The sequence below is a fragment of the Periplaneta americana genome, chromosome 7, assembly GCF_040183065.1.
Source record: "Periplaneta americana isolate PAMFEO1 chromosome 7, P.americana_PAMFEO1_priV1, whole genome shotgun sequence".
Taxonomy (NCBI): domain Eukaryota; kingdom Metazoa; phylum Arthropoda; class Insecta; order Blattodea; family Blattidae; genus Periplaneta; species Periplaneta americana.
Genome location: NC_091123.1, coordinates 160,265,500 through 160,337,588, shown reverse-complemented (window position 1 = coordinate 160,337,588; position 72,089 = coordinate 160,265,500). Strand labels below are relative to the sequence as shown.

Below are 72,089 nucleotides of genomic sequence, written 5' to 3'. Positions count from 1 at the left end.
ACATAACGCAACGCAACACAACACAACACAACACAACACAACACAACACAACACAACACAACACAACGCAACACAACACAACACAACACAGCACAACACAACACAATACAATACAATACAATACAATACAATACAAAACAATACAATACATTATAATATGATATAATATAATATAATATAATATAATATAATATAATATAATATAATATAATATAATATAAGAATGTTGGAATGTTACCTTTAAGTGAAAAGAATAATTATTAAATATATTTAAAATGTTAGGAGTAATTTTTAACGGCAATTTTTTACAACTCGCAAAATCAAAACTACAAAAATTATGATATCCATTAACTTTTTGTGTTGCAAATGTATATATATTTTTTCCTTGTAGATCAGTGAGAAATTTTTAGACATTAAACATATAAAACTTAATGAAAATAAGACTTAAGAATATATGAAGAATAAAATTCATAAAACAGAAAATTTTAAATATTGCATAGTGTATATAACCCCTTAAAATTTCAGTCACAAAAGTATAAAATGTAATAAAAATAAATTGAAGTACGAGAATACCGATGTTTGACTACAGTGAAGTAGATCGGGTTGTTATCCCATAGTTCGGTTTTCCCGATCAAACATAATAATGAAATTCGATAATTTTGAAACATGCGAATTGTCGGACATTTATCAGAGAAGTGTTGCAACTGGCTAAGTGTGCTGTCCTCTAACGAGAGGAAGGAGCATTAGTGGTGAACCAATGAAAATTGCAAATGAGGGGTTTGGTGCAAAAACCAGATAAGTCCACTTTTGGTCAAAAATGAGATAAAGTATGCATGACATATAATACGACAGTGCGCATCTTTTGATGCAAGAACCAGAGTTGTGTGGACTTATCTGAATGAGATACGCTTAGTTGCCATCAGAGGCCATGGTTGTGTTTGGAGCAAGAATCAGACCAGTCCTGGACTTGTCTGGTTGTTGCACCAAAAGATGGCAGCACAAGCGTAGCAGCTGTTTCCTGTTAGTGAAATGACTGCATGAACGAGATGTAGTGTAGTCTTTCCAGTTTATTGTGTTTTTCAAAGATGTCATCTGATAATTGAAGCAGTGATAGTGATAATGTGAACATTATAGGAAAAGAAAACGTGATCCCAGTAAATGGAAAAGAAATAGGGACAAACTGAAAAGATTAAGAGGTGAATTATATGTCTCAAGCATTGGAAAAGTTGTACCAGTTGTAGGTTCCCCAAATACTACTGAACTTGTACTTTTTTCAGACAACTGTGCTTCACAAAACAAAAATAAAATACTGGTACAATATCTTTTCAGTCTTACACATTCAAATAGATTTCAGATAATTACACATCATTTTCCTGAACGAGGGCACTCGTTTTTGCCCTGTGACAGGGACTTTGGCAATATTGAAAAGAAAAAAAGGCTTATAACTAGATTACATAGTCCTGAAGAATGGCATTCACTTGTCAGGAAATCATCTAAATTATTTACAGTTGTTCCTGTCACTCAAACCATGTTCAAAAACTACAGAGACCACTTCAAACCGTTTTTTAAAGGAAACATGAAAACAAGACACAATGAGCCTTTCAAAATTTCTCAGTATAAAGTATTCCAATACAGTTCCCAGCACAAATACATATTGAAAGTCAGCCAACATCAACAGGCAACTGTTATTTCAGAGTTCTGTCCACTGAAGAAAACAACCAATGGAGACCTTGGTTTTCCAGAGATATTATTGTGCAATGGGCCATTGCCTATTAAAAAGGCTAAATATGAAGATGTGATGAAACTGGCAACGAAATACATTGCTTCAGCAGACATGGGGTTCTACGAGAAACTGTATCATTCTCAAGGTAGTGCCAATGAAGCTAGTGAACATAGCTCATATGATTCTGAATAAGAAGTCAGAGACTTAGACTGGATATTGTACTCCAATTAATTTTATTTCCTGTTTGCTCTATTTCATTGTCAAGTTAACCCACAATTTTTTCATTAACTTCTTACTAATATTGAATAACCTACTAAACACAATACTGGCGTTTTCTTCATATAATGCATCTTTCTTTCTACTAAATTCTCAAGCTACTATTTTCTTATATATTGTAATGTACTATATTTATTTATGTACAATATTACCAATTCTGTACGTCCTGGTATTCTGATAAATTTATGATTATTAGTATTATGGTACGTATTAAGTGCAGCATGAAACCATACATATAAATTAATCATCCAATTCAACAGAACTTATTGAGAATGTAAACACTGTAATTTAATAATAATTCGGATGGCGTTTGTACATTTAAGTATCTAAATATTGAACAGAACTTATTGTAACTGTAAAAATTTGCACTTTGGTAATATAATATGATTCACATGTAAAAGATATTGTAAGATTATTGATAGGTACTAATAAAAAATGATTCAGTATTGTTTATATTTTGTGTTTCATGATATTTACTTACATAATAATGATCTTTCCCAAATCATATGTCAGATTTTAAATGTTTGGTGCAAAAACCAGGTAAGTCCAAATAAATATATAATTAATTTTAAAATGCACATCTATAATTTTATAATTGATATTCATATATAACACACATAACACATACAGAAATCGTCCAGTACAATTACATTTTCAAAATTCCTAAAAATACATGCCTTTAATGGATGTCAAACTTTGTTTTTGCATTTACTCTAAAAGTGTTTTTCTGGACTTACCAGGTTCTTGCACCAAACCCCTCAATTTCTAGACATTAAACATATAAAACCTAATGCAAATAGGACTTAAGAATATGTCTAGTGTACATAACCCCTTAAAATTTGATAGTCACAAAAGTATAAAATATAATACAACTAAATTGCAGTACGAGAATACCGATGTTTGATTACAGTGAAGTAGATCGGGTTGTTATCCCGTAGTTCGGTTTTCCCCACCACACATAATAATGGAATTCGATAATTTTCAAACATGCCACACGTCGGGCGTTTATCAGAGAAGTGTTGCAACTGGCTAAGTGTGCTGTCCTCTAACGAGAGGAAAGAGCATTAGTGGTGAACCAATGAAAAGTGCAAATATCCTCACCAATAAACATTACATTTTCTCATATGTAATGCATCAACAAAAACATTATTACATTCCTACAACAAACCAGTCACTATAAATCTTGATGTAGTGGTTGGCATTTGACTCGCGAGCCAATCCCTTAATACACAAGGGGATAAGCCATAGCTTCCTCACCTTAGCCATCACTTGTTCATCCAAAGTTGAGCAGTTTGGTTATACTCCCCTTGGCTGTGGTGTTTTATAAGACATAATCTTTGTCGACCATTGTCTTTGGAGAGTGTGTACACCGAATTTTGACAAAAGAAATGAAGTTTTTGTTTTTATCGTTTTCTCTGTAGTTTAATGTGTGTAAAATGATAATGTGATTTTATTTCTTCTAATTGTCAGCTCTAAGCCCTATCTTCAGCGAAAATAAAATGAAATAATTTGTAGTACCGTAATTCTTGAAACAACAAACTGCTATCAATGATTTTTTTTTCCAACCGTTGAATGGAATTTTAAATTTCCCCATTTAGCCGGTTGTGTGCATAAAGGTATGTTGCATATGGCCTATTTTATACATTTGTATCTTTTATAACTTCAGAGAAAAGTGCACCCAAACTTGAGGAATTTAACATTGTAAGATAAAGAAACTTAGACACTATTTTTTCTGCACTTTCCTATTTTGTGTGACATTTGTGCACTTTTGTCAGAAGATATTCTTCCCAGAAAGGTGAAATTAATATACAATATCAATGTGATGGCATTTTAAACAGTAGACTAAAAAATTAGAATTATTTCCATCTTCAGCAAAAAAAAAATAATAAAAATAATAATAATAATAATTTGTAGTAATTCTTAATGCAAAATAATATTATTAACGATATATTATTTTTTGCCAATCGCTAATTCGAATTTTAAATTTATTTAGCCCATTGTATACTTTACCGTATGTTACATATTCCTTTGTTTTTGTTCTAAATTTGTGTGCTTTATAACTTCAAAGAAAAGTGCACCAAAAATTGAGGACTTTAACGTTGTAAGATATGGAAGTACACACTCCCCTGTATGCGTAGACACTAATACAAATAGCAGTTCTTAATAATGCAGTGTGAATAATGGTCTTTCATTTATTCCATATACTTATATCATATCCAGGGGAAAGAAATTGGACATTCTACCCCATTATCTTCTGGTCCACAAACCGGAAACGAGAACCAGAACGAGAACGGGAAGTGAAGAACGTGAACGTGAAGATTTTTGATTCACAATAAACCGAGAATACACATATGCATATCGATACGTATGTTGATAACAATATGTAAAGTCGATATTAGGCATTGTGATGTTTATGTGTGCACATGACCAATGGTTTTCTCCAACGAGTTAGATACTATAGAGAGGCTGATGACCTCTGATAAGCGCTCCCTGCGGAGGCCAACAATACTAAGGATCGTTCCCTAAAAAAACATGGCTGTCTATAGTACCGCGAGCCTCCGCAAGGAGTGCTTATCAAAGGTACACTGCAACGAGTTGGTACATATATTATATTTTTCAGATACATCAATATTTAATTTAAACATTTCGCTATAGGTTTTGTAAAAAACTGATTTATAAATGAAAAAGTAATAATTAAGACTTTAAAATTTACAAAAATGTCTCATCCCCTCGGATTTAAATTAAATATACCGTAAATCATAATATTCGTTGCTGGATAATTAACCCCTCTCAATACAGGTGCCATTGCCCCAGAGAATTATAAGATAAGACGGACAGAGCATAAGCGAAATATCTGTATTAATAAGTTTGTACCATCAAGAGTTTAATACTTATTGTGTTTATAGGGCCTACACCAATTTTCTTTTTATTAATGCGTAGGGAACCTTTTGTTACCAAAGAGGAAAGTTAGCACTTGCATCACACACAATTTGTCCCTATTGTTCAAAATAATGTAAGAACAGTTTTATTCTGAAAAAGCCTCTGCCTAGTTGTGAGACACGTGTGAGATCAATGTTTGTTTCAAATTATATTAGACTACACGATGTCTCCATCACGCGACAATATTTGTTTCCAATTATTTTAGAGTACACGATGTCTCCATCACGCGAAAAGAAGTGTAGCTAACTGTGGCTCCTGTTGTTTGTGATAACAATGTTAATCGTAAGTATCTTATCGTTTCAATAAATGTGGCGAGTTATGATCACGAGTAACTTTCTATTAGTGTCATTCTTTAATTATTATGTTGCATGCTAAGAGGTTATTTGTAGTTCTAATAATTGCAGTTTTCAAAAGTTCTCTGTGTTAATTCCAATTTCAAATGAATTTTTCTCAATAACTTAATTACTGGATATTCTTTTTAATTTTCGCCACTAGCTTTCCTATATTTTACTCCTAATAGTTACATACGTCGTCCCTCTTGAAATCACCTGGCGAGCACTGAATTACATAACTTCATATTAGGTTAGATTAGATGTAAAGTAATTAAATTTGTGACGAAGTCAAAACATTATTTATTTTTCTTCTGCCGATTAAATTCATCCGCCTTTAGGTGCTTTGTTTTGGTTGCATCGAGTATAGCTTGTCATTTATTATCTGGGCTATATATAGTGAAACAAATAAAACATAGGCCTACAGCTGTTATAAAACGTAAAGTGTGTATTTTACTTTTTACTTATTAACATAGGCTTAATATGTAACTCAATTCACAATAATACTAACTTCATCACAGTCATTTCCTACAACATCCGAGCCACGCCCCTTTGTTTTAACTAACCGAAACATGGCGGACCAATGTTCAATTGTCTTCAACTTTCTGAGGTCTTTGGCCTCTCAATATTATCTAACTCGTTGGTTTTCTCTCATAAGTACAAGCCAGCCAACATAAACATAGATTAACCAACTTCAAAATTTAAGATATGGAATATTCAAGAATTCAATTCAGGTGTTAGTTTTTTTATAATATACACGTAGCATATATGGAAAGTAATTCTACTGAATTTCCGCGTTAGTTAAAAGCAATGAATGGAAAAGAATTTATGTCACGGCCTCCTTGCTACAAAATAAACGACAACACAATGAAACTACTTGCTGTGGTCGGAAACGGGAACGGCAAAGTTAAAACTTGGTCAACTCTCACGTTCCCGTTCCCGGGCTCCGACAAACTCCTTGTTACTAAGTGAATGTTCACATTTAAATATATTTATTTTAACAATTTTTACGTTCTCGTTCTCGTTTCCGTTCCCAGTTTATTGTGAAACAGCCTTGACGCGGTATTGGTTTCATTTATGAGGTTCCAACCTGCCTTCGCACAGTTCCTAAATATCAAGTTAACAACATAACTTCCAAATTAATAGTTTATAATCACAAAGCCACTAATGACTTCAAAGCTTCTCGCAATTAGAGAGATTCTACGAATTCCTTGGCATCCTGTTATTCTATTTTTATCACTGAAAACAATGATAAATATATTGAGAATCATTTTACAATATAATAAACACTACATCACAAACATTATTGCAATATACACTGCTTGAAAATAAGGAGACTTTGGGAAACTATAACCCCAGATCACATATAAAAGATTGCTCAGCCTCATAGTATTTGACGGCAAAAACTTTGATCAATTTCACTATGCTGCCATCTAGCTGCTGCATAAGAAGTTACGTTACAACTCTCATTTGAATTGCATCGAGCAACTGTAATTCCATCTAGCGGTCGTTCTCAACCAGCGATGCCGATCCTGGTGGTTGTTCTCTTCCACATGTTACCATTTTTAACGTGAGGATGGCCAATCTGTTATAAATGTGATTAGGATTATAACGTACCTTAAAAATTAATCACAATTAATATGTTGCTGTATTAATATCGTGCATTTTAGGTCAGGGGGTGAATTAGCTATAAAACCAAAGTGATCACTAAACAACCATAATTGTCATATGTGACTGTAATTGCTGCTCAAAAATGCAATTTTATAACATTATATAATAATGTAGTACCCAAATACATATCAATATCAATATGTAAGAATGTATGGTCAATTATTTATTTACAATGTCATAGATATGCTGAAATAAGTCAATTACACATTTCCCAATATTCCCAGGTTTACATGCCCCTCTTAAATATTGTTAGCATCACAAAATAAACTCAAAGATGTAATTACTACTTAGGAATTTTGTCTCAATCGGCGGAGTGTGTAATGAACCATCAACTCAAATATAAAAGCAACAGAAGATAAAATGATTCCAAATGAGAAGATAATAAATGCGGGGTAAAGGTGTTCCATATTGTAACTATAATACTCCTCCTCCGTGAAATTTCTATCATTAGCATGGTATTCGTATGTAACATTATTCACCCAACGCGAGTAGAATCCCGATTCCATAATTCTACGAATGTTGTTATTTATTGGTATTATCAGTGGGTTACCGTGTGACATACAGAAGGAATATTGGTTGAAATATAATTGGCGTTCGTCCATTTTACAATACATAAATTTTCCATTTTCATCTCGATGCAATCCAGCAGAGTGCATTGCTTTCACAAACAAATCAGTAAGAACTACAGATACTTTCTGAGAATCAACAGCCGTATTGATACAATCTACATCACTGTCCATCTCCAGAAAGTAACCCTCAAGTTTAGAAATTAGTTCAGTGTCAGCAGAGGTCAACCACTTTTTCAATGAAGGTTCGACACAAATCTTGATATTCCTTGCTTTCATCTCGTCTATGGTCTTCACTGGAGGTTCATAACCTGGCTCTACGAGATACGTAGTGAGGAAACATTGAAACACCGTGTTTACAACCAGGCTGAAAGACACCCATATGAAGAAGAATATGCGGAGAAATGACGTGCGAGGAATGAAGGACACAGAAACACCCACAATCACGGCCCAAACATTGGTGAATGAACTGTCAAAAGTCTGATACGCAAGCCTTTCTGATTTATTGCCAGCAAATCGGGTCATTGCTTTCAGCATCACCGAAGCAACAAGTATTGCAGATGACAAAAAAATCCACACATCAAAGGTAAATATTACGAAGATGCGGCTCCATCTTGGATATTTCAAGGAACATGGGACGTAAATGTGAAACCCATCAGTATGGTAGGAGTTAGTTGTCATGATATCGAAAAGCTGACAATTTTTTGTATTAACAGGTCCCACCATTATATCTGCTTCTCCTTTAAACACAGTATACCCATTGAAACGACGTTTTCCTAAAGATACATGTTCCACAATTCTGTGGGTCATATTCATTTTATTTAGTATCAAGTCAAGATACATTTTACTGAGAGGATTAATATTGTATATAACCTGGAACATTAATGGACATCCATTGAGTTGCGTATGAATTTTTTTAGGGAACAAGTCTGTGTTTTCCAGAAAGTATCCTTCGTCGTCCAAAATCCAAGAGTCTAGCTTGAGAATATTCAATCCACCTCCCTGTACTTGGCAACGAATTGTATCATTGTACGGAAATAGCGAGTATGCTCCAAATGAAATGTATGAATTTACATCATTTTCGATAAATGTATAATTAGTCTTAAGTCGAAATTGCTCTGTCATTAGTAGTATTACATTTGTCAATCTGAAAGGCCAAAATACGTGTTGAAGTACTGCACTTTGAAACATTTCTCTGCATTTGTCTGTGAAAGCTACTATAAATTTTGACTCCGGTGTCCAAGAGGCAAAATGAGTGAAGCACGTACTGAGGTCTATTACAGATTTTACACACTCACCCGTCAACAGGATTATATATTGCTTGAACTTCTCAGTAATAGTTTTAAATATGTTAGGTTCACATGGATATGAAATGACGGGCCATACATTTAACTCGTGTATCTTGGCTGTAAGTTTCGCTTGAACATCAGTGTTTCTATGTGCGACTGGAGGTGACATTGTCAGCATTACCAGAGTTTGGCCGGGATTGAAGTATCGAATACTGATGTTGGTTATGCAGCGAACCCAGTGATCATCCTCTGACATCACGTGACAGTACAGAAGTCTGCTTGTGATGGCAAGGAATAACAGGCGTACCAACATGTCTCTGTGGGAGAGAAGAGTTGTCTTATTAATTGATAGCACTTATTAAAAAAAGTGTATTATAAATACATTTTAAATATTTCATAGACGCAATTGAACTATTACGATTCTGAGTGAGAAGCTTTGTATTTGTTAAGTGAGAAGCCCTAATTAGTTACTTGCTTATGTACTAGCTTTCAAGGAACTCGTTGGTTCATTGCTGCCCTCACATAAGCCCGCCATTGATCCCTATCCTGAACAATATTAATCCAATCTCTATCATATCCCACCTCCCTCAAATCCATTTTAATATTCCCTTCTCATCTACGTCTCCGCCTCCCTATAGGTTTTTTCCCTCCGGCCACACAACTAACGCTCTATATGCATTTCTGGATTCGCCCATACGTGCTACATGCCCTGCCCATCTCAAACGTCTGGATATAATGTTCGTAATTGCGTCAGGTGAAGAATACGTGTGCAGTTCTGTGTTGTGTAACTTTATCTATTCTCCTCTTAGCCCCAAATATTTTCCTAAGCAACTTATTCTCGAACATTCTTAATCTCTTTTCTTTTCTCAAAGTGAGAGTCCAAGTTTCACAATCATACAGAACAACCGGTAATATAACTGTTTTATAAATTCTAACTTTCAGATATTTCGACAGCAGTTTAGTTGATAATAGTTTCTCAACCGAATAATAATTATACGCAATTCCCATATTTATTCTGTGTTTAATTTCCTCCCGAGTATCATTTATATTTTTTACTGTTGCTCCCAGATATTTGAACTTCTCCACCTCTTTAAAAGGTAAATGTCCAATTTTTATATTTCCATTTCGTACAATATTCTCGTCAGGAGACATAATCATGTACTTTGTCTTTTCGGGATTTACTTCCAGAGTTATCTCTTTACTTGCTTCCAGTAAAATCCTCGTGTTTTCCCTAATGGTTTGTCGATTTTGTCCTAACATGTTCATGTTATCCGCATAGACAAGCAGCTGATGTAACCTGTTCAATTCCAAACCCTCTCTGTTATCCTGGAATTTCCTAATGTCATATTCTAGAGTAAAGTTAAGAAATAAAGGTGATTGTGCATCTCCTTGCTTCAGGCCACAGTGAATTGGAAACGTATCTGACAGAAACTGACCTATGCGAACTCTTCTGTACGTTTCACTGAGACACACTTTCATTAATCGAAGTAGTTTCTTTGGGATACCAAATTCAATAAGAATATCATATAAAACTTCTGTCTTAACCGAGTCATATGCCTTTTTGATATCTATGAATAACTGATGCACAAGTGGGACCCATATGCAAGAAAAAATAACAAGTGATTTTATAATGGATAAATTATATTTAACGATAGAGTTGGAAATACTTGACCGTAAATCTGTAAGTTGCTAATGAAAAATATCTTCTCACTTGGTAGAAATAGACGTACCCATTTTACCGCATTAATCTCGCATCGCGTAATTCTCCAGCAAAGATTTGTGATTTTAAAACATTCAAATTAAATTAAATACTGTATCTCTTATTTCCCTCCCTTCAAGGAAGACTAGAGTTATTGTACAAGATACAGTAATGGGGAAAAAAAAAGTTGAATATTTCCAAAATTTTACTGTTGTAAGCTGTACCTAACACCTTAATTTATTTTACTAACTCTTTTATGTTTATACCAGTTTCCTATTGTTGTAGAGAAGAATTCAGGGTTGATTGTGGGTTTCTGAGCTTCTGCTGCGTTGTCTCAGTTTCTAGATCTAACTTTTCGACCAGCCTGTTGTAGTCGTTCTCAGAGCTGCGGATAAGATTTAAGTTCTGAGAACGACCATAGCACGATGGTCGAAACGTCAGCTGTAGCAACTGAGATAACGAGGCACAAGCCCAGAAACTCACAACCATGACAGCAGACGCGGAAATCTACACCAATAAGAATTAATTATGTTTTGGGAAAATTATGTAATTTCTGTCACGACTTACATTGTGTGTAGAGAGCTGCGTGTAAATTTCGTTGTTCATAAATTTTGTTCCTGACAAATACTTGAATGTTTCTTCTTGTAGGGAATTACAGTATTCAATACTTCACAAAACCATCCGATTCTTCTTCGTGTAAAAGATATTGTAATCTTCTGTCACATCTTTTTAGTCTTATATATATATTGCGAAAAACTATGCAGTAAAATCTCACTACAGAAAATTTGTTAGAAAATTTGGACAGCGCAAACTAAGTGGGCCTGACAACAAAGAACTATTTCTCAGACTAATTCCTCTTCATGTAGGCAATACAGCACATTATATGGCAACAAATGTTGCGTAACTTTTATTTCTGTCTAATGCAAGTTCTATTGAGCGGTGTTCGTGCATTAGTATTCGTATTCACATTCATGTTGTATTGTTATTTAAGAAATAAAACGAAAATAAGTAATAGTAACAGCACACAATATAAAACGTACAGGATTACTTAGCAAAAGTATGCAATTTAAAATTCCTTTGTCGTCTGTTCTTATACAAAGTGTTCTGCATGTACAGAATCGATAGTATATATTTTATCTTTCATAAACCTATGTGAGAGAAAAAAGCTTTGCAGAAGATTGCTTTCGATATTCAAAGTGCGCGAGCTTGAGGTATCAAGAAATAATTGTTCATATTTATTAGCAGAAGGATATTCTATTATTATATGTTTTGCACAGGATACAGAAATTAAGCAAGATTTTATTTTTTGTAATTACACGGCATGGCGCGTCCTCAGGTTGCGGATAGAGGAGACGGTCTCTAGATATGGAGGGTAGCTGCGAATATATTGAATAATCAGCCGATAAGGGGAGGTCCTCCAGCTTGGGGGTTGGAAGTAAATCCCGAAAAGACTAAGTATATGATTATGTCTCGTAACCAGAATATTGTACGAACTGGAAATATAAAAATTGGAGATTTATCCTTCGAAGTGGTGGAAAAATTAAAAAATTTGAAGCAACAATAACAAATATAAATGACACTCAGGAGGAAATTAAACGCAGAATAAATATGGGAAATGCCTGTTATTATTCGGTTGAGAATCTTTTGTCATCTAGTCTGCTGTCAAAAAATCTGAAATATAGAATTTATAACACAGTTATATTACCGGTTGTTCTGTATGGTTGTGAAGCTTGGACTCTCACTTTGAAGAGGAACAGAGATTAACGGTATTTGAGAATAAGGTTCTTAGGAAAATATTTGGAGCTAAGAGGGATGAAGTTACAGGAGAATGGAGAAAGTTACACAACTCAGAGCTGCACGCATTGTATCCTTCACCTGACATAATTAGGAACATTAAATCCAGACGCTTCAGATGGGCAGGGCATGTAGCACGTATGTGTGAATCCAGAAATGCATTAGAGTGTTAGTTGGGAGGCCGGCGGGAAAAAGGCCTTTGGGGAGGCAGAGACTTAAATGGGAAGATAATATTAAAATATATTTGAGGGAGGTGGGATATGATGGTAGAGATTGGATTAATCTTGCCGAGGATAGGGATCAATGGCGGGCTTATGTGAGGGCGGGAATGAATCTCCGGGTTCCTTAAAAGCCAATAAGTAAGTAATGCCAGAAATCTATGCAACAAAGCGAGGAAATTGAAGAAAAGAGAAATGATACGATTTATCATTACGAATTATGTTAAAAATTGCTAACAGTCAACATTAATCATTCTAATTGAACGTAAAATGTGAACACCACAGCAAACAGTGAATTTAAAACGTGTTACCAGAGTTCGATGCCGATTTCTTCTAGAATTTAACGTGGATCCACCGATGTCGAAATCAATTTTGCAGTGGGATAGATCTATTAAAGAAACAGAATCCCACAAACAGGCAAACTGTCGATCGTATACGAACTGCATTCAACCGGAGCCCAGGGAAGTCCATTAGATAGGCTAGTCACCATTTACAGTTTTCCAAACCAACTGTTTATGACGTTCTGCATAAACGATTCGAACTACGTGCATACAAGCTCCAAGTTCTTCACCGCATTAAGCCGAAAGATAGAATTAAAAAGTCATATTAATGTTAATATTTCAGATAAGTTGAAAGAATATTTAATAAGGAATTTATTTTTAATTTCCGTCAACAACTTATCGAGTAATACAGAAAACAATTTTCTGTTTTTAAGTTTTACATCATTATATATCCACAAAAAACCCATCTTCAGTTGGAGATACAAAATAGACCAATTGAACATAGGTGAAATGAATAAATAAATAAATAAATAAATAAATAAATAAATAAATAAATAAATAAATAAATAAATAAATAAATAAATAAATGTAAATAAGTATATAAGTAGTAAGTAAGTAAATAAATATATAAATAAATGTAAATAAATAAATAAGTAGTAAATAAATAATTAAATAAATAAAGATAGAAATAAAGAAATAATTAAAGGAAGAAAGGAAGAAAGAAGGAAAGAAAGAAGAATGCAATATAGAAATAAAGAAAGAAACAAATAAATAAAAATAAATAAATAAAAATATAAATAAATAAAGATAGAAATAAAGAAAAAAGTAAAGGAAGAAAGGAAGCAAGAAGTAAAGAAAGGAAGAAAGAAAGGAAGAAAAAAGTAAAGAAATAAAGTAAGAAACAAATAAAAATAAACAAACAAACAAAGAAAAAAAATAAATGAATAAATAAATTAATAAATATAGATAGGTAGGTAGGTAGATAGGTAGGTAGGTAGGTAGATAGATAGATAGATAGATAGATAGATAGATAGATAGATAGATAGATAGATAGATAGATAGATAGATAGATAGATAGATAGATAGATAGATAGATAGATAGATAGATAGATAGATAGATAGATAGATAGATAGATAGATAGATAGATAGATAGATAGATAGATAGATAGATAGATAGATAGATAGATAGATAGATAGATAGATAGATAGATAGATAGATAGATAGATAGATAGATAGATAGATAGATAGATAGATAGATAGATAGATAGATAGATAGATAGATAGATAGATAGATAGATAGATAGATAGATAGATAGATAGATAGATAGATAGATAGATAGATAGATAGATAGATAGATAGATAGATAGATAGATAGATAGATAGATAGATAGATAGATAGATAGATAGATAGATAGATAGATAGATAGATAGATAGATAGATAGATAGATAGATAGATAGATAGATAGATAGATAGATAGATAGATAGATAGATAGATAGATAGATAGATAGATAGATAGATAGATAGATAGATAGATAGATAGATAGATAGATAGATAGATAGATAGATAGATAGATAGATAGATAGATAGATAGATAGATAGATAGATAGATAGATAGATAGATAGATAGATAGATAGATAGATAGATAGATAGATAGATAGATAGATAGATAGATAGATAGATAGATAGATAGATAGATAGATAGATAGATAGATAGATAGATAGATAGATAGATAGATAGATAGATAGATAGATAGATAGATAGATAGATAGATAGATAGATAGATAGATAGATAGATAGATAGATAGATAGATAGATAGATAGATAGATAGATAGATAGATAGATAGATAGATAGATAGATAGATAGATAGATAGATAGATAGATAGATAGATAGATAGATAGATAGATAGATAGATAGATAGATAGATAGATAGATAGATAGATAGATAGATAGATAGATAGATAGATAGATAGATAGATAGATAGATAGATAGATAGATAGATAGATAGATAGATAGATAGATAGATAGACAGGTAGGTAGGTAGGTATGTAGCTACATAGACAGACAGACAGATAAATGAGAGATTGATTGAGTGAGTGAGTGAGTAAATAAATAAATAAAGAGAGAAATAAGGAAATAAATAGAGGAAGAAAGAAGGAAAAAGAGGAAGAAAGGAAGAAAGAAGTAAAGAAATAAAGAAATAAATAAAAAAATAAACAAACAAAAAATAAACAAACAAATAAATAAATAAATACATAAATTAGGTAATTAAGTAAATATATATACACATATATGAACATTATTAATAATACTGTGACAGCGACGTGATATTCGAACTCACGACCAGCGTCCCGCGAGAGAGCATATCGCGCGGGCTTCACGGGGAAAGGGGAAAGGAGCCTACACGCGAGGGAAGGCTGCGCGCGCAGCTGCTACTTAACGCAGTGAATGTGGAACGACCTTCTCGACTATTCCAGAAGTCTGTCGATGTGGAGATATCGAGATAATTCTCTACACACCTGTAGAAAATTCGCAACTATGATTTTGCTATAAAAGAAGAAGCACCAGCGAACTCGAGCAGAGTTTTCGAGTTTTCAGTTATTCAGTCAGTGAGAAAGCCAGAGCAAGCAAGCCAGCCGGAGTTCGACTCGAGTGTGCGTCCGCATCTGCGTCAGCATCCGAAGGCCTGAGTTCGAGTGCAGTGGACCGCAGTTGGAGGGACCTGAGTTCGAGTGCAGTGGACCGCAGTTGGAGGGACCCGAGTTCGAGTACAGTGAACTGTCTCTGAAGGTCTGTGGTTCGAGATACCGTGAACTCGAGTGACTGAGATGGAAGAACTGTGAACTGAGAACTGGTAGTTCTGATTTGTAAATAGTGCTTTGTAAATATTAGTTAAGATTAACAGTTCATTGTTGTGCGTAATAGTCCAAGTAAATTGTCATTGTCGTCGGTGGTGTGCTATAACGAATACGGTGTTGAGTGGAGATCCAATTGTTGACGAGAGCGTTTAAGGTGAATTGTAGAAAGGAATTATTGTTGTGACGAATAAATTACATTGTTGTTACTAATAAAATTCACAATACTGTTAAAACCAACATGACATAAAATTTGTTTCTAAATTATTTCTATATAATAATACATTTTATAAAATTTCAATCTAAACGTCATTCAAAGTGATAATATACACATTATTCGCATCTCTTGATGTCATAAAATAAATTTCAAATATAAAATATGTGTGTGTTGATAATTAGAATTTAACATTTCAAAACCAACACACACATATTTTGTATTCGAAACTTAGTTTATAACATCAAGACCTGCGATTAGTGTGTATATCACTTTGAATGACTTTAACATGATATTTTAAAAATGTTTTATATATAGAAATGATTTGAAAACAGATTTTATGTCGTGTTGCATTTAAACAGTTTTATTAATAATGTGTATATATATACTATATATAAATATACATTATATATTTTTGTATTTCACCTATGTTCAATTGGTCTGTCTTGTATCTCCACCTGATGATGATTTTTAAAAAATCGAAAGTTTTTGTGGAAGTATAATATGTGAAAATTAAAAACAGAAAATTGTTTTCTGTATTACTCGATAAGTTGTTGACTGAAAATAAAAACAATTCTTTATTATGGGAACGATAGAAGATTAAGGCAAAATTTTGCGACTGAAATTCTGCAACGCATTGACGAAAGCCCTCCATATCTTGAGGAAGTGGTATTCAGTGATGAAGCTACATTCATCTCTGCGTTGAAGTTAACCGCCGTAACTGCCGCATATGGGATTGCGAGCACCCTCGTGCTGTAGTGGAACACCAGGGAGACAGAGAAAAAGTGGTCGGTATAGCCACAGTCTACTAAATACAGTCACGAAGCTTGAGTTTTGAGGGTGCTAGAAACAATAGACTGTGACGGTACTATTTTGCATTGGCTGTAATGAGGCGATATTAGCGATCCTAGTGGTGCGCAACTACCTAATGTTTGCATATTTACTACGTATTGAGCTTCGCGACTGTATATACTAGACTGTGGTATAGCGCTGGCCTTCTGTGCTCGAGGTTGCGGATTCGACCCCGGCCCAGGTCGATGACATTTAAGTGTGTTTAAATGTGACAGGCTCATATCAGTAGATTTACTGGCATGTAAAAGAACTCCTGTGGGACAAAATTCCGACACACCAGCGACGCTGATATAACCTCTGCAGGTGCGGGCGTCGTTAAATGAACCATAATTTAAATTTAAATTTATTTTATTTTGAAATTATATAATGACATATCAGAATCTTTAAAGTACTACCGACACCATCTCTATGCTGACGATCTTCAAATGTACATAAAATTCCACATTGACAAAATAAATGGCGTAATAACTGAAATTAATGACGATCTCGACTGAATTTAGACATGGACAAAGAAATTCCTACTTAAACTAAATTTTAAAAAATCCGAATCAATAAAATTGTGGGCCATTCACGTTTGTCAAGCACTATTAACATATCTAATTTGTCTCTAATTAACATAATGCGGCACCGAAATTCCGTTCAGTGAATCAATAAAGAACCTAGGTATTTATATGGATAAACGTTTAAATTAGAACATTAAAGTTGCAGAAACCTGCAAAAAAGTATTCTCATTAAACCACTCGTTTAGGCGTTTGAAAAATTTTCTACCCTTTTTCCTGAAAAAGATGTTAATGCAAACACTTGTGATGCCCCACTTCGATTACCGTGATATTGTGTTTACTGACCTAAGCGTTACTTCGTTACGTGTTCATAATATGTGCGTCCGTTTCGTCTGTAATATTCGCCGGGCTGATCACGTAACACCATCCCTCGAAATGTTGTCCTGGCTCCGTCTAAAAGATCGTAGGAAAATCCACTCTCTTTCCCTCTTCTTTCACATGTTGCATTTCACCACTCCTGTCTATCTTGCGTCTCGTTTTCAAAATTTATCCACCCATCATAACCTAGACACACGATCACAACACTCCTCAATATTATCCATTTCCTCCCACTGAACATCCTCATATTCATCTTCTTTCACTGTGGCTGTTCCTCGACTTTGGAATTCCCTACCGAGTATAATATCAAGGACTGCCAGACATCAAATCAATTTAAGAATAGATTAAGAAAATATTTTTTTTTAACAATTCTTGTTAATAATTATAGCTATTTCAGGTTTTTCAATGATTAATGGGTATATGCATCAGAGAATAATTATTTATGTGACCTCATTATTATTATTATTATTATTATTATTATTATTATTATTATTATTATTGTTATTACCAATGTTTATTATTGTATCACTAATATTATTATCTAACTTTCATTATTTTCTTTTACTTTCATTAATAACTTTTATGTTGTTTTATGGTCTAGATCAGACGTCTCCAAAACCATACTCGCGAGTAAGCCTCTGAACGGAACCGAAGCCAGTACGTAATGAGCGCGCTCCGCCTCACCCATCCCCACCAGTACTGTACTCAATGTTTGTGCGCAAACGAAGAGCAGTGGCGGACTGCCATTATCATTGTGTTAGTCGGCGTGTTCCACCGTTTCACAATGTCTTCTAATCATGGACGTAGTACATTCAAGGATGAAGGGCAAGAGAAATTGTGTTTTTGGGGAGAATGTGAAATGCTTAATTTGTTCGAAAATTCTTAAGAGTGTGTTAAAATTCAACATGCGAAGACAATACTTGACTCTTCACAAAGAATACCATACAATTACAGGCATGTTGGACATGTAAAAATAATTTATTTTGAGCCTATCTCTATAAATGTTGGTTATACATAATAATCAGTATATTGCAATACGTTTACACTCAGTTCCGCATAACATACTTATAGTTTTTTGTTTAATTTTAGGTGAAATGCTTAGGCCTACAAATATTTTGATAAATATGAAACAAGAAAATACAAACACAAATCATACACATGTTCTCATACACAAAAAAATCTTCCTGCTAGCTATGTTCTAACTTGGAATATTGGAAAATCAATGAAGCTCTTTACAGAAGCATCATTTGTGAAATCGTGCATACAGGACGTTACTAAAATACTTTGACCAGAACAAAGTCAAAGTTTAAGAAAATTAAATTGTTTCCAATTACAGTTCAGAGAAGGAATTTCAAGATTGTAAATGTAATTGAATCTGAAGTTGAAACCACAATTAACCAGTCTGTAGCTTACTCACTTGCATTGGACGAAAGCACAGATAGAAATGACAAAGCTCACCTAGCCATTTTCATCCGAGGATTTAATGAACATTCTACTGTGTCTGAATGTCTTCTAGATGTAATTACAAAATACAACTGGAAAAGATCTTTTCCAGGCACTGAAAGGCACCATAGAACAGAAGAGGATGAATTTGCAATGGCTTGTGTCAATAGCAACAGACGGGGCTCCAGCTTCATAGTATGTCAAAATAATATACAAACGTATAATATTTCTTATTCTTTTGATGCTATTATTTGTAAACATAAGCAGACCGTTGCCGCGATCCCCCACTGACCGCTCCCATCTGTTCAGGTACGAGTCTCTTTCCCCTCTCTAGCCTTAAAGCACACGGTGTTCGGCGGGCAGCATCGAGAGCACGAATGAAGATACAATTTTTGGAGACCTCTGTTCTAGACTGAATTAGTTGTGAATGAAGCTATACTTGAACATGGTATCTCTCTTGTCGGAGCTGACGTCATTTCGATCCTGTCTTCGACTTATTTCTTCCTTGGATTCTATCACTGATTATATCAGTGTCTGCCGTCAATCTTCTAACCATCACTTTTTATGTTCTCTTATCGGTTTCCCTATCGGAGTACCACCCACGCTATCCACCAGGTGAGATGGACTTTAAAATCCTTTTGATTACACGTGCTTAAGGATGTCGTCTTGATCAAACATCAGTTACAAATAATTCGATTCAGTGCAATAGAGTGATAAGTCGCTTTAATGAGGCTATGCGTAAGAGAAGAGTTCGAAGAATGCGTGATTTAATTTAACCAATTAAAATGCATGCTTTGTTCCACTGGAGTAATGCGATTAGTCCGGCAGTGATTCGTGGCGTAAGAATACTTTTATCGTAAGCACTGATTTACCGCACGCGCGACAAAACTCTTTAACGCTGGCTAAGCATCTATTTATTTCACAAGCTGGGGTATAAGTAAGCAAAAATAAAGTGAAAAATACCAAAATAATAATAAAAGAAATACAATGGAATTATATCAGGTAATACACAGAAGAGAAGGTTAACTAGGAAGTACAAGGGGCGATGGCCTCTTTAAACAATAATAAAGGAAAATAAAAAAGTACTTTTTGATATTTATATTTATTTATTTCATCAATCTTTGTTCACGTCATGGCGGATTACATGTGTTCCAGTTCTTAATCCGCCATCACTCTCTATACAAACATTACAAGAACAACTACATATTGAACCTATAAGTATCCTCTGTACACCCTAATAATAATAATAATAATAATAATAATAATAATAATAATAATAATAATAACAATAATAATAATAATAATAATAGCTCTTGTATATAAAACTCTTACTTTAGCTTTTTCACTTCTATACTCAATCTCTTAAAAATTATTTTGTTAATTTCATTGACTACTTTTCGTAGTTTCCTGTCGTGTCCGACTACTCAACATTTATAATTCCATATCCGGTAGAGCTTTGACTTACTTTTCCCATCTAATTTTAACTCCAAAAAGAAATTTTTCTAATTTATGCAGACTGCTGGCGTAAAGGAAAATAAAAAAGTATTAAATAATAGAATTATTGAAACATAAATACAGAATAATATAATATAATATAATATAATATAATATAATATAATATAATATAATATAATATAATATAATATAATATAATATAATATAATATACATCACATTCATTATATGAGGTCTCGCCACGTTCATAATATAACACAACACTACACAACACAACACAACACAATATAATATAATGTAACATACTATAATAAAATAAAATAAAATATAATATAATATAGTAAATGTAATATACATCACATTCATTATATGAGGTCTCGCCACGTTCATAATATAACACAACACTACACAACACAACACAACACAATATAATATAATGTAACATACTATAATAAAATAAAATAAAATATAATATAATATAGTAAATGTAATATACATCACATTCATTATATGAGGTCTCGCCACGTTCATAATATAACACAACACTACACAACACAACACAACACAACACAATATAATATAATGTAACATACTATAATAAAATAAAATAAAATATAATATAATATAGTAAATGTAATATACATCACATTCATTATATGAGGTCTCGCCACGTTCATTATATAACACAACACAACACAACGCAACGCAACGCAACGCAACACAACACAACACAACACAACACAACACAACACAACACAACACAACACAACACAACACAATATAATATAATATAATATAATATAATATAATAGCAATGAAGACCCTGAAGATTACGACAGACCACTTCAAGTAAGATACTGGCCACATCCATCTGACAGGATAACAATAGGCGAAGTGAAGAATTCTTTCACATATGCTGTGGAAATATACACAGATGGAAGCAAAATTCAAGAAAAAGTGGGAGCAGCAGCCGCATTTTACAAACAGGGTGCATTAATTCACTCCATGAAGAACAGACTTCACAGTGACTGTTCAAATAACCAGGCGGAACAGATGGCCATCTTAAAAGCTATAGAAGAACTTAATAGACTAAATATCATACCAGAGGAAAGAACAGTGGCAGTTTTCACAGATAGCCAAATCACTATAGCTCTACTCAGGAACAGCCGCAACCATAGCTATATAATAGAGCTAATCAGAAACCAAGTTAAGAGACTCCAGAATCTCCATTGGCAAATTCATTTTGAATGGATTAAACCCCATGTGGGAATTCCTGGGAACGAGATGGCAGACAAGTTAGCCAAGAAAGCAGCAACAGAAGAATATAGAGAATTAATATACTCTAAAAAACCAAAAACTGCTATTACTGGAAAGATCAAAGAAGAAGGATTAGCAAAATGGCAGGAAGAATGGACTATTGCGACCAAAGGGGCTGTCTGCAGGACCTTCTTCCCATCGGTTCGGCAGAGATTAAGACAGAATAGGATAATAATGGCGCCTTCAATTGCAGCTATGGTAACTGGACACGGCATACTAAAATCCTATCTCCAAAGATTTAGGATAATAAATGATGCTCCTGTCTTCAAGAGGCCCAAACTGTGGATCATCTAATTTACAGGTGTAGAAAACTTCAGCAGCAGATAATCAAATAGTAATGAATCATGGAATGTTGCCAGTTTCTCAAGATCAACTCATTTTGAAACACTACAAACAATTCAAAACATTCATACAATCAATAGACTTTAACACATTATAAACATGAATACAAATAAGTACAACACATTGTAAACATGAATCCAAACAAGCATACAATTATAAGATTTTAAATTGTGGATCTGTGATGTACAATTCAAATATGACTCCGTCTATTGCAAAAGTGTACTGTTAAATGACTGTGAATATGTATGTAACGTAAAAATAGCATACAAAATATATTAAAACACTTGTACAACGTTGTCTTGTAATGTATTTAAGCATAAGGTAGCTTATCATCCATTGTATAGAGTAGAAAATTTTATTCAAATTGTGGATTTGTAATGTATAATATTTTAATTGTGAATTTGTAAGGTGCAATTTAAATTGTGGATTTGTAATGTATAATATTTTAAATTGTGAATTTGAAAGGTACAATTTAAATTGTGGATTTGGAATACATATGTTAAATTTGGGATTAGTAAGGTATAATTTAAATTTGACTCTATCTATTACAATAGTGTATTGCTAGATAAATATGAACTATTCTACATATATCAAATTCGATTAATATTATAAACATAACATATAATATTGAACACTTGTACAAAATTTTTCTTATAATGCATTTAGGCATAAGCTTTGTAAATGGCGAGAGGATTGATTCTATATAGTACATAGATAATTTAATTGTGGATTTGTAATGTGTATTTGTAATGTATTATTTAATTAATCGTGGATTTAATAAGTGATGTTCACTTTCAAATATATTTATTTTAACAATTTTTACGTTCTCGTTCTTGTCTCCGTTCCCGGTTTATTGTGAACCAGCCTTGACGCGTTATTGGTTTCACTTATGAGGTTCCAACCTGTCTTCGGACAGTTCCTAAACATCAACTAAACAACATCATAACCTCCAAATCAATAGTTTATAATCACAAATTCTACCAATCACTTAAAACCTTCTCGCAATTAAAGAGATTCTACGAATTCCTTCGCATCTTGTTATTCTGTTTTTATTACTCAAAGTGATGATAAATATATTCAAAACCATTTTACAATATAATAAACACTACATCACAAAAATTACTGCAATATACACTTCTTGAAAATAATGATTCTTGGCAATGTATAACCCCAGATCACATATAAAAGAATGCTGAGCCTTATAAGGATTTGACGGCAACAACTTTTATCAAATTCACTGTGCTGCCATCTAGCTACTGCATAAGAAGTCACGTTACAACTCTCATTTATATTGCATGCAGCAACTGCATTTCCATCTAGCGGTCGTTCTCAGTTGACGGTGGCGATTCTGGCAGTTGTTCTCTTCCAAATGTTACCGTTTTTAACGTGGGAATGGCAAATCTGTTATATATGTAATTAGGGGTATAACGCACCTTAAAGATTAATCACAATAAATATGTTACAATATTAATTTCGTGCATTTTTATATTAGGTGGTGAATAAGCTATAAAACCAAAGTGATCACTAAACAACCATAATTGTCACATGTGACTGTAATTGCTGTTAAAAAGGCAATTTTATTACATTTTATAATATTGTAGCAACCAAATACTTATTAAAATCAATATGTAAGAATCTATGGTCAATTATAATTTACAATGTCATAGATATGCTGAAATAAGTCAGTTACATATTTCCCAATATTTCCCAGTTTTACATGCCCCTCTTAAATATTGTTAGCATCACAAAATAAACTCAGAGATGCAATTACTCCTTAGGAATTTTGTCTCAATCGGCGGAATGTGTAATGAACCGTCAACTCAAATATGAAAGCAACAGAAGATAAAATGATTCCAATTGAGAAGATAATAAATGCGGGGTAAACGTGTTTCATATTGTAGTTATAATACTCCTCCTCCTCCTCCGTGAATTTTCTTTGAGTAGCATGGTATTCGTATGTAAGATTATTCACCCAATGCGGGTGTAATCCCGATTCCATAATTCTACGAATGTTGTAATTTATTGGTATTATCAGTGGGTTACCGTGTGACATACAGAAGGAATATTGGCTGAAATATAACTGGCGTTCGTTCTTTTTACAATACATGAATTTTCCATTTTCATCTCGATGCAATCCAGCAGAGTGCATTACTTTCACATACAAATCCGCAAGAACTGTAGACACATTCTGAAAATTAACAACCGTATTGATACAATCTACGTCACTATCCATCTCCAGAAAGTAACCCTCAAGTTTAGAACTTAGTTCAACGTCAGCAGACGTCAACCATTTTTTAAATGAAGGTTCGACACAAATCTTGATATTCCTTGCTTTCATCTCGTCTATGGTCTTCACTGGAGGTTCATAACCTGGCTCTACGAGATACGTAGTGAGGAAACATTGAAAGACCGTGTTCACAACCAGACTGAAAGACACCCATATGAAGAAGAATATGCGGAGAAATGACGTGCGAGGAATGAAAGACACAGAAACACCCACAATCACGGCCCAAACATTGGTGAATGAACTGTCAAAAGTCTGATACGCAAGCCTTTCTGATTTATTGAAGGAAAATCGGGCCATTCCTTTCAGCATCACCGAAGCAACAAGTATTGCAAATGACAAACAAATCCACATATCAAAGGTAAATATTACGAAGATGCGGCTCCATCTCGGATATTTCAAGGAACATGGGACGTAAATGTGAAACCCATTAATATGGTAAGTGTTAGTTGTCATGATATCGAAAACGTGACAATTTCTTGTACTAACACGTCCCGTCATTATATCTGCTTCTCCTTTAAACACAGTATACCAATTGAAACGACGATCCCCTAAAGCTACATGATCCACAATTCTGTAGGTCATATTCATTTTATTTAGTATCAAATCAAGAAACATTTTATTGAGAGAATTAATGTGATATATAACCTGGAAAAATAATGGACATCCATTGAGTTGCGTATGAATTTTTTTAGGGAACAAGTCTGTGTTCTCCAGAAAGTATCCTTCGTCGTCCAAAATCCAAGAGTCTAGCTTGAGAATATTCAATCCACCTGCCTCTACTTGGCAACGAATTGTATCATTGTAAGGAAATAGCGAATACGCGCCAAATGAAATGTATGAATTTACATCATTTTCGATAAATGTATTATTGGTCTTAAGTCGAAATTGCTCCGTCATTAGTAGTATTACATTTGTCAGTCTGAAAGGCCAAAATAGATATTGAAGTGCTGCAATTTGAAACATTTTCCTGCATTTAACAGTGAAAGCTACTATAAATTTTGAGTCCGGTGTCCAAGAGGCAAAATGAGTGAAGCACGTACTGAGGTCTATTACAGATTGTACACACTCACCCGTCAACAGGATTATATATTGCTTGAACTTCTCAGTAATAGTTTTAAATATGTTAGGTTCACATGGATATGAAATGACGGGCCATACATTTAACTCGTGTATCTTGGCTGTAAGTTTCGCTTGAACATCAGTGTTTCTATGTGCGACTGGAGGTGACATTGTCAGCATTACCAGAGTTTGGCCGGGATTGAAGTATCGAATACTGATGTTGGTTATGCAGCGAACCCAGTGATCATCCTCTGACATCACGTGACAGTACAGAAGTCTGCTTGTGATGGCAAGGAATAACAGGCGTACCAACATGTCTCTGTGGGAGAGAAGAGTTGTCTTATTAATTGATAGCACTTATTAAAAAAAGTGTATTATAAATACATTTTAAATATTTCATAGACGCAATTGAACTATTACGATTCTGAGTGAGAAGCTTTGTATTTGTTAAGTGAGAAGCCCTAATTAGTTACTTGCTTATGTACTAGCTTTCAAGGAACTCGTTGGTTCATTGCTGCCCTCACATAAGCCCGCCATTGATCCCTATCCTGAACAATATTAATCCAATCTCTATCATATCCCACCTCCCTCAAATCCATTTTAATATTCTCTTCTCATCTACGTCTCCGCCTCCCTAAAGGTCTTTTTCCCTCCGGCCTCCCAACTAACACTCTATATGCATTTCTGGATTCTGCCATACGTGCTACATGCCCTTCCCATCTCAAACGTCTGGATTTAATATTCCTAATTACGTTAGGTGAAGAATACAATGTGTGCAGTTCTGTGTTGTGTAACTTTATCTATTCTCCTCTTAGCCCCAAATATTTTCCTAAGCACCTTATTCTCAAACATCCTTAGTCTCTGTTCCTCTCTCAAAGTGAGAGTCCAAGTTTCACAATCATACAGAACAACCGGTAATATAACTGTTTTATAAATTCTAGCTTTCAGATATTTCGACAGCAGACTGGATGATAAAAGTTTCTCAACCGAATAATAACAGGCAATTCCCATAATTATTCTGTGTTTAATATTCTCCCGAGTATTATTTATATTTGTTACTGTTGCTCCCAGATATTTGAACTTCTCCACCTCTTTAAAAGATAAATTTCAAATTTTTATATTTCTATTTCGTACAATACTCTCGTCAAGAGACATAATCATATACTTTGTCTTTTCGGAATTTACTTCCAAAGGTATCTCTTTACTTGCTTGCAGTAAAATCCTCGTGCTTTCCCTAATCGTTTGTGGATTTTGTCCTATCATGTTCACGTCATCCGCATAGACAAGCAGCTGATGTAACCCGTTCAATTCCAAACCCCCTCTGTTATCCTGGAATTTCCTAATGTCGTACTCTAGAGCAAAGTTAAAAAGTAAAGGTGATTGTGCATCTCCTTGATTCAGGCCACAGTGAATTGGAATCGTATCTGACAGAAACTGACCTATACGAACTCTGCTTTACGTATCACTGAGACACACTTTGATTAATCGAAGTAGTTTCTTTGGGATACCAAATTCAATAAACATATCATATAAAACTTCTCTCTTAACCGAGTGATATGCCTTTTTGAAATCTATGAATAACTGATGCACAAGTCAGAACCCCTATTCAAGAAAAAAATAACAGTGATTTTATAATGGATGAATTATATTTAGCGATAGAGTTCGAAATACTTGGCCGTAAATCTGTAAGTTGCTGATGAAAAATATCTTCTCACTTGGTAGAAATAGACGTACCCATTTTACCGCATTAATCTCCCATCGCGTAATTCTCCAGTAAAGATTTGTGATTTTAAAACATAGAAATTAAATTTAATACTGTATCTCATATTTACCTCCCTTGAATAAATACTAGAATTATTGTACAAGATACAGAAATGGAGGATAGAAAAGTTGAATATTTCCAAAATTTTATTGCTGTAAGCTGTACCTAACCCCTTAATTCATTTTACTAACTCTTTTATGTTTATACCAGTTTCCTATTGTTGTAGACAAGAATTAAGGGTTGATTGTGAGTTTCTGAGCTTGTGCTGCGTTGTCTCAGTTTCTAGATCTAACTTTTCGACCAGCCTGTTGTAGTCGTCCTCAGAGCTGCGGATAAGATTTAAGTTCTGAGAACGACCATAGCACGATGGTCGAAACGTCAGCTGTAGCAACTGAGATAACGAGGCACAAGCCCAGAAACTCACAACCATGACAGCAGACGCGGAAATCTACACCAATAAGAATTAAGTATGTTTTGGGAAAATTATGTAATTTCTGTCACGACTTACATTGTGTGTAGGGAGTTGGTTATAAATTTCGTTGTTCATAAATTTCGTTCCTAAAAATACTTGGATTTTTTTTTCTTGTAGGGAATTATATTCAATACTTCAAAAAGCCATCCGATTCTTCTTCCTGTAAATGATATTATAATCTTCTGTAATATCTTGTTAGGCTTTTATAAATATTGCGAAAAACTGTCTAGCAAAATGTCGCTATAGAAAATTTGTTAGAAAATTTGGACAGCACAAACTAAGTGGACCTCACAACTAAGAACTATTTCTCAGACTAATTCCTCTTCATGTAGGCAATACAGCACATTATAGAACAACAAATGTTGCGTAACCTTTATTTCAGAGTAATGCAAGTTCTATTGAGCGGTGTTCGTGCATTAATATTCGTATTCATATTGTATTGTTATTTAAGAAATAAAACGAAAGTTTAGGTAACAGTAACAGCACACGATATAACACGTACAGGATTACTTAGCAAAAATATGCAATTTAAAACCCCTTTGTCGTTTTGTTCTTATACAAAGTGGTCATATACGAAATCGATAATATATATTCTATCTTTCATATCTTTTATAAACCTATTTGAGGAAGAAAGCTTTGCGGAAAATTGCTTTCAATATACAACGTGTCTAGGTCAGAGATATCAAGAAATATTTGTTCACTATTTATTAACAGAAGGATATTTTATTATTACTAGTGGCTTGTGCAGCAAATGTTGCAAACTAAGTTCATTACACGTTCATGTAAAAATTTATCAGATTTTTTTTCAATGAAGAATACCAGACATTTTGAAATTTATTTGCCTCCGCATTGATGAAACATACTCCCTCTGAATGTTTTTTATGCCAAATACTTTTTCTTGAACCTATCCACCTTCAGTTTTTTAGTTTCAACGTGAAAACGCAAGTAACAATGTCAAGACGATCAGTGAGTTTTTCAAGTGGGAGTAAAGCAATAGCTATTTCAGGTCATTGTAGATTCTAGGTGAAAGTTAAAAAAAATATCAGATTTGCTGGGCTTTCGAACAATAGGCATAGCATCTTGGTATAGGTGCTGCATGTAGAGCTTGAAATGTAGAGGGCAAAACCATTTTATCCTGCTAAGAGATTTTGCTGAAATGATCGGGAGAGTACACAATTTTGTAGACTTCTTATTTTATCAATAAGTAATACCCAACTCCACTTGAGTAATAACTATAAAAATATTTGATTTTAATAACAGTATTATTATCTTACGTAAGTATATATATATATATATATATATATATATATATATATATATATATATATATATAGCCGCCAGTAAATTATAGAAATGAAGATTTAATTTAAGATATTTTCTACATCTACTTACAAAACCCCAAAACGTTTCACTTTCATATCATCAGTGTAACATTAATATGTATAATTAATGAAAAATAGTCAGATCATGGCATTAGCTGTAACAATATTTAATTTATAATGGTAATAATGTTATCAAACCACCTCAAGTTTTGTAGATTTCAATGTTCAATACACAACTGTACTCAGAAAATTACACACCGCAGAATCAGATCTGTAAATTATTTTTAATAAGTCTTGAAGTTTTTAATAACCAATTGAATTTGAGCTCTAAAAATATGTCAGCAATCCTGCAGGTCATGGCCTTCGTGTAATATCCTATTGTTTATTGTAGTATGTGTTTTGTTTTAAACTGAAGTGCAATTAGTTCTCAAAACTGACGAAAGATGGATTTTGGAAAATAGGAAAATTATGTAGTAAAACTAAGGCTTTCTCTGAAAGTCACTATTTTTCTGAAAATCCTTGGATACCAAGCTTCAAAATGACAGGCCATTCATTAAAATCCGTTCAGCAGTTTTCCCGTAATTTCCATTACCAGTTCAATATATATATATATATATATATATATATATATATATATATATATATATATATACTAGTGGCTTGTGCAGCAAATGCTGCAAACTAAGTTCATTAGACGTTCAAATAAACATTTTTCAGATTTATTTTCAATGAAGAATACCAGACATTCTGAAAGTTATTTGCTTCCATAATAATGAAAGATACTCTCTCTCGAGCCAATACTGAAGAGAACCACGCATATAAATATCTACACCACACCGCCATTAAATATATGAAAAAGACCCAACCCCACTTGATTAATAACTATAAAATATTTGATTTTTAATAATATTATTATCTTACGTATGCTTTATAGCTTTCAGTAACATATAATATATATACTACATAGCCGCCACTCAGTAAAATATAGAAATCAAAATCTAATTTAAGTTATTCTCTACATCTACTTATATAACCCCAGAACGTTTCACTTTCATATCATCAGAATAGCATTAATATGTATAATTAATTAAAAATTGTCACATCATGGCATTAACTACAATAATATTTAATTTCTAACGGTAATAATGTCATCAAACCACCTCAAGTTTTGTAGTTTTTAATATCCAATACACAGCTGTACCCAGAAAATTACACACCACAGAATCGAACCTGTAAATTACTTTTAGTAAGTAAGTTTTTAATAACCAATTTAATTTGAGCTCTAAATATGTCAGCATTCTTGCAGATCATGGCCTTCGTGTAATATTGTTCACTGTAGTGTGTGTTTTGTTTTATTCTGAAATGCAACACGGCCGACCTGATACTCGCTTCGCTTCTCCTGAATGCAATTAGCTAGTTCTCAAAACTGACGACAGATGGATTTTGGAAAATAGGAAAATTATGTAGGAAAATTGACATTTCACTGAAAACTACTATTTTTCCGAAAAACTTTGGGTTCCAAGCTTCAAAATGAGGGGCCATTTATTAAAATCCGTTCAGCCATTTTCCCGTAATTTCCATTTGCACAGGATGAAGAAAATAACCAAAATTTTATTTTTGTAATAACAATGCTAGAAATCTATGCAACAAAGCGAGAATTTTGAAGAAAATAAAAACGATACGATTTATCATTGCGATTTATATCACGGATTGCTATCAGTCAACATTAGTCATTCTAATTGAATGTAAAATGTGGACACCACGGCAAAAAATGAAGTGCGTACTCTGGCTTGCTGAATTCAAATCTGTTACCGGAGTTCAATGCCGATTTCTTTTAGAATTCAACGTCGATCCACCTTTGTCGAAATTAGTTTTGCAGTGGGATAGAATTCTCAAAGAGACAGGATCCTTGATTTCACAAATAGGTAAACATCCCAAGAAAAAAATAACCGAAAAAACGGTCGATCGTATACGAACTGCATTCAACCGGAGCCCAAGGAAGTCCATTAGATAGTCTAGCCATCAGTTACAGTTTCCCAAACCAAATTTTCATGACGTTCTTCATACTTACTTACCTTATGGCTTTTAAGGAATCTGGAGGTCCATTGCCGCCCTCACATAAGCCCGCCATCGGTCCCTATCCTGAACAAGATTAATCCAGTCTCTATCATCATATCCCACCTCCCTCAAATCCATTTAAGCCGAACGATAGAATTTAAAACTCATATTGAGGTTAATATTTCAGATAACTTGAAAGTATATATAGTAAAGAATTGCTTTTAATTTCAATCAAAAACTTATCGAGTAATCCAGAAAAGAATGTTTTTAAGTTTCACGTCATTATATAGCCACAAAAATTCCGATTTTAAAAAAATCATCTTCAAGCGGAGAAAAAAAATGCCCATTGAACGTAGGTGAAATATATATATATATTCTTCTTCTACTGTGAATAGACTAAGGGAATATTTTTCAAACAATTCTAGTTAAAACAATAGAGTGTTATAAGTTTATCAATATATATCACATAGTATGTATTTAAATTATCTCATTATTATTATACTTACTTACTTACTGGCTTTTAAGGAACCCGGAAGTTCATTGCCGCCCTCACATAAGCCCGCCATTGGTCCCTATCCTGAGCAAGATTAATCCAGTCTCTACCATCATATCCCACCTCCCTCAAATCCATTTTAATATTATCTTCCCATCTACGTCTCGGCCTCCCCAAAGATCTTTTTCCCGCCGGCCTCCCAACTAACACTCTATATGCATTTCTGGATTCGCCCATATGTGCCACATGCCCTGCCCATCTCAAACGTTTGGATTTAATGTTCCTAATTATGTCAGGTGAAGAATACAATGCGTGCAGCTCTGCGTTGTGTAACTTTCTCCATTCTCCTGTTACTTCATCCCTCTTAGCCCCAAATATTTTCCTAAGAACCATATTCTCAAACACCCTTAATCTCTGTTCCTCTCTCAAAGTGAGAGTCCAAGTTTGACAAGCATACAGAACAACCGGTAATATAACTGTTTTATAAATTCTAACTTTCAGATTTTTTGACAGCAGACTAAATGACAAAAGCTTCTCAACCGAATAATAATAGGCATTTCCCATATTTATTCTGTATTTAATTTCCTCCCGAGTGTCATTTATATTTGTTACTGTTGCTCCAAGATATTTGAATTTTTCCACCTCTTCGAAGGATATATCTCCAATTTTTATAGTTCCATTTCGTACAATATTCTGGTCACGAGACATAATCATATACTTAGTCTTTTCGGGATTTACTTCCAACCCTATCGCTCATTATTATTATTATTATTATTATTGTTACTACTACTACTACTACTACTACTACTACTACTACTACTACTACTACTACTACTACTACTACTACTACTACTACTACTACTGCCATTTCTTACCAGTGTTTATTATTGTCTCACTGACATTATCTTCTTTTACTTCCATTATTCACTTTCATTTTGTTTTACGATCCAGATATTAGCTAATGTAATAAAAGCTAATTGTATTCAATTAGAATTAGAGTCTGGCTGGGCGGAAGAGAAGGCCTACTGGCATTTGCTCTGCCAGATTAAATACATTTATTATTATTATTACTATTATTATTATTATTATTATTATTATTATTATTATTATTATTAGTTTACACATACCAAGGATCTAAGTACTATTGAATGTTGTGACCTCAATATTACAATAATAAGTAACGTCTCTTACAAACAATAAATTGTTGCTGTTATTTTGTGGAAACAACTACAGTAAATCCCACACATCAATATACTTAAGTCATTTTTGAGTTAGGCACGGTCGCGCGTACATAATATACTTGCCCAAAACTTCCAAACTCGCCGGATCAGCCTCTGCATCTACTGTGACAATTAAACGCAATAAGTATCTCGAACTTCTGAATCGATATAATTTTGTTATTTTCGCCGTAGAATCTATGGGCCCATGGTGTTCCGAGGAGAAGTTGTTAACTTCTGATATCGGCAAGTATTTATCAACACTTAACGTTGACTCTCGCTCCACGGCTTTCCTCCGCCAAAGAATTAGTACTGTATTGCCATTCAACGAGGGAACGCTGTAAGTGTTATGGAGACTTTTCCAGAATCTAAAGCATTGGAAGAAATACTTTATTTCGTGTAGAGCTGTAGACAGTTTTTTTCGCATCCTTTAGTTTTGTTGCAAATTTCTAGTTTATTCCTTTTTCAATTGTTTAATTTAAATTTCCAATTTAAATTTTATTTAGTATAAAATAGTTTGCATATCACAAATGGGCGATTATTGTTGTATTATGGGGAAGGAAACATTAATCACCAATTAGGAACAGGATTCTTTGTACATAAAAGAATAAAGTCAGCAGTAAAAAAGGTCGAATTTATCAGTGACAGGTTATCGTATTTAGTACTTAAGGGTAGATGGTGCGATGTAGTAGTTATAAATGCTCACGCCCCTACAGAAGAGAAAGACGACCATATAAAGGATAGCTTCTATGAGGAATTGGAACACACTTTTGATCATTTACCTAGATATCACATGAAATTTTTATTGGGGGATTTCAACGCTAAAGTAGGACAGGAGGATATTTTTAAACCAACAATTGGAAAAGAGAGCCTACACGTAAGTAGTAATGACCAAAGAGAGCAGATCGGGTACGTTATCAGTGGACACAAGTTTACTATACCGAAAGCTTTGACTACGTCACGAGGTGGGGGAAGGTGTCTTACCTACCAGGTACAGTCATTGTACGCACAGAGCTCTCTGATGTTATATGTGCTGTCTTAGATAGTTTTCAATACCTGTGCATTTCCTGGCGTATTTGAATTTCCTGTCTTCTTCATATTCTTCTTTATTGGTCCTTCTACACTATTTCCTGTATTCAGTTTTTCCTATCGCAGTCCTTCTAATTAGTTCTACTTGTGTTTACCATAAGTGCAAAGCATTTATTTGCCTTTACATTACAACATAGTTTACGATATGCGGAAAAAAAGAAGCCTCGGCATGTACAATTGCAGCGATTTGTTGAGGAGTTCGGATCGCAGCACTTTTCCACGGATGTGAAAAACTTACATGCATGGTGTGTAAAGTCGATCTACTGGGGGACAAGAGACACCATGTACAAAAACACTAAAAGACACAAGGAATGTTTTAAGTTGTTGAATTGGAAGAAAGTCGAAGCTATTTCCACGAGTTCAAATATGGAATGTGATTTTTACCAAGACTTGACCCACATGTTCGTTAGGGCAAATATTCCATTTAAAAAACTGAAACACTCATGTGTCAGATCATTTTTGCAAAAATATACAAGTAGAACACTATCAGGACAATCTACTCTGCGTAAGGGTTATTTAGCAAAATGTTATGACGATGCCTTACGTGAAATTAATAATAATAATAATAATAATAATAATAATAATAATAATAATAATAATAATAATAATAATAATAATTTATTTATTTATTTAATCTGGCAGAGCTAAGGCCAGTAGGCCTTTTCTTCCGCCCAGCCAGACTCTAATTCTAATTAAATACATCAGCTTACAGAGTTATTACATTAATATCTAGATCATAAAACAACATGAAAGTAAATAATGAAAATTGGATAACTAATGTTAGTGTGACAATAATAAACACTGCTAAGAAATAGTTATAATAATAATAATAATAATAATAATAATAATAATAATAATAATAAGGTAATAATAATAATAATAATAATAGTAATAATAATAATAATAATAATGAGATAATTTAGATATTTATCTGTGATATATACAACCATTAAACATTGAGAAACCTGAAACAGCTATTATTGTTGACAATAATTGTTAGAAAAATATCTCGTTAGCCTATTCTTAAATTGATTTGATGTCTGACAGTCCCTGACATTACTCGGTAGGGAATTCCAAAGTCGAGGAACAGCCACAGTGAAAGAAGATGAATATGAGGATGTTCGGTGGGAGGGAATGGATAATATTGAGGAGTGTTGTGATCGTGTGTCTAGGTTATGATGGGTGGATAAATTTTGAAAACGAGACGCAAGATAGACAGGAGTGGAGAAATGCAATAAGTGAAAGAGAAGGGAAAGACAGTGGATTTTCCTATGATCTTCTAGACGGAGCCAGGACAACATTTCGAGGGATGGTGTTACGTGATCAGCCCGGCGAATATTGCAGACGAAACGGACGCACATATTATGAAGACGTTGTAGTCTCTGCGCCGAAGTAACGCTTAGGTCAGTAAGCAGAATATCACAGTAATCGAAGTGGGGCATCACGAGTGTTTGCACTAGCATTTTTTTCATGGAAAAGGGTAGAAAATTCTTCAATCGTCTAAACGAGTGGATTAATGAGAATACCTTTTTGCAGGTTTCTGCAACTTGAATGTTCCAATTTAAACTTTTGAGAAACCTTAAAAGATGAAAAATTGTGGGTCTCCATAGACGAAACGACAAATATTGCAAACAGATCCGTTGCTATTGTTATTGTTGGGGCATTTCAAACTGAATGTGTGGGCAAAACGTTTCTATTGACATCCGAAGAGCTAGAGAAAGTAAATCATGTTACCATTGCAGTTCTGTTTGAAAAATCAATGCGATTATTGTGGTCTGACGAAATGAAACTAGAAAAGCTCTGTTTTAAAAATAAATGCGATTATTGTGGTCTGACGACTTGTAAGCAGAAAAGCTTAATGAAGTATACTGTCGTGCACTGTAACAAATGCAGTCATGAAGAAGAGCAAAGTAGTACAAAGTAAAATACTATGTTTTCTATGTTGTTGTATTTATATACAATATATTGTTCTTATGTAGCTACATTAATATCATGTAACACAGAACTATATATCTTGAATGCACAATATAAACAATAGGTTATTTAATATTATGAAGTGCAATTACTGAATAGTAAAGATAATTTGCTGCAGGAACTGTACTCCAGTCATCGTTGTTGTAGCGACACGATGACATTCCCCCCCTCCCTTCCTTGCTCCCTAATACATTACGATATAGTGCATGTAGCAGTTAACTCAACGGTTTACGTACACCAAATGCTCTCTCTGGTAATGACAATGGAGTTAGGTTAGTCAACATTGCCACATCAAAAATTGTTCTGTATGGCTGTGAAATTTGGACTCTCACTTTGAGAGAGGAACAGAGATTGAGGGTTTTTGAGAATAAGGTTCTTAAGAAAATATTTGGGGCTAAAAGGGATGAAGATATAGGAGAATGGAGAAAGTTACACAACGCAGAGCTGCACGAATTGTATCCTTCACCTGACATAATTAGGAACATTAAATCCAGACGTTTAAGATGGGCAGGACATGTAGCACGTATGGGCGAATCCAGAAATGCATATAGAGTGTTAGTTGGGAGGCCAGAGGGGAAAAGACCTTTGGGAAGGCCGAGACGTAGATGGAAAGACAATATTAAAATGGATTTGTGGGAGGTGGGATATGATGATAGAGACTGGATTAATCTTGCTCAGGATAGGGACCAATGGCGGGCTTATGTGAGGGCGGCAATGAACCTCCGGGTTCCTTAAAAGCCAGTAAGTAAGTAAGTAAGTATAAGACAGTTTGCTATGTTTTAGATAATATTGTTCTAATATACTTGTATTCAGATTATGGTAGTCCTGAATACACACATCAATTCAGTATAACATACATCAAACAAAGTGCATAATTAAAAATACAAATATTTACAGGCCTGTATTTTAAATACTCCTTCAAAATTAAATCGTTAGAATGAAATCCATTCGAAACTCTGAATGCTTCAAAAATTATGTTGATTGATAACTTTAATGTTTGATAGGAGTGTATTGTCCACACCTGTGGAGTAACGGTCAGCGCGTCTGGCCGCGAAACCAGGTGGCCCGGGTTCGATTCCCGGTCGGGACAAGTTATCTGGTTGAGGTTTTTTCCGGGGTTTTCTCTCAACCCAATACGAGCAAATGCTAGGTAACTTTCGGTGTTGGACCCCGGATTCATTTCACCGGCATTATCACCTTCATATCATTCAGACGCTAAATAACCTTAGATGTTGATACAGCGTCGTAAAATAACCAAATTATAAAAAAAGGAGTGTATTAAAAATAATAAAACGCACACAACATATCGATTAAAAACCTAGAGGAATCACAGTTGGACAACTAATTGTTTTTTTCGTCAAGTGCCGGAAGACTGGTCTGAACTTCACAAATGATACCAAGAAGACACCACTTATGAGGCAACTAGGCCAGGAGATAATGGGGAAGGATGCCCAGTTCCTTTCTCCCTCCATTACATACATCGCCGACTAGTTACATATTGCACTAGTCAGACTTCATATGCATACAAACAATTATTGTTCTTCCTCTGACACATATCATCAAGATGTACTGCCTGATAATAGATGTACATATCAGCCATAACCTCAATCAGAGGATTTTGGTAGCTTAATGGTGATATAATTACCCTTTTAACTCAATTTATATAAAATAAGATATTGTGTAACCTTATATATTTTATGTTTTATTTATTGCCGTTTAAAATCATAGAAGTAAGTGTAACGCGTACTTTTGTGATCCTTACAGTCATACAATATAAGTGCGCATATTTGTAAATTTAAACAAGAAAATCTTCTGAAAGATATATTTCTGCATTCATTTTAAAGCTTCGGTCCAGCTGGTGTCCCTGCGTCTGAAATATCAAAGAATACTTAATTGTATTAATTTTTACTTTTAATAATATTCATCTGCACTTAAGTTAGGTCTGTTTAGAATTCTACATATTAATCTTCATTTTATATTTATATTGTACCTGCATTTCTAAAACCATCTAAAACTGTAATATTAAATTTTATTTCTTCCTGACCAGATCTATTGTCAAGATCGAGAGATGTGTAAAAAAAACGATTATTTGATTTTGACGAAGTAGTTGACGAATAAAATGTTAGTATATGTATTGATAAAACAAAAGTGGTAGTTATTTGTGGTGGCCGTTCATTTCGATACAGGCTTCAGTTCTTCTGTGCATATTATCGCACTATAGACTATTGTACCTAATTCCAATTACCAGTTTCGTCCTTCGTACGAGTAACTCAAGTTGAAATAATTCTGTACCTACTCTATAAAAGAGTACCTTACGTACTGTAAATTCAATCTTCACTTCTGCCTGATCAGAAAAGATAAAATTACTCAGAAATGCTATCTACTGTCCGTTCAAGTGGTTTTGTCGCAGGGTCTTAGAAAGGGAGGGGGGATCACGTGACAGTTAATTACTTAACGAGGCCCTTTTATAAGTTATTTTAAACACGTCTTGTATAATATTACATAGACGTCCAATTCCTAACAGAAATGAATGTTTTCAGAAAAGAGCTAAGATAGCCCAGCTACTAGATTTAACAGAGGGACGAACAGAAGCAGGCGGGGGAAATCGGGATGCGACGTAGGCAAACGGACGACAGTACCTGTACGAAAATATGATTCAATATTGAAAGCTCTTTCGTCACTGGAAAACGCAAATATATTTCTGGAACGTACTATACTCACTAACTCAGTACTGCTTACGCGCCCTCGGCTCTGTATCGTGAACGGTTAGAAGTTTACTAGTAGAAGGGGTGGGAGTGAAGTACATTCCAAAACTCAGGTACAATAAAAATTGAAGTAAAAATAAAATGATGTCCGTGTATAACATTTTACTTTTTTCTTAAGTTATTTATACTCTATCACAAGTACTTTTTTGGCAATTTATATCGTTTACACTCTGTGGGCTTTATGAATTCAGGCAGCTGAAACGAAATTCTTACGATCGGTGACAGGGCATCAGATAATGACAAGAAAGGGAAATGACAGTAACACGAAGGAACTGAACATTCTCTTATTAAATAAAAATAACATAATACAGACGTCATTGGAAGGAATATTTAAATAAAAAGCCTGACAGTAATATCGAAAAACGCAAAAGGAAGCGAATGGATAGAGAAACCTGGGACATCCAATGTTAAGATGGTTGCAACAATCCTCTGAATTTGAAACAGCCACAAATGTCTAATACACTGTCTGGTTGTGATGTATTCATGTATTATCAAAGTATACGTACCAATTATATGACATTCTTTTATGTAGTAAAAATAAATATATCACAGATAGTATTTACCAATATTAATACTCGTGCTATTATAAGAATTAACAAAATATTGTTAATTCTGATTTAAAATGTCAGCAATAATGAATGACAACTTACTTGTCAGAAATTAGTTCTTCAAATACGTGTCACGCAAACATCTGTAGAGTTTGGTGGCAAGGTCACATCTGTCAAAGGTATCTTCCACTGAAACATATATTTCCGTTCATTACTATTAGCTAATTTTTTAAATAACAGTATTAAACACACACATATGCAAACTGTCCCAAATTGATGTATACACATTTTGAAACACTATTTCTCAGCCTTTCACCAGAAGACAGAGAAGGAAATAAAACGAAGGATTTCTCTCGCGTGGAAGGCATTCTGAACTCTCAAGTTCATCATACTGGAGAGAACACTAAGCAAGAAACTCAGAATAGAAATATTGGAGACCTGCGTAACTCCTGTACTGTTATATGGGTGTCAGACATGGTCTCTTACTGCCAAACTTCGTAACAGTCTCCAAATATGCCAAAGGAAGATGCTGAGAAGGATACTAGGCTTATCACTGAGGGACAGAGTTCCAAACGAAGTGATACAAAAGATGTCAGCAATTAAAGATCCAGCACTGCAAGCCACCAACATCAAATGGAAGTGGGGTGGCCATGTTACACGACTTAGAGACGGAAGATGGACGCAGACAGTCACACTATGGGATCCCCGCATTGGCAAGAGCTCACGCGGAAGACCAAGAAGAAGATGGGCCGACCTCTTCAGTGGACGTGTAGGAAGCCCTTGGTCAAGCAGAGCAAGACATAGGGAAGACTGGAAAAACCTAAGAAGACAAGTGAACAGCGACTAAAACCAGTGCGACAGAAACAAGCGAACAATATCAAACAGTGCAGAATGTGAACTAAGTGAACAATTCTAAGCATGAAAAAATTCTCTTACGCGGAGTAGCTCACCGCGTGAGACAAATAGAGCTCTCCCTCTATAGGAGGAGGCCTTTGCCCTTAACGGGACATTTTTAGGCTAATCATTTCATTTCATTTCTCAGCAACGAGGTGAGACAGAAATACAATTTTTGCTGTTTTGTATTCCTTAAGCCCGTACATGTTCAAAATGGCCTTCTTCCGCCACAGTATACTCCCAACAACGACGTACAACAGAGCGACATACCAACTGGATTGTTGCTAATGGAATATCATTACAGACATGTTCAATCTGAACTCTCAGTTCCTCCAGTGTTTGTGGTTTTGTGGCGAACACTGTGTCCTTTACAGCTCCCCATAGGTAGAAGTCTGGAGGGATGAAAGCTAGAGATCGAGGCGGAAACTCCGCAGCACTTCCTCTTCGTCCTATCCATTTCTGATTGAGTGTGCGATCGAGAAAATTCCTCACATTGACATGAAAGTGAGCGGGAGCCCAGTCTTGTTCAAATTAAAACCCATTTTCATTCTCAAAGGGATCATTAAGACGTGGAATCGTGGTTTCCAACATTTTCAGGTATTTCTCACTCGTGACAGTTCCTTCGAAGAAGTACGGCCCAATTGTTCCTCTGGAGGACAGATCACACCACTGTTACTCCTGGAAGATTGACGGCCTTTTCTTGAAAGATATTGTGTGGGTTTTTGTTAGCCCAGTACACACAATTGTGCCATTAAGTTTAAATGTGGCTTCATCTGACCATGCAATTAAGTCTTGAAAATCTTCTCTTTCATCACTCATGTTCAAGAACCACTCATAAAATTCCAGTCGCCTATCTGGGTCGTCCTCATTTAGTGCGTGGAAGAGTCTCTGAATGTAAGGCTTCCATTTTTGAGCTCGCAAAATTTGAAGAACACTGAATTCGCTGATACCAATTTCACGAGAACATTGCCTCATTTATTTCTTTGGGATTATGCAAAAGCCTGCATGATTGCATCAACACTCTCGTTATAGATGGAACTTCTCTTTCTTCCGCACCGGCTTTTCAACACATCTTGCACGTTCCGTCGACTTCAAACTTGTCTCGGATTCTTGTGATAGTTAACCTTGTTGGTAGTTGTGTTCCAAATTCAACTCTCCAACGTCGTTGAACCTCAACAACATTCTCCACTTTCCAATAACATTTCAGCATCCACTTACGTTCATCGAACGATAATTGTAGCGCCATGTTTGTTTATAAACAGATGAACATGTGTCAATGCTTTCCACTGCCTTCTGAATCATAAACAGCAAAAATCGTATTTCTATCTCATTTCTTTGCTGTGAAATAGTATTTCAAAGAGTGTATACATCAATTTGGGGCACTCCGTATATATATATATATACACACACACACACACACGAGAGTCATTTCATAAGTAATGGCAGCTATGTTATACCTTTCTAATAATTGAAAATGTGGTTAGTTCAGCTTCAGTATAAAAGTTTGAAAACCTGTTCGGGATGTCATCGCCAGATTGCGTCTGTTTGCATTGGTGGCTAGTTGACAGCACACGCAAAAGTTAGTATGCTAGAGGCTGTGCTCCAAGATGGATGTAAGTAAAGTTGAACAGCGGTCATACGTGAACATTGGAGATCTTGGAACATCCTCCCTACTCGCCTGATCTCAGTCCATGCGTATTTGATCTCATTCCGCAATTGAAGAAGCCGCTGCGTGGAAAGCAGTTAGCAAACAGGGAGGACATCTTAACAGCGTTTCGACGAGAGGTGGTACACATAGACGTATCGCACATAGCCGATGGTATTCAACCATGAACTTGAAACTAATATGGTATTAAACTTTGTTGTTATATACAAGATGAAAATCTGCAGGATTATTTCACTTTCACCCTGTAGAGCATGTAACAGCTGCATAATGATTTATACTGTACTTATTCATATATATATATATATATATATATATATATATATATATATATATATATGTACCATATATATATGTGTCATTTGATAAATTATGGCAACTATACAGGGTGATTCACTAGGAAAGACAAACAATTTAGGATGTGAATTCTGAAGTCATTCTGAGTCAAAAAGTTCATATGAATATAGGTCCGTTTTCGAACGGTTACGGAGATATGGCTCTTTGATTTCACAAAAACTTCTGAGATTCCATTGTACTAACTCGCATTTAGAGACAGATAACGGACAAATTTAAAGTTTATATTCACGTATGCATAACATACCTAGTATTCTAGATGTCGGAGTCGATGTTTTCGCACATTTTCAAAGGTACCTCCTTCTGCTTCAATGCATTGTTGCGCTCGGGCGTGAATCACGCTCATCGCTCGGGAGAGTTGCATGTGACTGTTCTTTATTCCGCATCCAAAATATACGATCGATTAGCGCCTCTCTCGTTTCCCCCTTCCTTTGCTATACCAAGTCTTTCATCCAACCCCATAGACAGTAAGTATCCTTCGATATGGTACCCTTCTGTTCGGAAAACGTCGTTCATATTCAGCGACGGCACGCAAGGAACTTCCATCGCACAAACCATAAACATAAACAATATCGACGTATTCTGTAGTCGAAAATTTATAAGGCATCTTGAAAAACACAACTTAACACTTCCGATAACTGTACCTGTATAACTACTGTACTGTAGGTAGCTGACTGAACTGCTGTGAACTGATGATAGTGTAGGCTATTTATGTTATCTGGAGGTTCTCAGTCATTACATCAGACAAGGGCAGGCGATTGGACATTTGTAATGCCCCACCACCCGGTTTCTTTCTCTTATCTACATCGCTCACAATGCAGATTCCAATGTTACGTCATTCATTGCGGTCGGTGACCTTGTCTCAAGTTCTCACGTCAGCAGCATATGGTAACGTCTGATTCACATTGGGGCGAGACCTTTTACCAAAAAAATGCATTTAGCTCCGCCATCGTTCGAAAACGGACCTTATTCATAAGAACGTTTTCACTCAAAATGGCCTAAGATATCGTATCCTAAATTTTTTACCTTACCTCGTGAATCACCCTGTATAATATCAGCCAATAAAGCTCCAGGAATAGAAACTCACTATAAGCGATTGACGGTCACTGGAATGTGCTTCGCAGTATTTCTTGAGCGTCGAGTAACGTGAGTGTGGACGTTAGAACTGAAGACGGGCGCTTCTATACGGCATACCTCATCGATGCAACTCTGTGTAGAAATCAGTGTAATGCGTGCGCAATAGGTACCACCCACTTCAAGTCTAACTATCGCTGTTTCTCAAAATATATCGCAAGATGTGTACTTTTCCTTAACGTAGGCCTATCTTGGCGTATATTTTATTACGTAGATTTTCAAAATATAATAAGAGTTTACATTTTATCGATATATACTCACCAGCTCTATGGCAAGACTGATAAAGGTCATCACCCATCTCTCTGCCCATTCCTCCTTTTTCAGTCCATTCTCTGCAAGTTTCCTCTGTGAATTCACCATCCTTAAGCTGAGAAGCAAGAATTGAATTAAAAATATTTAGCGCCTTGTATTTTAACTAAAAAAGTTAGCTTCTAAGAAATATTTACCATCATGCTACATAAAATTTGTGTCATTTCAAAAAAGTTCACAGCTAAATGCATTTTTACAGGTTGTATAATAGGTTTTATAGGTTATTTCTACTTTTTGTTTTTTTTTTTACAAATAACTATGGAGGAAGCGAGTTGAAAAATTTGTTTGATCATAAAATTAAAGATTGACAAGAGATGTAAGGAACTTCCAGTAATTGTATCAAACGTCTATAGTCGAATTAAAGCAAGAAAATACAATAAGACAGTACGTACTTCCTTTGAGAGTGTACTGCAGTGCACTTTGTTTGATATTTATGTAGCCTATATGCATAAACCATATAATCAATATTTTCATTCCTGTATAATTAAATTTAAACTTAGTTATAGAAGACTTCATTTTCTTCTTGTTAAATACATGTAGAAGTACTGTATGATAATTGAAGTAGGTAGCATAGTTCATACAAACAAGAGAATGAACACCTAGATAAATTTTTTTACGATCTTTTGTTATTAAGGTGAAATGTAATTTTTACTGATATGATTTGCGCACACAATGACAGAATGTGTTACTCAGTATGGATCTTATTTAATTTAATTTTTACAGTTGGAATGCCTGTTCATCAGCCGTTTAGAAAACAGGAAATCACTACTTACTTTATTTCATAGTTAGTGCAAAATCTTAATCTATTTCGTGGTTTGCTTACATATTATAGACTGATTGTCTATTATGAATCCGGACGTAACGTCAGCTGTAATTACAGACTGATAGGACGTCGATAAATAAACTAATATGAAGTGAAGTGAAGTCTATCTTGGATATTTTTCAGACATGAACCCTATTGCTGACTGAAGACGAAGGAAGAGGATGCGTGAAGTAGCTTCATGGGAAAAGGGGAAAAGCTTTGGGAACTCGGTAAGTAACTTGTCACATATCGTAATAAATATAATTGAAAGAAATAACTAAGCATGGATTAGACTATTGATACTTATGCTTTTGTTCTACAGAGCCATTATTATCAATGGTCCCAGAAAACTGCGGCCGGCCGAGCTCTGCATAGTTTCCGGCGAGCGCGTAACCGCTCTCCCGAGCAATCGACCTCCAGTAGCCATATGGCATTCATTGTGCTTAGAAGTCGTGTAATGAAACTCGTTAGTGTATAAAGTTCAGTGATTATTGTGTATTTAGATAATGCCTAGCAACAAATTCTCACTACGTGAACGTGTGTATATATACAATACGTAATTAAAAGGCAGAAGTTCGTGTGGGAAAACGAGACGAAAATTTCGAATAAAGTTTCCAAACATACCTAGAAGTTTTAAAGAAACAGTCTCAGTGAAGAATCCAAGATCAAGCAGAAAACGTAGTGTTTTTACAGAATAAATATTAGATGAGATTAGAACATGCCCCTCAAAAATCTCTAAAGCATTTAGGACAGGAAACTGGAATATCTCAGTCCTCTGCAAGAAATACAACAAAACTACTGAAACTGAAGCCATATGAAATTCCAGTAGTGCAAGCATTAAGTCAGATCTTGATAGGAGAGTGCAATTCTGTAACTGGATGCTAGAGAAGGTAAATTCAGGGGAAATTGATCCGAAATTAATTATTTTCTGATGAAGCATGGTTCCGTTTAAATGGGCACGTGTGTTCTCAAAATAACCGATATTAGTTAGGAAAAACCGGATTTAGTGATCGAAACACTCTTGCGTGCGGTATGGCATAGTTGTGCCTTGCGATCAATTCGGAAGCCTAGGCATGGCATAGTTGCGCCTCGAAGAAATCTGGTAGCAGAATGGACATAGCATAGTTGCACCCTGAAGAAATCAGGTAGCAGAATGGACATGGCATAGTTGCGCCTCGAAGAAATCTGGTAGCAGAATGGACATAGCATAGTTGCACCCTGAAGAAATCAGGTAGCAGAATGGACATGGCATAGTTGCGCCCTGAAGAAATCAGGTAGCAGAATGGAGATGGCATAGTTGCTCCCCGAAGAAATTAGGTAGCAGAATGGACATGGCATAGTTGCTCCCTGAAGAAATCAGGTAGGAGAATGGACGTGGCATAGTTGCGCCCTGAAGAAATCAGGTAGCAGAATGGATATGGCATATTGGCTCCCTGAAGAAATCAGGTAGCAGAATGGACATGGCATAGTTGCTCCCCGAAGAAATTAGGTAGCAGAATGGACATGGCATAGTTGCGCCCTGAAGAAATCAGGTAGCAGAATGGACATGGCATAGTTGCTCCCCGAAGAAATTAGGTAGCAGAATGGACATGTCATAGTTGCGCCCTGAAGAAATCAGGTAGCAGAATGGACATGGCATAGTTGCTCCCTGAAGAAATCAGGTAGCAGAATGGACGTGGCATAGTTGCGCCCTGAAGAAATCAGGTACCAGAATGGACATGGCATAGTTGCGCCCTGAAGAAATCAGGTAGCAGAATGGACGTGTCATAGTTACTCCCCGATGGGCGTAGTACTTCACGAAAGTGATTGTCATAAAATAAATAAGTTACTTAAAATATTATAGTGGTAGCAGGATTTTTAAGAACATCTGCCTGTTTTATCGCTTCTGAATTCCTCGATAACGTGGTTTAAAAAACGGAGCCTATCGATATCGGTAGGCTATCGATAATCACAGCATAAACAGTAGAAAAACAGTCAATAAAGTACTGTCAACTTCATGGTGTACATTTTAATGGTAGGCTATGGATAATAACTGCATAAACAGCAGAAAAACAGTTAATAAAGTATTGCCAACTTCATGGTCTTCATTTTAACGGTGTCGATAATAAATATTAAATCGAATAAGAAATCAATATGGTTGGTTGATTACGAGGCTCGAGTTCCCGTAATGTCTTTTCTCTACCTATTTCATCGGGGCGCAACTATGCCATGCTCCTTTTTTCTACCTGATGGGAACGGGGCGCAAGTTTGCCCACAAAACAGGGACCCTTTATCTGCTGACCGTGGGGCGCAACCATGCCCTGCCTCCTTGCATGGTGAGAAGATAGGGGTCTGATGAGCAATTAACGGACATCGTATTATTGGGCTCTTTTTTAGGGTACAATTTTGTAGTGCTCGGGAAAAGTGGCACAAGTAAAAAATGATAATTTTACAGGAGAAGGAAAAAAACTGTATTCACACTGGTTTATGTCGATTTTTGTTCTGTATGAATTATTGTAATGGGAGAAATGCTTATGTCTCTTTTCCCAAGCGAGCAGATGTTCCGTAAGTTGTCAATAAATTAATAAAACATATTTGTGGAAACTGACTTATGCCACTTTTCCCAAGCATTGCAGAATTAATAGCGAAAGATATCTCCAGTTACTTCTCAACCCCTTCTTTGACGAACTTACGTACGCGAAACGATCGTCAGTTTATTTCCAACAAGATTCCGCCAATGCTCATACCGGTACGGCATAGTTGCGCCCCACGGTCAATTAGGAGGCCTAGGCATGGCATAGTTGCGCCCCGAAGAAATCAGGTAGCAGAATGGACATGGCATAATTGCGCCCCGATGGATTTAGTACACACGAAAGTGACTGTCATAAAATAAATAAATTACTTAAAAATATTATAATGGTAGCTGCATTGAAATCAGGTAGCATAATGGAGAGGGCATGGTACACACGGAAGTGATTGTCATAAAATAATAATTACTTAAAGATATTATAGTGGTAGCTGCATTTTTTAAGAACATATATCTGTCTATTTTACCGCTTCTGAATTCCTCGATCACATGGTTTAAAAAACGGAGTCTTTCACGGTATGTCTTATTATTGCAGTTATTTTTCAAATGTAAGCTGTTCAAAGTTATATAGGCTATGTTTTAATTAACCTCACTATACGTCACAGACGATGTGTAAATTACAAATAAAATCTCAAGATTGCTAAGGCCCCATATTCCAACGACTCACTCATTTTAATATGTCAGTTACTAAACTACTGCCAACTTCATGGTGTTCATTTTTACGGTAGGGTATCGATAATCACTGCATAAACAGTAGAAAAACAGTCAATAAAGTACTGCCAACTTCATGGCATTCATTTTAACGGTATCGATAACGAATTTTAAATCGAATAAGAAATCAATAAGATTGGTTGATTACGAGGCTCGAGTTCCCGTAATGCCCTTTCTACCTATTTCATCGGGGCACAACTATGCTATGCCCCTTATCTCTGCCTGATGGGAAGGGGGCGCAACTATGCCCACAAAACAGGGAACCAGTTTTATCTGCTGCATCTTAACTGACCATGGGGCGCAACCATGCCGTTCCCCCTTGCATGGTGAGAAGATAGGGGTCTGATGTGCAATTAACGGACATAGCATTATTGGGCTCTTTTTAGGGCACAATTTTGTAGTGCTCGGAAAAAGTGGCACAAGTAAAAAATGTTAATTTTACAGGAGAAGGAAAAAAACTATTCACACTGGGTTTATGTCGATTTTTTGTTCTGTAGGAATTATTGTAATGGGAGAAATACTTATGTCTCTTTTCCCAAGCGAGCAGAAGTTCCGTAAGTTGTCAATAAATTAATAAAAAATATTTGTGGAAACTGACTTATGCCACTTTTCCCAAGCATTGCAGAATTAATAGCGAAAGATATCTCCAGTTATTTCTGGACCCCTTCTTTGACGAACTTACGTACGCGAAACGATTGTCAGTTTATTTCCAACAAGATTCCGCCACTGGTCATACAGCTGTCGCGTCAATGAGGGAATTGAGGTGTGTTTTCGGTACGAGACTAATCAGTAATAATTTGTGGTCTCCACGATATCCAGATATAACATCCTGTGATTTTTATTTATGGGGAATACTGAAAGGTAGGGTTTATAGGAAACATCCTCATTCTATAGATGAACTAAAAGAGCATAGGACGAGAAGAAATCGAAGCTATCATTGACGTGGAACTTCAGAGTTTTGTTCATTCCCTCAACAGAAGATGTCAGTTGAGTGTGGCGGCAAATGGGGGCCATTTTCAGCATCGACTGTGAACATGGTAAGTCCTAATAATTGAACATTTATTAGTAGTAATAGTAGTATTGATATTATATTGAAGAAGCGCCGGAGAAATGGTTACGCTCTCGGCGGAAACCATGCAGCGCGCGGCCGCTATTTTCTGGTACCATTGATAATAATGGCTCTGCACATATTATTTTATCATGCTGTTGAAAATTTTATAAGAAATCTGATTTGTCTTAGTCTTTCTGTGGTTGGAAGAAAAAGTTATAGCCAATGTTTTTCGAATGACTGTACTGTAGTATTAAAATTAAAGCTAGCATATAATACGGTAGTGCAAATCTGAAAGTGAAATAATACCTTTTACAAGATATCTTTGTAAACAATTACAATGTCAGTTTTTAAGTCCCCTGCGAACTATAGACCAACTAGTGACTTATGCAGCAAATGCTGCAAACTAAGTTCATTAGATGTTCAAATAAACATTTTTCAGATTTATTTTCAATGAAGAATACCAGACGTTCTGAAAGTTATTTGTTTCCATAATAATGAAACATACTCCCTCTGAATGGTTTTTTTTATGCCAAATACTTTTTCTTGAACCTATACACCTTCAGTTTTTTAGTTTGAACGCGAAAACGCAAGTAACAATGTCAGGACGATCAGTGAGTTTTTCATGTGGGAGTGAAGAAGTAGCTCTTACAGGTAATTGTGGATTGTAGGTGAGAGTTAAACAAATGTCAGGTTTGCTATGCTTTCGAATAATTGACATAGCATCTTGGTATAGCTGCTGCATGTTTCGTAAACTACCTTGAAATATAGAGGGTAAAATCATTTTATCCTACTAAGAGATCTTGCTGAAATGATCGGGAGACTACAAAATCTTGTAGGCCTCCTATTTTATCAGTAAGTAATATCTTTTCGTCTTTCCTTAGGAGCTTTAATTTTTGCGCTCTCTCGAGCTAATAGTGAAGAGAATCACGCATATAAATACCTACACCGCACCGCCATTAAATATATGAAAAAGATCCAATCCCACTTGATTAAAAACTATAAAAATATTTGATTTTTAATAGCAATATTATTACCGGTATCTTACGTAAGTTTTATAGTTTTCAGTAACATATACTATATATACTACATAGCCGCCACTCAGTAAATTATAGAAATTAAGATCTAATTTAAGATATTCTCTACATGTACTTACATAACCTCAAAATGTTTCACTTTCATATCATCAATATAGCATTAATAGTATAATTAATTAAAAACACTCACATCATGGCATTAACTATAATAATATTTAATTTTCTAATGGTAATAATGTCATCAAACCACCTAAAGTTTTGTAGATTTTAATATCTAATATACAGGTGTACTCAGAAAATTACACACCGCAGAATGAGACCTGTAAATTATTTTTAGCAAGTCTCGAAGTTTTTAATAACCATCAATTTGAGCTCTAAATATGTCTTGCAGATCATGGCCTTCGTGTAATATTGTTTACTGTAGTGTGTGTTTTGTTTTATTCTGAAATGCGATTAGTGACGACAGATGGATTTTAGAAAACAGGAAAATTATGTTGAAAAATTGACATTTCACTGAAAACTACTATTTTTCTGAAAAACTTTGTGTTCCAAGCTTCAAAATGAGGGGTCATTTATTAAAATCCGTTCAGCCGTTTTCCCGTAATTTCCATTACCATTTCAAATTGTATATATATATATATATATATATATATATATATATAGATAGATGTATTAGAATGAAGACTGATTATATAACAAATAATTTGATTGCTCGTTGAAGGGTCCATAAAATGTGAGCTAAGGATTTTTATGATTTCATAAAGAAAGGTGATACTTTCATTTTGATTTTAGATTTTAACTTTGAAAATAAATTAGTACTAGCAAAAATATGGGATCAATCCGCCTTCTATAGTCGACAATATTATATCAGTAAAATTTTATTCCAAAACATATAAAAAAAACATCCTTACTGTGACCTAATGAATTAGATAAGGCTATAAGTGATGCCATGCTGGTATCACTTGTGAGATTCAGACCTGTCTTCGTATAGTTGACTAAACAAGAAACATGTTCTGTGAGAATATGAAGGATAAAGTAATATAATATTTATGTTCGTGGTCCACACCTGTGGAGTAATGGTCAGCGCGTCTGGCTGCGAAACCAGGTGGCCCGGGTTCGAATCCCGGTCGGGGCAAGTTACCTGGTTGAGGTTTTTTCCGTGGTTTTCCCTCAACCCAATACGAGCAAATGTTGGGTAACTTTCGGTGCTGGACCCCGGACTCATTTCACCGGCATCATCACCTTCATATCATTCAGACGCTAAATAACCTAGATGTTGATACAGCGTCGTAAAATAACCCAATAAAATAAAAATTTATGTCCGTTCTGACTTGCTATTATATTTGTCACATTTTGTGCTCAACTTGATATTTTGTCGTTTTCAAAATGTTTTATTTAAAGTAATCTCCATGAGGTTTTTTATTCATCTAGGGAAAATCAAAACTCGAGTGGGATTTAATTTATTATTACACGATTAGAAGAAAGTAAATAAAGATTAGAGTACGTGCGTCTGTGCAGAGTACTGCCTGCTGAACACGTTGCCACGTCTCTCACGCCAGAATATTAACAAATTTAAGCATGCATTTTTACTCAATTTCACGAAAACGTAATAGAACACACGAATATTTATTTTAACTAATATTAACTCTTTGCTAGATATACCTAATGATATAATTGTTTTCATAATTTTACTAACGATATAAGCCATACCTGCACATACAGCGCTCAACGAGCGCCCGCGCTCCTTCGGAGCGGTAGAGCTGTGTTTACCGCTCGCCGAAACGGAGAGGAAGATACGTCAGAATGACATAGACTTGCTATAGGTAGAGGAGAGGGAAACGACCACTCAGTTATCTAATGGAGTGCAGTGTGTAGGTCTATTCTCAGTAACTGTTTCACGTTGCTTACCTACTTCTACAGTACAGTATGGAGGAATCTAAAAGACGGAACGTAACATTTAACGATTTAAACTTTGATCTTCAATGTGACCTAAGGGCTAAAGATCGTTTGAATAATACTACTAGCCTGGTTGAGTTTTACAAGACTAAACATTAGCAATAATATCCACGACTACACAGGGTGGCTATGAAAATGATTGCTATGTTTGGCTCAACGTTTATATTTGTAAGCAACTGTTTCCTATAATCAACTTTAATAAAGGCAGACATCGAACATCTGTAACTGATGTTTCATTACGATCAGTAGGCTACTGTTCCTTTCAGCTGCCAACAGCATAAAATAAAAATAAATAAAAATATAACAAAATGATATTGTACATTTAAGTAGCTATAGAATTTCTATTATTTCTGTAAAATAAATATTTCTTTATTAATTAATAATAGTCCAAGATAGTTTTGCAAACACTGAACGGGAATTCATTTCATAAACACTCTTACTAGTACTTTATTTCCTTTTGTGTATATTTTGTACGAAATCACCCCTTCTTCCAGTCCACCCTTATACAGAGCGCAGCTAATATCTGCATTCCGCTCATGAGCTGTGAGCCGGCTCGGAGAGCGCAAACCTTGTGCAGGTCAGATATAAGTAGTATAACGCAATAAAATAAGAAAATAAATATTTTTTCTGGGAAAACTATCAAGTTTTGACCCTATGTTGTATGGACATTTTTTGATCCTGTAGACCGTCCCCGACGACTGTGAAAAGGACGGCACTTATACCCCTTACACCCTGTACTTACATTAGATTTGAACTCGGAGTAGATAACTTTTCGTTTACATAATAGTTAAATGTTAAATGTTATCTTTTATTTAACGACGCTCGCAACTGCAGAGGTTATATCAGCGTCGCCGGATGTGCCGGAATTTTGTCCCGCAGGAGTTCTTTTACTTGCCAGTAAATCTACTGACATAAGCCTGTCGCATTTAAGCACAATTAAATGCCATCAACCTGGGCCGGGATCGAACCCGCAACCTTGGGCATAGAAGGCCAGCGCTATACCAACTCGCCAACCAGGTCGACTATATAATAGTACATAGTTATTATTTATGATATTGTAGATATTTAACAGTCCATATCCACGCAAGTACAGTGTGCAATATAAAGTACATGAGATGAAGATTTTACAAATTGAATATGTGTTTACTTACCAAGCCACATGCTTCATATAGGCACGCAAGGTAGCACTGTGGAAAGATGTTAAAATAGAGTTAATAATGTGGAATAACAGAGCTGCAACGAGAAGGAATAGAAGAGAGAATGAGAAGATAATATGAGGAAATGCAATAATAATAATAATAATAATAATAATACTTACTTACTTACTTACTTACTGGCTTTTAAGCAACCCGGAGGTTCATTGCCGCCCTCACATAAGCCCGCCATTGGTCCCTATTTTGAGCAAAATTAATCCATTCTCTATCATCATATCCCACCTCCCTCAAATCCATTTTAATATTATCTTCCCATCTACGTCTTGGCCTCCCGAAAGGTATTTTTCCCTCCGGCCTCCCAACTAACACTCTATATGCATTTCTGGATTCGCCCATACGTACTACATGTCCTGTCCATCTCAAATATCTGGATTTAATGTTCCTAATTATGTCAGGTGAAGTATACAATGCGTGCAGCTCTGCGTTGTGTAACTTTCTCCATTCTCCTGTAACTTCATCCCTCTTAACCCCAAATATTTTCCTAAGAATCTTATTCTTAAACACCCTTAACCTATGTTCCTCTCTCAGAGTGAGAGTCCAAGTTTCACAACCATACAGAACAACCGGTAATATAACTGTTTTATAAATCCTAACTTTCAGATTTTTTCGACAGCAGACTGGATGATAAAAGTTTCTCAACCGAATAATAACAAGCATTTCCCATATTTATTCTGTGTTTAATTTCCTCCCGAGTATCATTTATATTTGTTACTGTTGCTCCCAGATATTTGAACTTCTCCACCTCTTCAAAAGATAAATCTCCAATTTTTATATTTCCATTTCGTACAATATTCTCGTCATGAGACATAATCATATACTTTGTCTTTTCGGGATTTACTTCCAAACCTATCGATTTACTTGCTTCCAGTAAAATTCCCGTGTTTTCCCTAATCGTTTGTGGATTTTCTCCTAACATATTCACGTCATCCGCATAGACAAGCAGCTGATGTAACCCGTTCAATTCCAAACCCTCTCTGTTATCCTGGACTTTCCTAATGGCATACTCTAGAGCAAAGTTAAAAAGTAAAGGTGATAGTGCATCTCCTTGCTTTAGCCCACAGTGAATTGGAAACGCATCTGACAGAAACTGACAATAATAATAATAATAATAATAATAATAATAATAATAATAATAATAATAATAATAATAATAATAATAATAATAATAATAATAATAGTAATAATAATAATAATAATAATAATAATAATAATAATAATAATAATTAAAGGGCGGAAAGATGTGCGTTATGCCTTAAGTTCAGTATCAACGGACTATACTGTTGTCATTCACTCACGTAAACAACTTTAAGAGAGTACAGTCTGGTAATGATAACCTCACCACTCCAATCGATTTATAAATACTGGAATGAAGTTGTAGTATAGTTATTATGGTTCAAAAACTTACCTCGAATGTTACCTGCCACCGCCTGATGATTAAAGAATGCATTATACTGAACCACAATATACATCCGTAAATTATCGAAAGAGAAAGTTCGACGTCCCTCACTCCAAGAGTTTTCAACATCGAAAAGCTACTTTCCGTGTCACAAGATGTTAGAGGTGCAAATGAAAAAAAAAACGCCGTAGTATCGTAGTTTTTCCCTCCACTCAAAATTTTACACATAACTGTAGGTATATAACGGGTATTTTTTTTTTTTGCAGAATTTGAGGAATTTTTCTTTCACCTTTTCACCTATAAATTGTGGATTATCAAGTTTCTTGAACGGAATATATGCAGTAATCATCATATTACATAAATCCACATTAAATTCAGGCCGTGTATGTTTTTCACTATTTGATGTTAAAGATCTTTGTACGTTTTCGGTATGTTTCTTGTTGTTACAATGCCGCTCTATGCAATATTTCCTACGTATTTTAATTTCAAATTTGCGCACGGCACAGAAAATATTTTCGCCTTGCGGAATCAAAATTTCTCTTCCATATTTATTTCTTAAACTCTTTAATTCCAAATCCTTCGACTTAGGCATTTTAAATCACTTTTGTGTGAGATCGTGCGCATTTGCTTGCTTTCCTCACAAAACCAATACGCGGTAAGTGTGAAATACCATATTCAGTATTCCCAAGGTAACACACATAACAATTTCCCTATTCTTACCGCTTAAGCGTCATATTCATTTTACTGCTTTAGGCTTTTAACATATTATTTTTAAAGACGTTCAATATAGTAATAATTATAAATTGGAAACTTACCACTGCAATTTCACCTAAATTGCACTGTTAATTATTGTTTTTAAATATTTGCAAAAATGGAGTAGACTCTACAACTCCACTAAAGTTACTGCATTTGTAATCCAAGTAACATAAAGGAAGCCGTGAAAAAATCAACAAGATTCCAGACTCATCATAGACTGGGGGAAAAAAAAGACAGACGTATATCACGGCCTGCTGCAGTATAGAACACATAAAACATTTTATAGCAACAATGTTGAAGATAGATATATTTGTTTCCCAATGTTGCCGTCATTGAACGGAAACCAAGATGGAGATTTCATTGCAACTAATTAGAAATTCCTCTTTCAGGTATGTAATAAACGATCTTCGAACAAAATAATGTACGATACACGAGCGGTATGTTTGTTTTCATGTTCTCGGAAATTAAAAAAGCTCAACTAAGTTTAGCTTTTTCATTCTTTTCCACGAACATGAAAACGTCAACATACCGCTCTTGTAACGCATATTACTATTACAGAACACTAGCACCTACACAAAAGCAATAAGCAATACTGTAAACACCTGACTGTCTTTCCCATACGACTAGAAGTTAACACTGTCGATCATTTGTTGGTTCCTACTTGTACTGCCGCCCTCTAGTAGTGCATTTATGTTATTGCGCTTGTACCTGTGACGTCATCCATACTTCAGACCAAACTAACCTGTATCGCGTGGTAACGCACATTTTTCCGCCCCCTAATAATAATAATAATAATAATAATAATAATAATAATAATAATAATAATAAAAAATAATAATAATAATACTTACAAATGACTTTTAGAGAACGCGAAGGTTCATTGCCGCCCTCACATAAGCCCGTCATCGGTCCCTATCCTGAGCAAGATTAATCCAGTCCCTACAATTATATCCCATCTCCCTCAAATCCATTTTAATGTTATTCTTCCAACTATGTCTCGACCTCCCCAAAGGTCTTTTTCTCTCAGCTCTTCCAACTGACACTCTATACAGGCTACATTTTTGGATTCACTCATACGTGCTACATGCCCTGTCCATTTCAAACTTCTGGATTTAATGTTCCTAATCATGTTAAGTGAAGAATGCAATGCGTGAAATTCTGCGTTGTGTGACTTTCTCAATTCTCCTGTAACTTCATCCCTCTTACGCCAAATATTTTCCTAAGCACCTTATTCTCGAACGCCTTAACCTCTGTTCCTGTCTCAAAGTGAGAGTTCAAGTTTCACAACCATAAAAAACGACCAGTAATATAACTGTTTTATAAATTCTAACCTTCAGATTTTTTGACAGCAGACTGGATGACAATAATGTTCTCAACCGAATAATAACAGGCATTTTCCACATTTATTCTGCGTTTAAGTTCCAGTGTCATTTATATTTGTTACTATTGCTCAAAGGTATTTGAATTTTTCCACCTTTTCAAAGAATAAATTTCCAATTTTTAAATTTCCATTCCATATTATGACCTGATCATGAGACATAATCATATATTTTGTTTTATTTCTTTCGGGATTTACTTCCAAACCTATCTCTTTACTTGCTACAAGTAAAATTCCCGTGTTTGTCCTAATAGTTTGTGAATATTGTCCTAACATATTCACATCATCCGCAAAAACAAGCAACTGATGTACCTGTTCAATTCCAAACCCTCTCTGTTTTCCTGAACTTTTCTAATGGCATGTTCTAGAGCAAAGTTAAAAAAGAAAGATGATAGTGCATCTTGCTTTACTCCGCAACGAATTGGAAAAGCGTCAGACAGAAACTGACCTATACGGACTCTGCTGTACTTTTCACTGAGACACATTTTAACTAATCGAAGTAGCTTCTTGAAAAAACCAAATTTAATTTAATAAGTATATTATATAAAACTTCTCTCTTAACGGAGTCACGTGCCTTTTCGAAATATGAATAACTGATGCGCTGTATACTTATATTCCCGTTTTTTCTCCAATATCTGTCGAATACAAAAAATCTGATCAATAGTCGATTTATTACGCCTAAAACCACATTGATGGTCCCCAATAATTTCATCTATATATGATGTTAATGTTCTCAAAAGAGTATTGGACAAAATATTGTATTATTGATTGATATGGCGTTGTTAGCAGAAGAGGAGACGATACTGAGGGATATGCTACTGAATCTAAATGACAGCTGTGAGCAGTATGGGATGAAGGTAATGCAAACAAGACGAAGACCATGGTTGTCGTAAGAAAAATAAAGAAGGTAAACTTGCGAAATGTAATGAGGCAGTAGAGCAAGTAAACAGCTCTAAATACTTAGGATGTACTATAAGCAGTAATATGAACTGCAGCCAGGAAGTCAAAAGGAGGATAGCAATGGCAAAAGAAGCTTTTAATAGAAAAAGAAGTATATTCTGCAGTCCTCTGGAAAAATAACTAAGAAAGAGATTAGTGAAATGCTTTGTGTGGAGTGTGACATTTTATGGGGCAGAAACATGGACATTACGACGAAATGAAGAGAAACGAACGGAAGCATTTGGATATGGAGAAGTTCAAACCTGTGGGGTAACGGTTAGCGCGTCCGGCCGCGAAACCAGGTGGCCCGGGTTCGATTCTCGTTCGGGGCAAGTTACCTGGTTGAGATTTTTTCCGGGTTTTTCCCTCAACCTAATAAGAGCAAATGCTGGGTAACTTTCGGTGCTGGACTCGGGAGGCATTTCACCGGCATTATCATCTTCTTCTCATTCAGACGCTAAATAGCCTAAGATGTTGATAAAGCGTCGTAAAATAACACAATAAAATAAAAATAAATATGGAGAAGAATGGGACGTGTGAAGTGGACAGAAAGAATAAGAAATTAAGCTGTGTTGGAAAGAGGCGGTGAAGAAAGAATGATGCTGAAACTGATCAGAAAGAGAAAAAGGAATTGGTTGGGTCACTGGCTGAGAAGAAACTGCCTACTGAAGAATGCACTGGAAGGAATGGTGGAGGGAGAAGAGTTCGGGGTAGAAGAAGATATCAGATGATAGACGACATTAAGATATATGGATCATATGCTGAGACTAAGAGAAAGGCAGAAAATAGGAAAAATTGGAGAATGCTGGGTTTGCAGTGAAAGACCTGCCCATGGGCAAACATGTATGTATGTAATTATTACGTGGTACAGTCATTAAGTTCTAATACTGAGCGCATAGTGGCGTTGTGGTGCACTATAGCGCATAGGTGGCGCCATGGTATGATACCTTGTTAGTTAGTCTCTCGACCCAACAAGAGACAGTTGAGTGCATGCACTGTAAGTAGAACTACGGTCTTTGTTGTGACGGTGATTTGAATGCGCGCGTGGGAACTCGAGTTTGTTGCAGTTTGAGCAACGGGCAAACGTCACGTTCTATCAGAGATTAGGCGAAACTGCTATAACCGATCATAACTGGAGACGAAACATGGTGTTTCCTTTACGATCCGCAACTGAAGCGACAATCCGCCACCTGGAAAACGCCATTATTTCCACGACAGAAAAATCCGCAAAACAAGACAGGTCAGAAGGCAAGGTGATGCTTTAACAGTTTTTTTTATTCAAATGGAATTGTTCACATAGAATTCATCCCACAAGGTGCAACTGTAGACAAGATCCTCTACAAAGAGATTCATGGCCGTTTAAGCAATTCAATTCGTCGTAAGCGTCCTGAACTTTGGCATAGGAAGAATTGGCTGTTGCTACACGACAACGCCCCTGCACATCGCTCCATCCTTGTCCAAGAGGAACTTGCAAGGCAACAGGTTGCTGTTTTGCCACACCCTCCGTACTCACCTGATCTCGCACCATGCAATTTTTTTTTCTCTTTCCCCTCATGAAATCAATCCTACGAGGGCGTAATTTTTATGCGGCCGAAAAGGTCATGATTGCCACAAGAGAAGCCGTACGGCATCTTCCTGCCAACATCTTTCAGCGGTGCTTCCAGCAGCTACACCAACGTTGGCAGACGTGCATAGCGGCCAACGGCGACTATATTGAGGGAGGATGTCGATCTGTTTAAGTGTACGCCGTATCACGCGGCATCTTCTGAGACATCCAGATTCTTGTGGGTGCCTACCCTTCAGGCGTCAGTGTCAGAACTTAATGACTGTACCACGTATTACGGTATTATTATTATTATTATTATTATTATTATTATTATTATTATTATTATTATTATTATTATTACTATTATTATTATTATTACTATTATTATTATTATTATTATTATTATTATTATTATTATTATTATTATTATTATTATTATTATTATTATTATTTTAGAAAGTCACATATTTGAATGTTTAGTGAAAATATATTATATACAAACTCACTTTTCCTGCTCTCGTGGTTGGCATTTGATGGTCGATCAAGAATTCAACATCTGAAAAATAGACAGTAGGCCTATTTCGTACATTCCTCTTCAGTAACATAGAGTAACCTATTCTGTTGACGTATGAAGTACAGATTGTTCGGTTCGGATGTGGGCCGACAAAAAGCATTCATGTTGGCGAGCAGGACGCATCGTAGACAGCGGCAATTTCGAGCTATAGCCTCCCGTGTAGTTCAGTACATAGAATTCTTATTAATAACAGCATGCGCTCAATTATATTTTTATTTCATAATGAGTATTACCTTTTGTCACAAAAGTTAGCAATGTGATGTCCGTCTACATTCATAAACTCTCGACGTCTTCTGATGAAGTTAGATTTATAGGAGTCGCTCTGTAAGACTTCAGTCTTAAATTGACAATTAATATTTGAGGAGAAAAATTCGCTCTGGCGCCGGGGATCAAACCCGGGTCCTTGGTTCTACGTGCCAAGCGCTCTGACCACTGAGCTACGCCGAATTCAATCCACAGCACCGGATCGAATTCTCCTACTTCAATGTTTCCCTTTGTGGCCTGACTCCAAGTTAGGCATATGTGTTGACGTATATGTCCAATGTCAACTGCCGTTATACTAGGAGCGCACTCAGCTGAGTGACTTGTTTGGCCGGGATTCCGCAGTTAAGTGCACAGTAATCTGTACAGACATATGCACTGCAGCTATGAGAATATTATAGTTTTATTAATTTGTCATACAGAATGATATCTGTAAGTAATATTGACAATTAATACAGTATTTGAGGAGAATAACTCTCTCCTAGTATAGGCTAATGGCAGTTGACATTGGACATATATGTCACTATATATGCCTAACTTGGAGTAAGGCCACAAAGGGAAACATTGAAGGAGGAGAATTCGATCCGGTGCTGTGGATTGAATTCGGCGTAGCTCAGTGGCCAGAGCGCTTGGTACGTAGAACCAAGGACCCGGGTTTGATCCCCGGCGCCGGAGCGAATTTTTCTCCTCAAATATTAATTGTCAATATTACTTACAGATATCATTCTGTAGGACAAATTAATAAATCCATAATATTCAGTCTTAAAGTTTCTAAAGTTGTCTTAAAGGCTGAGATGCCCACCTCTGTGGAGTAAAGCATGTCTGAAACGAGCGGGTCCAGGTTCAAATCCTTGTTGGGATAAGTTAACTGGTTAAGGTTTTTTCCGAGGTTTCTCCTCAACCAATTGAAGCAGAATTGCTGGGTAACTGTCAGCGTTGGACCTCAGACTCATTTCTCCATCATAATTACACTTCCCCTCTTTCATCATCATCTCCGTTTCTTTTCCATGTTTCGGACTTGCATCCGATGTAGAGTCTGGGGGCCGTCACCGAAATTGAACTCCGTGGTATTTGGTCATTAGTTGCTGGTGGTAGTGCTATTTACCGTGGACTCTCCCCTGGGCCCGGAGTTGAGAGACCGTTTTGATGCGTACGTGGAAAGGTAAAGGAGATTCTGCAGGCTGTAGGGATGTTAAGAGCGACACGTAGAGGAAAATGTAGCTCGAGGGCCTTATGGCCCACTACCAATTTCGGATAGTACAATGGCCCACCCAAGCGGTCTACGTGCGAGAGCAGTCTAAAGTCCGTACCCCTCCCCTTAAGGGGAACTAATAGAGAATATATATATATATATTTTTTTTTTAAACGCTTACTTTCCTTGAAACAAGACGTAGAGATTTCTTTGGAGAGCTTTCTAATAATTCACCAATGCCATAAAAAATTTTGTTCCGTTGAAGCCCTTCATTATGGCTCAGGAATTCTAGAGTCTAGCGATCCCATTTCCCGTAATCTAAGAACAAGTTATCTTAAGATACGGTACACGTCGCTACTTTTGCTGCGCAACTTTTGTACTGCAGCTGCAAAAGTTGCGTGTCGTGTTCACACGTAAGCCAAAAGTAGCGCGCTGTACGCTACTTTTCGTGCTGCGCAACCCGAGTGCTGCAAAAGTTGCAACTGGAGGTTGCGAGTCTGTTCACACGCAAGGCGCTACTTTTGCAGCCGCAGTCATGCTGCAGGTTTCCATCTCCTGTTGACTTCTCAATATACATTTTGTGGTTATGTTCGCATTCTTATGAAACTCATGCGATAGCTTATTTATCTGTTATTTGCTTTTCTGTCCTAACTAGTATTCAGAAATTTGCATTATTTTTTACTATAAAGCTATTAAAAACGCCTAAATTCTTAAGTGATAACCAACAGCATATTCACGTAATCAATGTTGGCAACACTCCTGTTTGAAACTACGCTAAGGAAAATTAAAAAATGAATTATATCGTCAGCAAATATACTCTGACTGTGTTGTGCATTTAGTAACTGTTACAAATAATTTATTTTCATCACATCTAACACGTCCACCCTGTGGAGTAACGGTTAGCGCGTCTGGCCGCGAAACCAGGTGGCCCGGGTTCGATTCCCGGTCGGGGCAAGTTACCTGGTTGAGGTTTTTTCCGGGTTTTTCCCTCAACCCAATATGAGCAAATGCTGGGTAATTTTCGGTGCTGGACCCCGGACTCATTTCACCGGCATTCAGACGCTAAATAACCTAAATAAGCTGTTGATAAAGCGTCGTAAAATAACCTACTAAAATAAAATAAAACATCTAACACTAAAATATATCCAAACAATAAAAGTATCATTGGCACATTTGGGTGGCAACACTGGTCGCAACCGCAGCAAAAGTTTCAACAAAACCGATATCAAAAATGCTGCGGCTGCAACCCTGAGAACCCTGTTCACACGTCGCTACTTTTAAGCTGCGCGCAGCATGGAAAAGTAGCGAGCAGCAGGTTCGGCAGCCGCTACTTTTCGGGTTGCACCGTTGTTCACACGTCGCAGTACGAGAGTTGCGCAATTTTTTGTATTGCAGCGCTGCAAAAGTAGTGACGTGTGACCATACCTTTATTGCTGGCATGTCAATTGATACCCACAGGAGCAAGCGCGCGGTTTAGAACCCAGGAGAGTCTGAGCGCTTTACAGCGGAAAGGAAAGAGACAGACGAAAGAGGTAGTATATGCCGCTTGGTCGAGCTATATTCAGGGATGGCCAGCACTGATTCAATAGATGAAGGGAAGAGAACTTATTAAAACTGTATCCATGTTAATTTTTAGATTTGCCTGAGAAGTATAAGTGCATTATAAGAATGTAAGTTTTAATTTTAATGCTCATTTTTCACAAGTTTGATTTTTTTATTCAAAAGAAATATTTTCTCAACTCTTCGTATAGAAAAGTGAAATTTTTAGGTATAGGCCTATTTATTTAGTAGCCTTGCAGAATGTTTTCGTAAATCTAATATACCGTATATACGTATTACTGAAGATAGTGTATTGAAAATTTTGAAAATATTCGCATGGAAATTGTTTGTAAGGAAATGAATTAACAAAGCAACTACTGTTACATCATAAGCAAAAGATACGTGCCCATGTGTTGTAAAAATGTCAGCTCTATAGCTTCAGCACATTTCGAGAAAATAATTTAATATTCTGATGATAGGAAGTTGCTCACCAATATCACCTTAAAAGCATAATGCGATAAGAGTTTTGTTATGTAATATTAGTTACACTTAAAACAGATACAGTACCTAGGTAACTTTGCTTTGTACTGTAATATTGTTTTGATTAGTTTATTGATTACTTTTGTAAGGCTAAAGATACCACCAATATACATTCCAACTTATCATGTCATACTCAATCTCTTTCTTTGGAATATCACTTTTTTATGAAAGATGTGTTTCATCCACTTAATACAGTATAATATTATACTACTATGGAATTTAAGTGAATATTCCTTCTTAACTCTCTATTATGTTATTAAGATTTAAAACACAAGTGCAATATTAAGAAATCAGTGTTAATACTTTTGTTTTACAGACAATATAGATAATATTAAACAGAAAGAAGCCATATAAAAATAACGACATAAAATTTCACGTTCCGTTTGAAGTTTGTGCACCACTGTTTTCTTAATCCAACAGGTTGCTTATTCATATACACAACCCTTCCTCTTTCCATACTTAGCGCTTGCTGCCCGCGCACGACATCAAGGTCAGAAAAATGCGCTTGCTTTGACATCACTGCTTTATTGTCTACTTGGAACCGGAACGTCAAGGAATCTCTGTCTAAATGTCCTATATTTGCCTCGACATGAGTCGCTTTTCGCATACGTCATACATAAACTTACTAGTTTCAGCATGTACTTTCAAGTTGACATTTAAATGAACTAACAATCTAATTTAATTCAGACGCGGTGAAATTACATTTGAAACTAACACTAAAAGTAACGAAATGGCTTGTTCTCTAAGACACTTCGCTGACTCAATATTACAAGGTTCTATGTCCATATCAGAAATATTACTACATACACCCTTGTAACATTTAGCCAGCGACTTATCACGCTTTAACTTTAAGAGGTGTTATATTAGGCTGCACACTGCACGATGAAGGCAAATATGGAAGTAAACTACGACGCGCACCACGTGACCTTCAGTTGGAATGATATTAGTCGACTGTGATTCGTTCTTTTCTCTCGGCCCAGACTCGAACCGAACCCTCTGTGTAAGATTTTAATTGTACTTTTAGCTGTGATTTTAAAAATGTATGCATTTTTAATCTTTCCTTAAGTACTTGAAATGCGAATCGAAAACAAATCATTAAGAACATATTTCCACTGACTCTGCAGTTTATTATTATTATTATTATTATTATTATTATTATTATTATTATTATTATTATTATTATTATTATTATTATTATTATTATTAGACTTCGTGGAATTGCCACGAGAATCGTAAGGTTTACTGCGCACGTGGTATAGACAGTTTGAGAAGGGGGCATGCAACGGATGGAGTATGCCTCTGATATAAACACTGAGCAGTATACTGCGGTTACAATAAAACCTGTATCCTGCATTCAAGAAATATAATGAATGATCATTGAAGTAGGAAATGTCTAAACATATAAATACACAATTATTTTGTAGTGAGATGTATTAACTCTTAAAATTTAATGTAATATACTCACATCATCCTTGAATATGTGCATTGCAGTAAAGAGTTACTTACATTTTGAGCGACTGCCAAAGTGAACCTCCTCCGATGGTCACTCAAACAGTTTTTATATTGGGAAAATGTACGTTCAACATCACACGATGTAATAGGAGCATATTTGAAGAACGGAAAGTCACTACTTTTTAGTACACCAACTTCAGATGTCTTGTCGTGACCTGCTAGTACATCATTTATAATACGAAGTTGTGAATAGGCAGAATTTTTAGCAATAATGTTTCTCAACTTACATTTCACTTTTTCTCAAATTAGTGAATTGTTATTTTGGATAACGGTTTGTGATACTTTATCCACTATATTAAAGGCTTCTGAGAGTTGTAGTTTAGACGATTCTAACAGCATGATGCTTTTGGACACGATTTTAAAATCAGAATCAATGAACAGAATATCTTCCAATAACTGTTCAGAAAGCAATGATTTTACAGCTGCAATAGCGGAACTGTCTGTGCTATCCAATGCATCAATTACCTCCATTATTTTGCCGTAATATTCTGTATAATAATTAACAGCATCCAACCACGTTTCCCAACGGGTCAATACTGGCTGCGGGGGTAAGGGTATTCCAGAGGCAATTGTTTGGAACAGCAACACTCTCATTGTAGCATGTTTGATTGAATTCTTGTCTGCACTGAACAAATGTTAAGCTTTGACTATTCCAACCACAGTAATGCAAAAACAAGTGCTTACATAGGTATACATTAGCTGTAGCTGCTCTATCTATTTGTACCGGTCACAACTCTTAACATGAACTGCTTATACTACGAGACCGGTCGGTCGCTCACCTCCTCTATACTACCGTACATCGGCAACCTGATTGCATGCTGCGTGTGGCAATTCAACGAAATCTAATTATTATTATCATCGACTTTATATAAACTTTCAACAAACTCTTAGTTTACATACATATTCATTGAATAGAAAATTACATATCTGAGATAAATTATAAGAAATGAATGGCAACATATCAATGCAATAGAATAAAGTAAGAACTTATTACCTTTCACTCTTGTTCCTAGTTTACTCATACATCTTCTCGACATTCTTCGATACTCAGCCTCAGTAGCTTCATCCTAATGCAATAAGAAACAAGCCGTTAATAAATTTGCAACTTAGCTTACGACAAAGATTCAATGAGTATGGAGAGATTAATATCTTAGTCGGCATCTATATTATTATTTGAATGAAGCGTTTGTTGAGAGAGAGGGTTTGAAGTATGACTATTTTATTAAAGTAAAGTCCAAGTATATTTAGCTATGTATACCCTTATGGGGGAATGTTGTACTTTTGACAATTAAATTTTTTGATGTGGCAATTTGTTTTTTTCATTACTAGTTATGTGTAGGCTCTCTTTTCCAATAGTCGGTTTAAAAATATCCTCCCGTCCTACTTTAGCATTGAAATTCCCCAATAAAATTTTCGTGTGATATCTAGGTAACTGATCAAAAGTCTGTTCCAATTCCTCATAGAAGCTATCCTTTATATGGTTGTCTTTCTCTTCTGTAGGGGCATGAGCATTTATAACTACGATATCGCACCATCTACCCTTAAGTACTAAATACGATAACCTATCACTGATAAATTCGACCTTTTTTGCTGCTGATTTTATTCTTTTATGAATAAAGAATCCTGTTTCTAATTGGTGATTATCGTTTCCTTCCCCATAATACAACAAATAATCTCCTATTTGTGTTATGCTGTTCCCATCTAACCTAACCTCCTGTACTCCCACAAAGTCTATTCTATATGTAGCTAGTTCTTTTGCTACTAATGCATGTATGTATTTATTTACACTGCAAGTGGGCAAGCACCCGGTGGCAGTGGTATACACAATATAAACAATACACAATATATTATTAATGTAATGCTACCCCTCCTGTTCTATATAGACTTGTAACATTCCGAGTACCAAATCTCAAAACCTTATTCCTTACATTAAATCCAGATATTTGAGATGAGCAGGGCATGTAGCACGTATGGGCGAATCCAGAAATGCATATAGAGTGTTAGTTGGGAGGCCGGAGGGAAAAAGACCTTTAGGGAGACCGAGACGTAGATGGGAAGATAATATTAAAATGGATTTGAGGGAGGTGGGATATGATGATAGAGAATGGATTAATCTTGTTCAGGATAGAGACCAATGGCGGGCTTATGTGAGGGCGGCAATGAACCTCCGGGTTCCTTAAAAGCCAGTAAGTAAGTAAGTAAAGTAAAGTAAATCTGTGGCGCTACAGCCCATGAAGAGCCACGACCGACCAGTCGGCTGCTGGCCTCACGTCCACATGCCGAAGCAGAGGTGAACGATCATCCAACCAGAATGGAGGTATCGTGTGGCTAGCACGATGATCCCCCCAGCCGTTATAGCTTGTTTGCGAAACCGGATTTTCGCTACCTATCGTAGCTCCCCAAGTGCATCACGATGTTAGGTGAGCACCGGTCCCATGCACTGGCCGATATACTATCTATGGCTCTTCGGCCCGTTTTCGGGCCATGGCCTCCCCAATTCTTCCTCTCCATACTTCTCTGTCCCTTGTTGCCACTTTCCAGTTCCGCAATCGCAGCAAACTGGTAGTATCTTCTTGAACCATATCCTCCCATCTATTCCGTGGTCTTCCAACAGGTCTTTATCCTCCATATTGCCCCTCTAAAGTTCTCCTTGGTATCCTTCCCTTCTCCATCCTGACTATATGTCCTGCCCATTGCAGTCTCCTGATCCGTATGAAAGTTGACAAAGCTATATCGTTATATAAGGATTCTCCATTTTCCTTCCCTTACCACTGGTCTAGATATCCTCCTTAACACCTTTCTTTCAAAGTTGTCAACTGCATTCTGTGAGTTTTTTGCAAAAGTCCAATTTTCACTTCCATACATAATTCTGTGGCTGGGAGGAAAAAGGTCTTAAGTAAAACTGTATACTTTTCAGGAGAGCAGTAGAAAGATTGAAATTGGTGTCAATTATAGAGTTTTGTTAATTAAGAGGTTTTTCCTGGATATTATTTGTTTATATTTCTTCTAAAATAGGTAATGTTGCTCATTTAACAATTTTCTTGACTATTTCCAAAAATAAACCGCACTTCAGCCCTTTTAAGACTGGAACACGAACCGAGCAGAAGGGACTATTAAACATAAGACCTTTTTCACGTCAAAATAAATGAGAAATGTAAGTTATTAGGAATGCAAAATAGGTCTTAAACAATATAGGACTGTTTACCTGGCGCTTAAAGCTTTAAAAGGAAAGGGCATCAGTATGTAATAAAATAGCTAAAATACAAGTTAGACCTTTTTAATAGGGAAGCATGGAAAGTAAACATGTGATGGTTTGTAAGGAAAAATTATTAAATATTCTTAAGTCCTTTATTCTGTGTGTGCTCGATTCAAAAAGTACTTAGGACATTTGGTAACGGTCTATAAATCCAGTCAAGAGTCTTATTTGACTTTAACCGTTTTACCAGATTGTAGAAAATTGTTTCCGCTTTCAGAATATATAAAAACCTCATTTTCACAAAAAAAAAAAAATTTACTTAAGACCATTTTCCTCCCGGCCACAGAATTATACTACGGATATTGTTTGATATAGTTCAATTCGACTTCTCCAATTGGCTCCACGATACCTAATTAGAGGGATAAGTGAATAATATGCTTTATTAGCGACTTTAATTTGATTCTGGATTTCTATATTCTCTTCATTGTAATGCATGATAGTTACATCTAAGTATTTAAGTTCATTTACTACTTCTATTGTTTGGTTGAGATTTGTATAGTCTATCTACATCCTGGTTCCTTCTTTTCTATTTAGTATCATGAGATCATGACCTTTACTGGCCGATATTTCATGACAAAATTTCTTCCCCCATGAGGACTCGAACCAACGCGCATTCCGTAACGCGAGTCCTAGGCAGGATACCTTAGATCACGACGCCAGGGCGCGGGACATGATTATTTTTAAAGGAAATTATTCAGACAAGGAAACAGAACGATCAACTGGACATTATTTTGATTACATGCATACAGACCATAGACGCCGACTTCTGGGGTGCACCCCCAGTATTATTTATATACAGACTTCCCAGTTCCCACAACTATCATCGCCTGAAGATTTGTATTGTAAAGAGTTTCACGAAGTTGTTGACAATACTGTGAACTGTTTGGATGATCGCATTGACTTTTACTGCATATTTTCTTGTTAAGATTGAGAATTTTCTAATTGGTGGTTTGAATGACGGTGATAAGGAATGGAAGAAATTCCCTCATTTTATGGAGATGACTTGGACAAAGAGAGGCTAATTTTAAACCAGGGACATGTTATTAGATATTGCAAGATCAAAACTGCACCACATCACAAATTTTTAGACTTTTTTTTGATCTCCTTCGGAAAGAAGCTTTTCTTCGTGACATAAATTTAGTAATTATGTATTTATCTCCCATATACAGGGACATCACTTTATTTTTACTTCAATTTTTATTGTACCTGAGTTTTTGAATGTACTTCACTCCCACCCCTTCTACTAATGAAGTTCAACCTTTCAATATTGACTCATTTTCGCACAGGTACTGTCGTCCGTTTGCCTATATCGCATCCCGGTTTTCCCCACCAGCTTTTATTAACCAGCTAGTGGCTGGGCTGTCTTAGCTCTTTTCTGAGAACATTAATTTCTGTTGGGAATTGGACGTCTACGTAGCCTAATATTATACAACTGTTTAAAATAACTGAAATAAAAGGGCCTCGTTAAGTAATTAACTGTCACGTGATATCCTCCCTTTCTACGACCCTACGACATAACCACTTGGACGGACAGTAGATAGTGTCTGAGTAATTTTATCTTTTCGGATCGAGCAGAAGTGAAGATTGAATTTACAGTACGTAAGGTATTCTTTTATAGAGTAGGTACAGAATTATTTCAACATGAGTTACTAGTACGAAGGACGAAACTGGTAATTGGGATTAGGTACAATAGTCTATAGTGCAATAATATGCACATTAGAACTGAAGCCTGTATCGAAATGAACGGTAACCATTTTAAACAATGTGTTTAAATATCCATATTATGATTATTTTTCAATTTAACTTCATTCTCTATATTGTATGCTAATGTGCTGTAGACAGTATAATATACACTGCATAATGAATACGTCCACATGGACAGCTCAGTTCGTGAGTAAAAACATTTATTGTTAATACTATACTGTATTTTGATTAAACAAAAACCTAATGAAAATGATCAAACTCAAAATCGCGATATTTCCTAGTTTACGTAAATGGATGAACTACTTTTCTTCCCTCCTATACCTAGTAAAGTGATTTGTTTGTATATTATGCCAGTATCATCGAACTCCAGTCGTGGAAGGGGGTAGCAAACGGCGTTGATCCAGTGGTATAGCCAAGTTAATATTAAAAATGTTAGTAAAAATAAAATGATGTCACTGTATCTGAGTCACTTATTTATCAATCGCATTGTAGCTCTTGCACGTGTATGTGGAACAGAATCACAAAACTTACCGCTAGTACAGTAGAAACAACTGCGATAACAGCAACCAAGATCGTAAGAAGCTTCATGTTGTCTTGTGATTATTTCTACGTTGATGCTCTATTTATATCGTAATTTTATGAGGAAAAAATATTCAGTTTTCTGTCCTTTACAGCAGTATATTCAGAACGTGAATTTCTTCATGTTAGTGCAAAATGGTTTGATGCGTCCATTACGAGATGTAAATTGCCTTCTTCCGTTTTATGTGTAAAAAGCTTAATGCGGATTTCTTTATTCAAAATTATTGTCGATGATGATATCTAGGAAGTCACGTATATTCTCTCATTAAAATCAAATGACTACTTCACGGTCAATTTAGTAAAATATTTATATAATTGTTGGCTGCAAGGACACGTGACTTTCAAATCCTATAGTTGCTCTGATACCTAGATAGCTGAATATAACATTTCATTAACCACAACGTATAAGTAAATATTTCATTTAGTTCATCTCGTACATAGCCATTAATAACACTAGTCTGCGATGAAATTCCTGTCTCCAAAGTTTTAATGTTTTTAGGTTATTTTTAGCATGCTGAAATCAAATTCAAAGCCAAAAAGTTCCTATCATGTACCATTTTTTTGCTATTTTAATTTTCTTATAATATATTAGGACAATTTATAGCATAATTATTTAAACTGTAATACTTTAACATATGTAGGTTTAGTATGTTAGGATATGAAAACCAAATGTATTCAACATATTGTGAATTTTATTAGTAACAACAATGTAATTTATTCGTCACAACAATGATTTCTTTCTACAATTCGCCTTGAACGCTCTCGTCAATAATTGGATCTTCACTCAACACAGTATTCGTTATAGCACTCCACCGACGACAATGACAATTTACTTGGACTATTACGCACAACAATGAACTGTTAATCTTAACTAATATTTACAAAGCACTATTTACAAATCAGAACTATCAGTTCTCAGTTCACAGTTCTTCTAGCTCAGTCACTCGAGTTCACAGTATCTCGAACCACAGACCTCCAGAGACAGTTCACTGTACTCGAACTCAGGTCCCTCCAACTGCGGTCCACTGCACTCGAACTCAGGCCTTCGGATGCTGACGCAGATGCGGACGCACACTCGAGTCGAACTCCGGTACACAAGACTTGCTTGCTCTGGCTTTCTCACTGACTGGCTGACTAATCAACTGAAAACTGCTGTCGTTCCTTCGCGACCGTAATTTATAACCACAGCGACGTAGCCTCGAAAGCTCGAATTCGCGAGTCTTCCATTTCGACGGATTTCTCGGCCTCTCTAGGCAAGCAGAAGATGCGCGCGCAAACTCTCTCCACTCTCTCGCCGCGTTGGCCCTTTCCCCTCTCAGCCGCGCGCCATTCCAAAGTGCTCCGCGCGATTTTCTCTCTTGCGGGACGCTGGTCGTGAGTTCGAATCTCACGTCGCTGTCACATTGCTCCCTCCTTAGGGCTGCTCGTCTCGGGCAGTCCCTTGGTAGGCTGCTAATCGGTCCAGATGCACCACCATCATCTTCCCTCGAGGTTGTCGCTGGATGCGGTACACCACGTCGTTGATTTGGGTCACCACGCGGTATGGTCCATCCCAGGCACGCTGCAGCTTTGGTGATTTCCCTTTGGTCCTGGTAGGTCGATACAGCCACATCAGGTCGCCCTCCTGGAATCCTGCAGAGTTGGCTAATCTGTCGTAGCGCACCTTCATCCTGTCGCTGGCCATCTTGAGGTGGTCTCTGGCCAGTTGGTGAACTCCATTCAACTTCTCGGTGAGTTCTGCCACATAGTCAGTCGCTGGCTGGTCTGCCAAACAGCAGATCACAGGGCAGGCGCAGCTCTCTCCCGAAGACCATGTTTGCCGGTGTCATTCCTGTTGTATCGTGGACCGAAGCTCTGTAGGCCAAGAGGAACAGTGGGACTCTGGCATCCCAGTCTCGTTGATGGTTGGACACCACCTTCCGCAGATGCTCTTCCAAGGTTTTGATGTAGCGTTCCACCATACCATCGGACTGTGGGTGGAGGGGAGTGGTCCTGGTTTTATGCACCCCCAGACGCTCGAACAATTCTCCCA

The 72,089-nt window shown here is 35.7% G+C and overlaps 1 protein-coding gene across 1 annotated transcript; it reads right to left on the bottom strand.

Moving 5' to 3' along the window:
* Positions 1–37,596: 37,596 nt before the first annotated feature.
* LOC138702805 (uncharacterized) lies at positions 37,597–70,066 on the bottom strand. The gene is made up of 7 exons (XM_069830101.1): positions 70,010–70,066; positions 65,513–65,585; positions 59,407–59,456; positions 52,823–52,858; positions 43,504–43,609; positions 39,300–39,386; positions 37,597–37,754 (listed from the first exon to the last, which is right to left on the bottom strand). The coding sequence occupies exons 1-6, from the start codon at positions 70,064–70,066 to the stop codon at positions 39,310–39,312; spliced, it is 399 nt and encodes a 132-aa protein (XP_069686202.1). The 3' UTR covers positions 37,597–37,754; positions 39,300–39,309.
* Positions 70,067–72,089: the final 2,023 nt, after the last annotated feature.

Bases quoted from the DNA above. Each gene is read 5' to 3' on its own strand.
- LOC138702805 (XM_069830101.1), bottom strand. From the start codon at position 70,066: ATGAAGCTTCTTACGATCTTGGTTGCTGTTATCGCAGTTGTTTCTACT. The intron at 65,586-70,009 runs GTAAGTTTTGTG...TTATTGCATTAG, and splicing joins TTGTTTCTACTGTACTAGCG to GATGAAGCTACTGAGGCTGA. The intron at 39,387-43,503 runs GTGAGTATATAT...TATATGTTTCAG, and splicing joins TCAGTCTTGCCATAGAGCTG to TGGAAGATACCTTTGACAGA.